The 72,089-nt window shown below is 37.0% G+C and overlaps 1 protein-coding gene and 1 long non-coding RNA gene across 2 annotated transcripts; both read left to right on the top strand.

Annotated features, from left to right (window-relative positions):
* The first annotated feature begins 15,777 nt into the window (after positions 1-15,777).
* LOC137397365 (uncharacterized) lies at positions 15,778-54,906 on the top strand. The gene is made up of 17 exons (XM_068083654.1): positions 15,778-16,372; positions 17,015-17,131; positions 18,452-18,612; positions 23,068-23,199; positions 24,093-24,146; positions 25,626-25,836; positions 29,570-29,655; positions 30,092-30,305; positions 32,127-32,212; positions 32,641-32,976; positions 36,774-36,987; positions 38,092-38,177; positions 38,690-38,986; positions 40,193-40,304; positions 41,081-41,262; positions 43,389-43,457; positions 53,517-54,906. Exons 1-17 carry the CDS (start codon positions 15,778-15,780, stop codon positions 54,303-54,305), a joined length of 3,741 nt encoding a protein of 1,246 aa, XP_067939755.1. The 3' UTR covers positions 54,306-54,906.
* A 9,378-nt stretch (positions 54,907-64,284) lies between these two features.
* On the top strand, positions 64,285-65,192 carry LOC137397040 (uncharacterized). Its single transcript, XR_010978705.1, has 3 exons — positions 64,285-64,394; positions 64,848-64,926; positions 65,085-65,192. It is a non-coding gene; the product is annotated as an uncharacterized lncRNA (long non-coding RNA).
* Positions 65,193-72,089: the final 6,897 nt, after the last annotated feature.

The raw sequence follows: 72,089 nt of genomic DNA, 5'->3' as shown, positions 1-72,089 counted from the left end.
CTCTATAGGTCTGGATGGCTGCTCAGCTCTTACGTCTCTCCTTCCGATGTTTATGCAATGATGTTTATGCATGTTTAACTGCATGATTTGAGCTTACACTTTAATTTTTGTATTTTATGTTTTTTTTTACTTTATGTTAGTTTTAAATTTTATGTTTTATGCTAGTTTTGTTTTATTATACATTGGCAATGTCAAAGCAGTCCTCAGAAACTATCAAACTCATGAAAAACAGTCCTTTCAACTAGGTCTCCATGGGATTCTATTTAATCATGGAATTTCCCAAGGAGCTGGTTTCTAGCAGCAAGCAGAGCATCAAAAAAATAAGCTTTGATAATTTTTACAGCTAGAATAATTTTTGTTTTTAAATATGACATTTATAGTAATGAAAAGAATGGAGCAAAATACATACTCGAGAATTTTTTTAGATTTTTAAAGCTAAAAACAAAAGAGATACACTTTTATAAATACCACATCGAGAAAATTGGCTAAGTTTTTCAAACATCATGGGTTTTCCAGAAAGATAAGCTCACCCGCTCTACCACAGCTGATTTATTGCGATATGCACAGTCAGCAATTGCACAAAGTCTGCAAAATGCTGACTAGAAGCCATTTAAAAGTTGTTATTCTCAGACGGCTTGTATATAATGAGCCCCTGAAAGTGATCAAGGCAGAGAGCGGGCCAGGAGGCCAAGTGGGTGAAATTGTATACCCCTTTCACTACTGTTTTACCTCTTTACCTCGAGGAAATAAAGTCATTTGGCTGAATACTATGATAATACTTGTACGTTTCCGAGGACACTCCATTTTATCGCTCATTTTGGCGAGATATACATTTATTATATTACGAACTATTTGAACGATTTTCTTCATTCATTTTATGCCCAAGTGAGGCTTGTTATTGATAAACATACTTTATATCGAAGCCTGAGATAGGCCAATCTATTATTGATACGACGACGATATTTGAGTTTGTAACCAGCATTTGAAATTGACGCCCTAGAGAGGCTATATACTGATAAAACAACAGTGACTAACACTCATTCTACAGAGGAACATGCATTGGTGCCCAAGCGAGGCAAGACAACTACTGAGCTGGCAGATAAGTATAAAACATTCAGGAGAAGACAACTTGTGTCAGAATTGCAAATACGGTAACAGATCATACACAAATTTGCAGGATTTATTTGACAGTGGATTGATAAAGAGAACATTTCTTTGCCTGGCAGGAAGAGCCACTTTGCCAGTTCGAAAAATTTATTTGTTACGTGTGAAAATCAGTCAGGAGTGCTACCTTACACAACATTATATGGAACCACACAAAAACACGATTGCATTTATAAGTTACATTTTATTAAATTTTGAAACTTTCATTTAGTTTAAATAATTATATACATATTTATAAAATATTAATAAATTTTCTCTAGTGACAAAGCTGTAGCTTTGCACCACACTACGACTAGTAATTTAGAAATACATTATAACTAGAAATTCCACTGTCATACAGCCTACGACCAAAGTGATAACGGAAAAAAGAAAGGGTACTGTTCATTGTTGAAAAAGTAGTTCTCAGCAGGAATTGACAGAGTATAGTGTAAATAAGACTTGTTTGAGATGATATAAAACAAATTTGAGAGAGCACGACTCTAAAAAGGTGCAACTACCAATTTATTTTGGAGGTAATGTTGGGTTGAAACCAGGTATCCAAGTAATTGGTTAATTGTTGATATTACAATATCTGCTATAAGTAGGCTATACAGTATCTGTTAAATGTCGCGAATTCTAGTCTCCTCTCTTTTGCGTTGTAAGATTTGGTTATTGATAGCTAATCGAGTGATGCACTTCCTAGCGAAATTGTTAACAAGTCATTGGTGTTTCAAACTCTAGAGAGCAACAAACGATATTCCAGCGGTCATTACGTGGTGGCCTATATCAATGACAGCTTTTGCATGGTAGAATCTTGACTCTTGTGTATTGTCAAACCCCATGCTAGATCGAGAAGAATGCCTCGTCATAAAGGGGCATTGTAGTTTGGCCCTAGCTTGTACATAAGTTGTAAAGAATTTCGGTTAACGTTTTAAATAGTTCAATGAAACCTTCGGTGATTGGACAAAAAAGACATAGGCTGATAAACTGTGTACCACAATTTCGTACCTGTAAATCGGTCTACGCCTCAAACGGTCTACGTTTATTACAGAAACCTTCGAATAAATTCGATTACAAGTAAACAAGGCCATAGACTGGTGAAATTAGCAAGATTTTCTCGTGAAATGCGCACTGCTAAATAGTTCTACTATCTGTCGCACGGCTTTATTGGCGTTTCAATTTTCGGTCTTAACTTTTATTAAACCGAGCTTTTCAAGTGTTTTGTGGCAATTTTTGTCCAAATAAATCTGTTTATTTGTGTATAATCCGATCAGATGGGTAAGTTTTAAGATAATAACGACGGTTTACAAAAACTTGGTAACATATTTAAATAGGTTTGTATGTGTTTTGTATCGTTATTATACTTTAACGACTCTACAAAACGATGGTTAAATTTGTTGATGAGATTTCAAAACAAGGGTTCGTCTCATTGTTGATGAATAATTTTCGTAAGTTGTGTGCACATGCATTTATGATAAAAACTCTCAAACTTCGCTCCGCCCGTTTGGTCGTGGGACAACAAATATTTTTATACAATTTAAAGAAATATTTATATATTACTTAAATATATTATTATTAAAATATTTTAATTTTTCTCACGTGACAGAGTTGAGAATATTCCATTTGAAATTGGTATGTCGATAGGGTTTGTTCGGAAACAAACGTTTTTTTTCGGTTATGTGCACGACTCTGTGAAGCTATACAACACGGGCTAGCCGGGTTGCAAAATTTTTTTTCCCAAACAGGTTTACATACCTGTTATATGTTAGCTTGTTAGATGTTATTGGTTAGTTGTATATTTGTTAATAACAGAATCACGCTAAAAAGGACAACCAGTTTTCTAGCACGAGTTTTCATGAATGCCTTAGCGCATGTCACGCACATACGTATTTCCGAATTTAACTGAAAGCGAAACTAACTAAATGTAATCTAAATATAACATCTCCCTTTCTGTAGAACGAACTAGACAGTAAGAAAGCAACGAACAAAAAGCGGCAAATCTGAGAAAACATGAGTACAGACATGATAAAATAAGGTACTAGATACTGAAGAAAATTGTCACTCACGATACCTCAGAGGTCTCACCAGAGTTCTACCAGAGCGAGTGCGTACGGCCGGGGTCGTAACAGGAATGGATTTTTCCATGTGACTAGCACTTGAATCAACAGGCTGCTTGATAGATGTGCCAACCAGTGGTACATTTGAAACCATAGGGAGACTTGATGCTGTATCACTAGTGTGTTTTCCTACAGGTTTTGATACCATGTCAGAGTAAGAATTTGCAAGTAAAGTATTGTCTGTCATAGTCACAGGCTGTGAGATCTGTCTGCTCGCACCTGGCTTAGTAAAATCTGGTCGTAGGTGCTGACGATTCCGTCGTAGCTCATGTCTTGTTACACGATTTTGAATGACATAAGACCTGTCGTGTAGGTGATGATCTATCACTGTAGCTTTACGCCACTTGCCATCCTGACCATGAAACCTAACTGGTTGACCTGGTTTCAAAACAGGTCTTTCCTTGCAGACTTTCACGTCATGGTTTGCTTTCATGACTTCTTGTCAAGATGACAGTTTGGCGTGAATGTATTTCCTGTCGTAAGCTCTAGGAAACAAACAATGTCCTTTTACTGGAATACCATCAAAGAGATTTCTGCCTTGCAGAAGTTGAGCTGGAGATGGCATATCTGCTGCCAAAGGAGTGTTTCTGAGCATCTCCAAAGACCGCCAGAAACACTTGCCATACTCATCAGCTTTGATCATCAGACGCTTGGCGGTTTGAACCATGCGCTCTACTTAACCATTTGATCTAGGATAACCTGGAGATGATGTTACATGAGTAATACCTAGCTGTTTTGTGAATTATCTAAACTCACGACTGGAGTACTGAAAACCATTGTCAGACTTCATAGTGAGAGGACAACCAAAATCAGCAAACAGTTTCTGAAACTCTTGTACAACACTTTTGCTAGTTGTATCACAGAGCTTAAACACACTAATCCACTTAGAGTGGTAGTCTACAGTAATGAGATAATGAGCATCCTTGAACTGAAACATATCACTTCCATTGCCCTGCCATGGATATGTGGGAATTTCACTTGGAGTTAGGGGTGCATTCACCTGAGCTCTGTCATGTAGTTTGCATATGTCACACCCAGCAACTCGATCTTCAATCTCTCTACTCATACCGCGCCAAAACAAAGCAGTACGAGCTCGCTGCTGGGTTTTTATTATGCCCTGATGACTTTCATGTAGCTGATCAATAAGCCTAGACTGCTTCTCACAAGGAACTAACAGACGATCTTCATAGAATAAGAGATTGTCAAGAACACTTATCTGGTTGCGATATTGCCAGAATGGTTTTGCCAGTGAATGGCACAGCCTTCTTTGCTTTGACCAACCATTCTGTGTATATGTTAAGACTACTTGTAGAGTAGTATCTTTTACAGTCGACTCACTATAGTCATTTACATCAGTGTCAGTTCTGAGAATGACTGCACAGATTTCCGGTAGGGGATCGTCTATGTTTAAATCTTCCACTAAGGTATTTACAGGGCATGAACGTGATAAATAGTCTGACATGTACATAAATTTTCCTGGTACATGAACTATTTCGTAGTCATAGTGCTGCATTCGCATTTTCATCCTTTGCATGCGAGGCGTCAGATCATGTAGAGGCTTCTTGGTATTATTTACCAAAGGCATATGGTCTGATTCAACCTGTACAGTACAACCATAGAAATACTGGTGGAAATGAGTCAGCCCAAACTGAATGACTAATAGTTCCTTTTCTATTTGAGCATAAAGAGTCTGTGTCGGTGTTAGTGATTGAGAGCAAACTCTATGGGTTTGCCCTCTTGAGTCAAAACTGCTCCCAGACTATGGGAGCTGGCATCAACATTGACAACCACAGCTTTTGTGGGATCAAAATGAGCCAAAGTTGGTGCCTTACTGACCAAACTTTTCACATTTTTGAAAGCCTCCTGTTGAGCCTTATCCCAGTGAAATTCCACATTGTTTTTAGTTAACTCTCTTAGAGGTTTAGTCACCTCTGACAAGTTGGAACAAAACTTAGCTAAGTAGGTCACCAAGCCAGGAAGTGACCTTACCTCACCTTTATTACTGGGTGCAACTGCTTCTTGTATATCTCTTACCTTGGCAGGTGATGGATTGATGCCGTCTTTTGACACTGTGTGGCCTAGAAATTGAATAGCATGTTTACTGAAAAGAAACTTCTTCAGGTTTAGCTTGAGACCAGTTTCCTTTAATCTAGTTAGAACTTGACTCAATATGGTATCATGCAACTCCTTATTAGGTGCATGTACCAGCATGTCAACCATATAGATCTCTACTCCAGATATATCGCCTACCATCTCTACCATGGTCTTATGAAAGAATTCAGGAGCACTTGTAATTCCAAAAGGAAGGCATTTATACCTGTATTTCCAAAAAGGTGTCAAGAAAGTTGTAAGTATAGATGAATCTTCATCAATAGGTATTTGATGAAAGCCTGAGCTTGCATCCAGCGTTGAGAATACTTTGAACCCAGACAGTCTAGCATATATGTCCGACACTTTTGGAAGTGTGTACCTATCACGCACTGTTGCCTTATTCAAATCTTGCGGATCTAAACAAATCCTCAAGGACCCATCTGGTTTAAGCACAGGCACTATGTGATTTAACCACTCACTTGCTTCATTCGTTTTAGCAACAACATTTAAAGAAACTAATCTGTCAAGTTCATTTTTGAGTTTGTCTCTTATGGCATAAGGCACAGTCCTAGGTGGGCAAGCATGAGGTACAGCATTTGGCTCGAGCCTGATTTTGTGAATAGTGCGTAACTTGCCTAGCCCTGTAAACACTTCTGGGAACCGCTTTGCTATCTCTGATTTGTGACAGTCTGGGTCATCTTTGTTAACTAGTGATACAACAGCCCTAGTAACCCTAGATGCTTGATTAAAGGAAAACCTGGCAAAGTTTTTGCTTTTAACCCCTGTTCTAGCACATGAAATGGTATTGTATAAGATTTTCCATTGTAACAAAGCTCAATACGCGCCACTCCTATAACAGGCAGCGCATGACCCGAGTATGCAATCAAATGGGTTAAACTAGGTGTAATGGAGGCTTTTGGTGAGAGTCTCTGAAGCTCAGCATACGGTATAACATTAGTTTGTGCACCAGTATCAACTTTGGTCATCAAAATATCATTTCCAACAAACACAAGCTCGATTAGCCATTCACTATCAACACTAAGGACATCACAACCATCATCTAGCAAAAAACCATCGACAAATACACTCCTATTAGAACTCTGTTCAATAGCATGTACTGTATCACTAGACTGTATAAAAAATTGATCTGAATATTTGGAATTTTCTCTGTCTACAATCACTTCATCGGTTTTTCTGACCTTCTGCTTGCAAGCAGCTGCAAAATGATTGGGTTTTTTACACAGTTTACGATTTTTACCAAACGCGGGACATGAACGAGGAGCATGTGATCTACCACAATATCGGCAATCATGTATTATGCCTCCTGCCTGTTTAGAAACGCTTGCTTTATTGAATTTTGACTTTGATGAACCCAGCTTAACAGCAGCTACTTTAGTTTCATTTTGCATTAAAATAGTTTCCTTAGCTCTCATTTTAGAGGTGACTGTGGCTAGTGAAACATCCTCATTAAGTTGAAGTTCAGAGCTCAATGATGTATCTATCATTCCAGAAAGGAGCCTATCTTTGACCATGTCAGTTTGTGTAAGCCTGGTGCTAAATCTACATTTAGATACCAATGCATGTATGGCCGTAATGTACTCTTCAGCACTTTCATCAGCACCTTGTTTACGTTGATAAAATTGAGTTCTATAGTGCAAAACATTCCTTCGCGGTTGAAAGTACTGAGTAAAAGCTTCTGTAACAACATCAAGTGTCTTCTCTTCTTCTTCATCAAACTCTAACTGATCATATATGTCATCACTCTTTCGCCCCATAATATACAATAAATGTCAACCTGCACTTCATTGCTTTGATATGCTAATCCACTTATATTGCAAAACCTCTTGAAGCATCTGAGCCAGTCAGACCATTCAGTAGCAGCATTAGCAAAATCAAGAGACTTAAGATTGTCAACTTTAATTCTCAGTGGAGGCACTCTAGGCTGTTGTGCCGCTGGTGTGTCAGTTTGTGCGTCTTCCGACATGTTTCCAAAGCCCTTGCAACAAAACGCAAAAATTAAGCTTGCCAATAACACAAATAAAATATTTACTAAATATAATGTATCTAGAAGCCAAGGAACTAAACATCAGCATAGATTCGGATTGTCACAATGATATATCATAGATCGCGAAATAGACGAGCAAATTCTTTCTGTCTGCGCCTAAAATAGCCCTTCTCAGCTTCACAATATACATCATATCACCGGAATACTTAGCTCAATAGCCTCCGTGCTGTGTCTAGACAATCAGGGTTGCCTAGTCGACACAGCAGTTATTGCCTTGGGTTCAGTGCCCTGACACCATGTTATATGTTAGCTTGTTAGATGTTATTGGTTGGTTATATATTTGTTAATAACAGAAGCACGCTAAAAAGGACAACCAGTTTTTTAGCACGAGTTCGCATGAATGCCTTTGAGCATGTCACGCACATACACATTTCTATGGTGCCTTACAGTGCCTCGGGTTGCGCGTTCACAACTCGAGTTGCCGTGCTGTCCAACTCGAGTTGCCGAATTGTACAACTCGGCCTGGGTTTATGATTAACTCAAGTTGTGTTATACGCAAAACTAACACGGGTTTGTAAAAAAAGCAAAGTGAGTAATTGGGGTGTCTCATTTACAAACATTTACAGAAATTTAACACTAATAATTTAAATATATATATACATTTAAATTATATAATTATAATGGCGATATTTGCGCATATTTATTTCTATAAATATAACAAGACAAAAAACAATTGTAGAATGTAAAAAGCAAACTAAAAAACAATCTACGTGGGAGGTAGGCCACTTCTTTTTCATACAAAAGAAGAGTTATCTCTCTAGAACATGACAAGAAACTGAATGAACACCGAAAATGAGCATAGAAATTATTTCAACGTCGTTTGATGATGCACCAAAATAAATTCCATATATAGAAAATATAGCTAGAGAAAATGAAATGATGAGATGTTCTCAAACCGAATTGTTGAACTCGAGTTACTGTTAAAAGAACTCGGCCTAGATTTTTGATGAACTCCAGTTGTGTAACTCGAGTTGTACAACTCGAGTTATATTTACACAACTCGAGTTGGTAAATATAACTCGAGTTGCATGACTCGAGTTGCACGACTCGAGTTGCACGACTCGAGTTGCACGACTCGAGTTGTACGACTCGAGTTGTACGACTCGAGTTGTACGACTCGAGTTGTACGACTCGAGTTGTACGACTCGAGTTGTACGACTCGAGTTGTACGACTCGAGTTGTACGACTCGAGTTGTACGACTCGAGTTGTACGACTCGAGTTGTACGACTCGAGTTGTACGACTCGAGTTGTACGACTCGAGTTGTACGACTCGAGTTGTACGACTCGAGTTGTACGACTCGAGTTGTACGACTCGAGTTGTACGACTCGAGTTGTACGACTCGAGTTGTACGACTCGAGTTGTACGACTCGAGTTGTACGACTCGAGTTGTACGACTCGAGTTGTACGACTCGAGTTGTACGACTCGAGTTGTACGACTCGAGTTGTACGACTCGAGTTGTACGACTCGAGTTGTACGACTCGAGTTGTACGACTCGAGTTGTACGACTCGAGTTGTACGACTCGAGTTGTACGACTCGAGTTGTACGACTCGAGTTGTACGACTCGAGTTGTACGACTCGAGTTGTACGACTCGAGTTGTACGACTCGAGTTGTACGACTCGAGTTGTACGACTCGAGTTGTACGACTCGAGTTGTACGACTCGAGTTGTACACAGACCTGCCAACCCAAGAGTGGGGCAATGCGTGAGATTTGGTTTTGAGGCAATTGATGTATCAATGATAATATATATATAAAATTGTGGAAATTGGGGCGAAAATCTCACGCATTTCCATTATTTCTTTGGAGTGATTGCGTGAGTCTCACGCCCAATGCGTGAGAGTTGGCAGGTATGGTTGTACAACTCGAGTTGCAAACTCGGTGCAGTATAATTCGCTATTAGCTCTAGTTTTACAGTACATAGTTTAATTTCTATTAGCTAAAGGGTGCCTATTGATGTACCATTGTTAATATAACCAGATCTACGGTTATGCTACCGTAATACCAATATAATGCATTTGCACCTTACTTTTGAAAAGTCGCGTTGCGTGTTCACTACTCGAGTTGTGAACGCGCAACGCGAGGCACTGTATATGGTATGTATTAGGCGCCATACACTCAAGGATTTCCGCCACACACAAAACACAACAGGGTAGACTCACTAATCGCGGTCTTCCGCACGAATATTTAAAAATACCAACATATGGCGATTTTATCGGCCAAACACAACCTACTAATACATGAGCAACATATTAATGTATTCGAATACCTCATATAAAATAGGCCAACCAAGTTACATAATGGTTAATACCCATTTTTTCTCTGGAAATATGCTTGCCAGCGATGTTTGGAAAAGCATAACCGAGGTTCATCATACACCAAAATGTCTCTCACGGGTTCCGGAGGTAGTCTGTTATCTAGCATTATGGGGTGGGTCAAATGCTCCCGTACTATTGCTTCAGCATAGACTACGTATATGCTACGACTTTCACCACGGTATTATTCGTACCTAGCGTCCGCGTAGTGAAATTACGCACGTCTCACACAAGCGAGAAGCAGCAAACAAGCGTCTTCCGAAAATATACTAGCTTTAGCGTACCGCCTTTTAACGTGTCTGTGCGTACCTTTTCTTACGCAGAGAATATCGCCCACATTAGCTGTAAGTTAAAGAATGTTACTGATTGTTTGATGCTGATTATGGTACGATAATTGAACAAGGAATCTTTTGGGGAGCTTTTAAAAATTATTGAGGTAAAACTAATGTCCTGTAGTGTCTAATCAGCAAAGGAGTGTACATAATCGAGCCCTTTGCTTTGGTAATTAGTGGTTACGGAGAAATTATGCTATGCATAACTAATCCGAATTCACACAAAACATCCGTGTTGAATTTGCTTTGTCTTTTTATGTAATTTTGAATATGTTTAGTTTGTGCACATTTGCTTAGTTTGTGAGAACAAGTTTGATTATTACAGATTCGGGTACTAATGAAAGTGTTACACTATTGCAAGACATACTGATATTTAACAGTAAAACTTACTTCTTTGTTTTATAAATTGAACAATTAAAAGACATAAATAACAAAATTTTAAACAATATTGATTACAAACAAATAAAATAGCTGTCTGATGTAGTATGATGTCAAGCAGTATGATGTCAAGACAGATACAGCATTAGCGTCTTACAATAATAAAACAACGCCAACATGATAGCCTTTTAATGAGTTACAATAAGGAAAACGAATGCACGAAAATATATGCATGTATATACTGAAATATATGTTAGAAAATGCTGCATGTGGATAATATGTAGGTATAGCAGAGCATGAAGGACATAGCATGACATAACAATAACATAACGTTAATTCAACGCATGACATAACAATAAGACAGTGTTAGTTCAACGCAACACTTGCAGATAGACAACATTTTTTCTTTGATGTATGAACAAACAGTTTTCGGCTTGTGCTTACTTTTGACCAGACAACGTACAGCTGGCCGAGCAGCTGCTGTAGTTAGTGCATCTTGCTGTTGTCGCCGTTGCGTCTGCTCTGGAAATTCAGCTCGTCGAGCAGCTGCTGTAGCTAATGCATTGTTTTTGTCACGACTGCATCTGCTCAGTGGTTTCTGCATGTCTCGCAGCTGTTATGAGCCATTTGAGTCGCTGCTGGGTCGGCTCCACAGTCTCTGCACTTCTACCAGCTGCAGCATCTATTCTGGCCTGCTCTCGACGTAGCTGTGTTTGTTCAACAGTTTTTGCTCTTCTAGCAGCTGCAGCAGTGGCTCTGTTTTGTTGTAGGCGCAGCTGTGTTTGCTCTGCAGTTTCTGCTCGTCTAGTTAGTTGCTGCTTTACAAATTCGGTCTCTTTCTCTACGGGATTCAATTTGTTCTTGCGTTTTGGCAATAGGCTTTTTGGAAGACATTGTACTACTTCAAGAGGTGAGCGTTTTGATTGGTAAAACTTCTTGTTCTTAGGCTATTTGAGGTATATTTTCAATTGGGTGCGTCTTTTAAAAGTGAATGAGATGGTGTGCTATTTTGTAATATACCTTGCTTTCTTTCTTCTCATCGTCGCCTATCGCAACGCTCACAGTGCCTGTGCAAGTTCTGTAGTAGCTGTAGTTCTGTAGTACTAGTAGCTGAAAAAAGTAAAAGTAATGAAGATTCAGAAGGCAATGAACATCTTTACTATTACGAACAGTAGCAAGTCCACCCTTTCTAAGTGGTGGATGTGTGGCTATTTATAGACAATACAACATTGAATGAGAAGTACTTACCTTTTTGAAGTAGAAACTTAGTAAGTAAAACACAGTAACAGTACCCGTGCAAGTTCTGTAGTACTCATAACTGGAAAAAAGTAAAAGTAACTCAGCTGCGGAAGGAAATGAACATGTTTGCTATCACAAACAGTGGCAAATCCAACTTTTTAACACTTTCACTGCCGTTGACGCGTTTATGCGTTTTCTATGGTCGACTGCCGTAGACACATTTTTGCGACTTTCTCAGCAATTGCGTAGTAACTGAATTTTATTACTCGTTGATAACATAACCAGCAATTTTCAGGATTTTTATGGTAGTGACAGTGTTGTCCGAAGATTTCTCTATAAAATTAGCTAGAAATTTAATTTTAAATCTATGTTTGGGAATTTCCAACGTAAAAACGAACATTTTTTGTGTAAGTATTGTAAGTGCCTCCTGAGTTAGAAAACGAATAATTACTTATGTTTATGACATTATAGCCGATTCAGATTTAGATTTTACGCAGATAATTAATATAGCAATAGTAGCACTCACTCTGATGATGGTGAAAGTAATGGTTTCTCAACAATAAGGAACATTGTAAAGGATGGTTTTAGCTTTGTAGCGACCGTAGCTTCACATCGCTTTGTCAATGCACAAAGTATAAATACAATGAATTTTTTGCATGGCAGTGTTTGTTAACATGTTGGCGAAATAAAATATATAACCAAAACATTCTAGACAGAGTTTGAAATGGAAAAAAATACTGTATACAAATAAGCATTATCGGCAAACACATAGGCAATACATAGGAAGATCGGTGTACATTAGCAATATCGGCAAAATGGTTGAATTTGAATGAAAGGTAACTGAATTTTTTATTATTCGTTGATAACATAATCAATGATCTTTAGGACTTTTATGGTAGTGACAATGTAGTCCAAAGATTTTTAAAAAAAAATTAGCCTAAAATTTAGTTTTAAGTATTTTGAAAATATCCAATATGAAAACGAACATTTTTTGTGTAGGTTTTGTAAGTTCCTCCCGAGTTAGAATACAAATAATTGCTATGTTAAAGACATTTTAGCCGATGTAGATTGTTGTGATTACACAGATAATTAAAATAGCAATGGTAACACTGACTCTGATAGTAGTTATAGTAATGGTTTTGTAAGATAAGGAACATTGTAGAGGATGGTTTTAGCTTTGTAGCTTCCCATCGCTTTATTAATGCACAACGTATAGATACAATAAATTTTTTTTCCCAGCAGTGTTTGTTAACCCTTTCGTGGGCAGTGCGACGTTTTTGTCGCTTTGCGATACGGCTGCTAATGGGCAGTGCGACGTTTTTGTCGTTTCGGTAACGTATTTTATTATTGCCGTTTCTGGTTAGCTAAATGTCGTTTTTTGTTTACTTTTTTCACCAATAGCAAGCTACGATATAGTAGTTTCAGTTAGCCTCAAAAATTGATTTCAAGGTTGAAAAAAAAACGATCGTTTTTAGCAGTGATTAATAAATAAACTTTCGAAAAAAATTAGAAAATTGTTCTAAATAATTTATCAACTTTTATTTTTCTTGCTTCGGTTTTAGCTTTTATTTACCGAATTTTTTGAGAGTTTGACTTTAGTTTACCGTCATGGCGACTTCTAAAAGAACCTGCCGAGATTATTTTCATAAAGCAAGTACTAGTACCGAAATTACTAAGAGATTCAGAGATGACAGTGACCTTTTAGATTTAGTAGCAAGAGATGACAGTGAATCAGGTTTGAATTGTGATTGTAATGACTTTACATCTAGAAGTGACAGTGATGAAAAGGCTGGTAGCAGTAATGGTGAGGATGTGAGTAGGAGTGATGCCAGTGCCTGGAAGAATATAACCAACATAAACAGAGATAAATCTCCTACAATTCAGCAGTTTATAGCAGTGACAGGCCCAGTATTTACTCCAGTAGATGCTCAACCAGTAGAGTATTTTGAAAAGTTTTTTGAGCCTGTCAATCCAGGAAGTACATTTTTGTGGTAGCTCTTTGTTACACGAATAAGTACATGGTGCAAAGACTGTGATGTGGGCCTTTGTAAAAGAGAATGCTTTCGAAAATATCATTCGTAAATAGACAATTATTATGAAAAGCATATATTTTATGTTATACATTTTTATTTGTTTATAATATATATATATATATGCCTATGGACATATACATGTATACATATGCACCTTTAAACATAGAGATATGCACATAATAACACACAGAAAAGTGTATGAACCTTTTGGAAAAAATTGATTTTTTGGAAAATTAATTCGCCCATGGGAGTCTGATTTAGTTTTGAAAATTCGCCCACGAAAGGGTTAACATGTCGGAAAAATAAATATATAACCAAAACATTCTAGATAGCATTTGAAATTGAAATAATATTGTATACATATAAACAATATCGGCAAATACATAAGCAATATGTAGGCAGATACATAAGCATTATCGACAAAATGGCTGGCAGTAGGCCGATAGCTAAATTTGTATATGAACGGCAGTGAAAGGGTTAAGTAGTGGAGGTGTGGCAATCCATAGACAATACAACATTGAATGAAAAGTACTTACCTTTTTGAAGTAGAAACTTAGTAGGTAATTTTGGACGCGAAAAGAATTGTCTAGGTGGCCGAAAAAAACAAACGTTTACATGACCTTCCGTTGGCTTCGAACGACCGAATCGGAAAAAGGAAAGGTCGCTCTATCATTTATTTACTACTCATATTAATTCAGTTTGCGTCGTAGGACTGAATCAAAAAAAGGAAAAACCGCTTTATAAGGTGGACTAACACACACAACTGTAGAGACAGATTTTTTGCCGTTTATATTGTAAATGAAATTTTAAAAACTTTGGATCGTTGGTCATATTGCTCAGGGTTTCTGATGCACATTGACAAAAAGGTTAGGGTTAACAGGCGAGTTATCAAACAGTGTTTAGAGCGCAATAGACCAAGTTTTTGCTCACTCTACTCGTCAGATCCGTGTACCAAAACCCGAACCTGCAAGCCAAAACTCGAACCCACAAGATCGAAATACTCCAAATCTCTATTACCCGAGACTGGAGAGAAGATAAACCCGCGAGTTCAATGAGTTTTATTACCCGTGCCCAGCACTAGTGTGTACGTACGGTACTGTATAGTAAATAAAATTTCCTTTTTCTCTTCGATGGCCATTAAATTGTCAAGTGTGCGAGAGGCCGCTTTCAACAACTGTATCGCTCTTGTGCGAGAGACTGCTTTCGAGAACTGCATTACTTGGCCTTTTTCGTCGAAGTAGGTTTTACAAGGTTTTAATCAGACATGTTAAAAGTTATAGTAAAGGTGAAGACAGAAACTGATTAGTGATATAATTTTATGAACAAAAAGTTGAAACTCAGTAAAAGAATTAAAAATACATACTGAAACTTAGCTTCAAGTGTTTGTTTAGTAAGCTAAACTGATTTTAAGTGAATTCAAAGTTTATGTTCTATGTACATACGTCTTGAAGGTGACTTACTCTTTACTGTATGTACTGAATTTGATATGCACATCATAATGTTGCATTTTATTGCAGATCATAATTCCAAAATAGATTGCGGTTTCTGTAGGTAACTATAGGTACTAAAGTTAACATACTATTTTGTTACTAATTTTCAATACGTACTACATTTTTTATAAAATTTTGACGATTTTTGCCTGGGTATGTTTGCATTGTACAATTGCAATGGTTTCTATACCCCAGCTTTTGGTTTTTTCACCATACAATGCCAACTCGTATGCACTGTATAGCGCGCTGCTATGCTGTTCAACATAAACTATTTGCTGATAGTTCATTTCTTGCTAAATTTGATATCGATCGAAATTTTCTAATCGTGCTTTCAATGCAAAAGCATCGATTTTGTTGTTCAGAATACAGCTTTAACAGTGTTGTATCTATATGACTAAATTACCTAGTTAGCGGTAGTTGTACCGATTTCGCTTAAGCATTGTTGAGATGAAAGAAGGTCATCTGCTATGTTGACGAATAAAAAGAGTAAAAATGCTCCATATCACTCTACGTACGTACTGGGATACTTATTGCTGTTGTTTTTATGTCAGGTTGATGGCTTTGATCAAAAAGGATGATTACCAATTCGATGGCAGAAAGAAGAAAAGAAGCAGTCGAAAAGGGCTTTAGCGTCTCAACCGTAATAGCAGACAGTTTTGGTGAAGGTAATGAATTGTCATTGCCTCCACCTCCTCCAATGCAGGCGAGACCAGATTTACAGCGAGCTATGTCTAGGGCTCCACCGCCATTAAAAAGAATGTCTAGAAGTAATAGCACCGGTAATGTTGAGTGTCTCTCATCAGACAGTGAAGATGAATCAGTTGATATGAATCACTCAGATTCAATATACATGTATGCTAGCAAAAGTAAGTCATCAAATCTAGACTCTGTTGTTGGAAATCTGCTAGTCAACAAGCAAGCGAAATATATGAACCCGGACTTTTCTATCGCTACAACTTCATCAATCTTTGATGCAACCCTTACAGATGGTGACCCAGCTTTAGTTACACCTCCACCTCTTCATAAGTTTGTACCACCTGTCAGCTCTCCTAAATCTCAAGTCAGTTCGGAACCATCCAAGCAGAGGCGTAAACAAACAGCTCCACGATTGGCGAATAATAATTCATCAGAAAGTATATCCAAAGATGGTCACACCATACAAGGGCCAGGTTTGATTTCTAATCATTGTTTGTGGTTTATTATCAAGGTTCTGTGTGTTAATTATTTCAGCAGACCATGAATATTTGTTGCCAACATGTTTTAACAGGCTATTGCAGTTGTTTTATGATCACAAATCAGGGTTGCATAGATTTTGCCAGGGTCGTAAATACCTAAAGGCCCCGGGATAAATGAAAGAAAATTTCAAAAGTTGAAATAGAGCAATAGGTTCAAACTATAATGGTTCTTGCCGTCTCTTTATGGTCTAACTTATGTATTTCTACTGAAACTAAGAGTGCAAGAAGCTTATTTGCAAGCTATTAGATGGTCTTTCACAGTTCCACGAACCAACGTCAAAGAGTTTCTATGTCTACTTAAGCTGCAGTATATTACAACAAAGCAAGAACGAGATGCAATTTTAAGCCAATGGGGATACAGCCTTCGTCATACTCCCATCACTTTTATAGCCAAGTTGTATATGTTTCTAGTTGAATAATAAAACAGCTAAATATGGGCATTTTACTTTGATGTTATTGCCTGTTAGCATATAGTATTATTAAAAACCAATGGGTATTTTCTATCTAACACATTTTTGCGTATACATTTAGAAGGTTTTCTGCATTTTTACAGCGCTAATTACTTCTTTCCTCTAGATGTCGATACTGTCTTCATTGACTGGAGGGTAGCCACATCTGTCGAAGTTCCTATAATAGAGATGAAAAGCAATCTGAATGATGACGAGTTCAGACCAATGTTGGTGAGAAGCAAAGGTGAGTTATCACTGCTAGGTATCAAGATGCACAGATTGTATCGATCATCTTCTCCTACCACTTAATCCGATCCTATTTTTTGCAAAGCTGTAATATAAAGGTTGTAAAATGGAAAATGCATTATTATGTAATACATTTAAAAGCAATATTCAAGGCTATTCAAGCAGTTTTCGGAAATATGATGAAGACAGTTAGCATAAGCATAGTTCCTTGTGGTGTGAACTAGGATTCCCTACGTATACTGGTATACATATGGTGCCTACAATCAGCAAGCCTTGAGAGTTGTTGAATGATTTTAGTAGTTTCTGTGAGGATTCGGGGTTTTCAGGGATTAGGGTTAAAGCACATAAATTACATAATTTTGTTATCATACAGTTCAATACATCAGCGTCTTGGCTTTCGAATGAGCCTATATTGAATACACAAAGATTAATAGAACTATGAAAAATAAGGTGTCAAAAGTATGTCCTGCAATAAAAAAACACTTAGTTGCGGTTCCCACGATGTGATGTCACAATTATTTTTAGCATTATGTAGTCAATCCCTTTTACTGCCATTGAGGCTGCGCTTTTCTGTGACAATCGGTGCTGTTAAACCCAGAGAGCGCTAATAATAAACTAGGATTCTAGATGATCAACAATGCCTGGGGATCGTGCTAACGCCCGACCAATACAAACACATGTTCTGGGTTAATTAATTATGCTTCAATAAATATACTGTCGTTGATAGAGGTAATGAAATCACATTAAATTGTGACCTGCGGTTGCGTGGCCCTAGGACTATATATCAATTGCGCTTTCACGAGATCACGCAATGCTTGAAATTAATTAGTCTCAGTCGCGACCCTCAACATCAAAATAAAATGAGAGGGCTAATGCATAATATCATCGGGAAAACATAGTATGGTGCTTGGAATCTGAGTTATTTATCATAGAAATAATCTGTACATGGAGGACTAATGACACTGATTCCATTGTCATCTTCATTAGTTCTCTGGAGTTGTCCTGCCTTCGCCTGCCACTAGCGTCATTATCGTAGTTGATAAATATATGCGGTAAGCAATAAAATAAGTGGTAAGAGTACGCAACACCGCATATGAAAATTGTGACGTCACAATTTTCGAGTCTATGCCATTGAACATTTCTGCGGTAGAGCTCTAGAGAAATCCTATAAACACCAACCAATGTCTGTCTCACCATGTCAAACAATGGCTCATTCGAAAGCCAAGACTCTGATGTATTGAAATATATGATAACAAAATTATGTAATTGATGTGCTTTAAGTCCATTCTGTTAAAACCTCCTTGCATCCGCATTTCAGATCGACCGATAATGAAGAAAATAAATGCTAACCAGGATGCTGTGGTTCGGGCTAAACAGTTCCTGATAACCAACTCACAGCTGTCGGTCTCACCTACGTCTTCTCCTACGCACACCGATCACGTGGTCAGTTTGCCCAGGGAGATGCCTGCTCTCATAAAGGTTAGGCTTCGATATATAGATATATATATATATATTTCTCAAAGTTGGTCGTGGAGTGAACGTGTTCATGTCCAGCTATAGCTATTAGATTTTTTTAATTAAACTCCCGCCTTTTGATGAATTTAAATTTATGGCAAATGCAACCGCAAGTTTTAGATCCATGCGTTCTAGCACTGAGCTATTCAAGACATATTGATCAGATATGTTATCATATACCATATAGAGTATCCACACGCTAAATGACGTATTATTTGAAACTCTATGAATTCTATTAACTCTATGAAACGCGATGCTTTTTATGTTTTCTTGAACTTATAATTTCGGTTTTTCGTATTTCTTCTTTTTCGTAATTTCGGTATTTCGCGCGATTCTCTTCACGCGGACAGTTGTATTATATCTGTAGGAAGAGTCTCGACATAGGTTCTCCGTCCAGTCAGACAAAGACAGTATGATATCTCATTTTTACATTTATACCAGTATAGAGAGGTACCATGCAGTATCATGGTGTTCAAAGTTTTGATGGATAGCTTATGATGGAACAGTAGCATTTGTTAACCTTAGTAACCGCTTAAATAATTGATATTATTAATTCAACGTATCTATTATTTTTATTGTGTTTTCTCAGTTTGTATTGATTGTATCATAGCCGAATCATATTTTATGGTAATTGTTGCAAAACAGACTTAATTTAGCTATTACTTGCTAATTATTTCATGTTTACATTTAAACCCTTTTATAGTTGTTTTATTTATTTTTTTTTTGATTTGCGCAAATTTTTTTTTCATTATATAAAGTTTGAAAGATGCAGTTGTTTAATAAAGTTGGAAAACCTTTGCAGTTGTTTTTATTTTGTCTCCTAATTGATTTCAACTAGACAAAACACTTTTCTTATGATATGTCGTTTGAAAGTTAGAATGAGAAATGTTCTTATATGTTAAATACAAATAAATTTTCTGTACAAAATTTTATTACCGGGGCAACGCCGGGTAGTACTCTAGTATGCAGTTAAACTCAAATAACTCGCCCTCAGATAGCTCGAACACATGGTTAACTCGAACGGATTTGTTTGGTTCGTTTCAACGCAATGATAATTACTTTAGATAACTTGACCTAAACATCATTATCTTGAACAGTTTTTGCCCAACGGCTACCGAGATGATTGTTATCACATTAGAATATCACTTTATTCTGAGCCATAGGGATAAACATGAACTTTCAGTACTTAGGCGTCGTCATTACCATCGGCAAAATATTTTCGTTAACGACTTTTCTAAAGGTTTACAAAATATCAAATTTTACCAAACATCCACTTTGCGATGGCCCTTCGAAAGCGCAGAAAGCAAGGTAACCTTGTATAAACTTAGAGTAAAATCGGCAAAATGGATCATGGTTAAAACACTCAGGAGAAAAATATGTCCTTTTCCTTAGCGTTTTAACCCTTTGGCTGGCTTAAAGCCCCGCAAAAACACCCGAAAGTCGTGTAATTTATTTTTGAAAATTCAATAAAATCGGTATTTATGAACATGCATAGCTCAAACTGAAATTTATTTCTATGAACAAAATTTTTTCTACACAAACATTCATTTACATATCTACTACTACAAAAAAACTACAACCATGTACTATTGTCCCTGTATGAAATGCTTGGAAGCATTCCTTTCGGTAGAATCCAATGGATAACGTAGCCGTGCGAGCTACCATAACGATCGTTTTTCTTTGTATATTCCAAGTATATTAAAAGTCCAAAATGTTTACTTCACTTATATCATTTGAATTATTTTTATTTTGATCAGACACAAAATCACTAACGATCGCAGGATCAAATAAATTTTTATTTTATCGTTTTTAACGTCGAGCCGATGTTGACTGGTTTTTCCAACGTTTATTTTTCCAAAGGAGATGCGATTTCTTTTGCCTTTAGCACAAAGCAACGCTTCTCAAATAATTGTTTCATATGGTAATTCATCGACTAGTATCTTGATGATATTTAAAACTTACTAGCGTTCATATACTTTGCCGAAAGCGACATAAATGCCGTTTCCCCACGCAACCAATAAACGACAATTTTGTCGTTTCCCCAGCCAAAGGGTTAACCGTGATCAAGTTTGGTCAATTTTAACCAGAGAATGTCCTGGCAGTCACATCACCTAAAGCAACAAACAAATCCCGAGTGGTAGAAAAATATCTATACTTTCTGATTAAAGTTTTTTTAAACTTCTGTGAGAGGCCCTTTTACTTGCAACAAGTGATCTACGCTTTTGATATATATATAGTTTCTATATGTACATGTATCTATTGATAAATACATGCACTTGTGACTGTCCTGATAACTTGAACGCTCTGATAACGCGTACACTCTCGCTCGGCTCCGTGAACTTTGAAAGTTTGAGTTACCCGAGTTTCACTGTATTTATATATATATATGTATATACATATATGGGTCGCGGTCACAGAAACCATGGTTAAGTCGCAAATCACGAAGTTGAGTTATCCGACTTTAAAGTTGCACTAACTGAATTTATAATATTGGTAACGATTTTTGTAACACGTGCATCTGGACCAATCAAAGAGTGATCTTTCTGAATCTGAAGTCAGTTTAGCCAATAGAAGTCTTTACCCCTCGGAAAAACCCCCTTAAAACCGTTGCTATGCTAAACAGGAAGTTCTGAAAAATGGCGTCCGATAAAAATAATTGTTTCTTTTTTGCCGATTTTAAAGATAACTTTTGACATTTTGGACACTTATAATGAGTACTTTGGTATTCCAACTGATGTCAAAAACAGTGAAAGTAAAGGGATTTACGATGATATTTTCCTAACAATTCTTACAAGCTTATTACAATATTTAATTGTAAGAATAGTTATTCGATTTTATAAGATTGTTTTCAGATTTAATTTTAAGAACAATCATTCAAGTTTACAAGATCGAAGTATATAGTGATCGATGGTGTGCAATATGTTACTGTTGTCATTTTTCTAAAGATTTTGTTGATGATTTGGCTGTGCCCAATATCGCGATACTGCCAGGCCGTTTTTAATATCTGCAAAATTAAGTAATACGTTTTTTTTTTATAAATATAAAGCTATTTCTATGACAACCAGCTAAAATCAGTTTAGATTTTTAAATTCAGCATAATTTTTTGAATATAAATACAGAAATCTAGATAAATATCACAACTTCTTGATATTTGTTGCTATGACATTTTGAAATGTAAACAAAATTTTGCATTGGTTTTTGTTTCTCAAACTTTAACGCCAGTTTTCTCGGAACTATGTTTTCGCACTAATGGTAAACGTGCATTCAGTTTTTTGACCATAGAATCTGCTGTAATTAAGCTAGAATCAAAGTTTTTTTTGCAAAATAGCTGTGAGAAATTTCTCCTTCTGCTACTGTAGAAAACTCTAAATCTTATAATCCCAACTTAACCATGGTTTCTGTGATCATGACACATATATATAAAATTGCCTGGATATATATATATATATTATATAGGCTACTGTGTATATATATATTTCTCAAAGTATGTCTGTATATATGTTGGTCTGTTGGTACGCATTCTGGCTATAGCTATTATTAGAACAGCGGAGCTGGACAACAATGCAGGGGCTGGACAACAATGCAGACGCAAAGTCACTGCTTACTGTCATTAAAAGCCTATCCTTATTGACTTGCTTGGTGGAATTTTCCATTATCAATATGCCAGGCTACTAGCTTGAATGGCAAGTTGTTTGACAAAGTTTTCAAACTTTTACATTTGTTTTTATTTTTCTCTCAATTTATTTTAACTACGCAAAACACTTCTCTCATGATATGTAGTTGGAAAGTAAGAATGGGAAGCGTTGTTATATGTTAAATACAAATCAATTTTCGGTCCAAAGCCTTTTGTATTACCCTGGCATCACCAGGTGGCACAGCTAGTATATATATATATTCTTTCTTTGATATGTTGTAGTGTATTAGTGTTATATATTAATATCAACTAATGTATCTACAACTTTACTCTTTGTCTAGTGAAGTTGTGAGCATCAGTAAAAATCATGAGGGCGCATTGATAAGTGTTCACTGATGCCCAGATGTGCGATGCATTACAGTTGCAGTAAGTTTGCCTGGATATCTATGTATTTGCATTAGGTGTGCAGTAGAAGTATGCAATGTAATTGTATTACTACTACACAGTATGCAGTGTATATGCATTACAATGTTTCTAATGCCTAATAAACAGTATTGATGCAATGGTGTTATTACCTACTGCACAGTATGCAGTGCTGGAATGTTGAGTGTTAGAATAATGATATGACGGAGATGTCCAGAACAAACCCGCATGGCATAGGAATGGTATAGTCATCTAGCTACATTTGAGATTATTTTAATAAAGTTGATGTAATTTAGGAGAAGAACCCTGACTATGAAATTAGGCGCCATGTATAACTGTCAACACATCCACATCTGTTACAGAACCCTCAACCCTGCTCTCGGTTTTGTAAAGGGGTGGTTAACGCAGTTCCCTATGCCCAATGTAGAGTCTGTCTTTCTCTATTCCACTCAGAGTGCATCGACTGGGCTACTGGTGGACAATGCTCTGTAAGTGTTATTGTTAAATAGGCTAGTTAAAACTTGCTAGGTACCTGGCTTTACGTTAAACACAACGATCACTGTTTTGCTGAACCTTTCTGTATATGTAGTTATGGCTGTCTTGAGGAAGGCCTCTAATGATGATGCTGTTGTGTCAGAAAAGCTGTCCATCTTTACGAAACCTGCGCTTAAGCCTTCTATGTATAAACTGACAAATAATAAATTATTCAAATCCAGGGGAAAACTAACACAAATTTTATACTTTGGTCATGTAGTTTTAGAAATTCTGTTTTGTTGCGATCTGAAATGCCAGTGAGCCTAGTTTTTGCGGACATTGGTCAAATTATTACCATTCTTTTAGAGGCGAATGATGACTTAGTCTGTATAATCTTTGACGATATGTTTGCAGTATTAATCAAAAACATGTTGCAGCTGTTGTTGGATGTAAGAGTGCATAGTTCATCTTCTCAAACAGTTAGAATTAAATATACTAACTTGTCATTGAAAGACATGAAATTATTAGTTACTAGTACCCTGGCAGTTTCTTGTACTATGGAACATCGTAAAGTGAGCTGATAGAGCGCAGGAAATAATAGTGCATAATTATGCAGTTGGTGAAGTGTCGGCGTACCCAGCTGAAAGTCGAGAGTTCGTATTCATTTGAAAGCAATCTATTTTTCGATCCTCAAAGGATGTTGTGAGATGAACACGGCTCTTATTATGGTAAAGATATTAAGCTATTGAATAATTAGTCTTATTTTCTGTGATCAGAACAGTTAGTCTGAGCTCCAGAGATTTAATCTGGCCTTCAAGCTTCTGATATATTTTATAAATTAGGTAACTTACTGTTTTATGCAAGCAAATACATCTTCCTGTTTTTCCTATGCATGTCCTCCTGTCATTTGCAGGGATGCATCATGAACTCGAGGTTGGGTGCTTCAAAGAAAGAGAACAATATCAGGGTATGTTAGCACCGACTTCTTTTTCTATATACGATGTATTGATTGAGTATATAAAATGACCGTTGTCGTTATCAATCTTTGAACGCAATTTTTGTAATCTAAGGGCACTAATTACTGCAGGAGCAAGTTTTTGTGACCAATGACGTGGTGGCATGTCAGCCATAAGTGGTAGCACTAAAAACTTATGTTGAATTTCACAGTTATACTGTTGTATGATGCCAAGTTATCACTGGTGATATATGGGACATGACAACATACCGGCCTTTGATGATTTTTAATAATATCGCTTATTCAATGGGTTTGTAGACTTGAGAGAAGTAAGATGTACATACCATATATGGGCGAAGTTTATTATTCACAATCATATCTTAACTCTATCTTACTCAAGTCACCTCTTTGTTTGTGAGGCTGTTATCATTCCAAAACCAGATCAAGATTACCGTAAACCTTTTATCTGAGTGCCACCTTTATTTGAATGTCATCTCTACTAGAATGTCACCTTCAATAGAATGCCAGCTCTAACAGAATGCCACTTTTATTTGAGCGCCACCTTTATTTGAATGCCACCTCTAATACAATGACCTCTCTATTATAATGCCACTATAGAAGAATGATTAAAGGAAAAGAAAGGTGAAAGAAAAATACACCACCACCCTTTAATTGAACGCCACCATTATTTACCTGCCACTTTGACATGCTTTGATCATTATGAAGCCAAAATAGAAAGGGATCCACAAGTAGTACTAGTAATGACTCCTTTGCATCAATAACAATTCATGATTTTGGTGGTATTTTACATGAGAAGAACATTCGTCACAATCATCAGAATTACACTCAGATGTCAGGTCACCAAGGTCTAAATCCTATCCATTATTTACTGATTTGTTCTTAAGGTTGTTTACAATCTGACCTAAAAACTTCAAAACAATTTCATGAACGATGAAAATATTCTTCATGAACACCGTAATATATAATAGCAGCTATTGTTATGGCGTATTCTAAATTTAAAACGTTAAAAATGTATTTTTGAATTGACAGTGTTATGTCCTTTTTTTAACTCCAAAGCTACTTTAAAACTTTGAAAGCAATACCATAGAAATAATTAATAACTTTATCATGCTAATATTTCATAATCAAAGTAGTTCCTTGTTTAACTCAGGCTGTTATTTTGAAGTACATGAAAGATGGTTCAGCGAAAATGCTGACGCTGCCTGCATTAACATTGTTCTGCCTTGTTCTGTTTTGTGATGTTTAAATAACACTTCTTTTGTCATTCTTGTTTCATTTTGTGTCGACTAAGTCTAGATCTGACCTGACCCGCACCCGTGTATACCATCTTTAGTCTTTGTCAGATGAGCTGTTTCCGTCTCTCTTTTGAAAGCTGCCCATAGTTTGTCCTAAACTATCTTCTGTGTTTAAGCCAGTTAGTAAAGTGCTTAGCTGATTTAAACATGGTAATTTATAGTCTTGTTCAACAAGGTTCCTCTAATGAGCAAGAGCACTACACCTCTGATCAATCAAGCTTTAAGTTGTAACGTAGCACCAGCTGCCCCTAAAGAGAGTAAGGTCCGTCGTGTCACCCTTTGCTATGATGCTCTTGAGAAGATTGACATTTCGACACCTTTTGTTCTTGATCTGGACAAAGAGACATTCAGAGTCGATCCTTCCCATCTTATCTCCACAAAGACCGGTAGGTGGTTGCTCAGGTGCATAACAAGATGGTCGAAGGTATAGGTATCATGTGGCATTACAATATCAGACCAATTTAGGGAATATACTTCTATATACACTGATAGGTCTGGAGAATAATTGGTTGTTATTTAGCAGTTCAATCTGTAGCAGTAATTTAAGCAACGTTTGTTTAGATCTGTTGCTTTTATATTGTTTTCACCATGACTTGAGGTTTCTTCTTTTTGTGCTGTTGTTATTTGGTCAAAGATTGTCGTATTAGCTGATAAGTAGATGTACATAAAAGACAACACTTAAATGTAACCTAGTAGAAGTATAGCACTTAAATCAGTTCTCCTCCGTATTCGATGATGGCTTCTGATGAACCACACTTTTCCATTGATTTCGAATCTGCTGAGATATTGCCACCTTCTAATTGGTATCTTCTTGTTTTTTAAGTTGCGTTTTACTGTGTCTTTGAACCTCAATCACACCCTGTCATTACCAGGGGCTGGTTGATTAATATCACATCAGGATCCTGGTCTATAGAAGTATTATAGATCAAGTGAGTGTAAGCTTGAGTAATGATTGAAGGATCTGTTTGAGTAGTCTGTTGTCCTCTATTTTGTGTACATGGCCAGCCCATCTTAGAATCTTTAGGATGAGGATTTCATACATTTCAGGTAAGTTGACTTGAGCTAGCATATCTTTATTCAAGATGTAATTCCAACGCCTGACTTGTGGAATCTGACGTAGATATCTCATCATTTATGCGTTTAATTTGTGAGAAGCTAGCTTATATGCTGAACAGGCATTTGCTGCACACAACAGGGGTGAGAGAATGGTTGCAAGAAATGCGGAGCACTTGGTTATGAATATAATATCATTGTTATACCACATTTTTGTTATTAGTCATCCAACACAGCTTCTGGTATGGGACATCCTAGTGTTTATCTTATTATCCATTTGTGAGTGTAGATACTTTGACCTGTCACGGACTCCAGTGGTGGACTAAAACTCCATTACCATCTATTTGATTTTCATCTCAAGTCCGTAAGCTTCAGCAGATCTAGCAAATCTAGCAAATCTGTTGACTATTTCTTGCACCTCATAATGACTGTGCGCAACTAAGACAGTGTCATCATCAAACTTGAATTCTTCAACGGGGATCATCCGGGTTTTTGTTGCAGACTTGAATTGGTTTACATTGAACTGATCTGCTCCAGCCCTACTTTGTGTCCAGACGCCTTTGTCGTAGTTTTCAAAACATGTGAGAAAAAGACGGAAAATAGCGTTGAAGCCAACATACATCCCTGTTTACCACCATTGTTGACTGGGAATGGGTTTGATAATTCTCCTTTCAGCCTAATTGAGGCCTACATGCCGGTTTGTCTAGTATTTATCAGGTTGATAAAGTAACTGGGAACACCAAGTATCGTGGAATTTTCCAGAGGGCTGGTCAGTCTACAGGATTGAGAGCTTTTGTGAAGTCGATGACGATTATGTACAACAGCATATTTTGGTCGATGCATTTTTTGTGCATTTGCTTTAATGCTGATATATCTACTGTACCCTTGCTGCTGCGGAATTCACACTGAGTGTTGGATATGAAGCTTTCTGCATATCGAAGAAGCTATGCAATATATGCTATTAAAAAGAACACATGCAAAGATTTTGATGGGATTAAATAGTTACGAAGATCCTCTGTAGCTGCCACACTCACTTTGCGGTGACTCTTTTTGAAGATGGTTACAAGCTCGACGTATGTTCAATTCTGAGGAACTACAGCAGTTTTTTATGTCTTTTCTAGTATTTCATGGAGGGCACTCATCAGTTTGAGCCTTTTTTGATTGATGACCTTGGAGTAGTTTCCATCAGAGTCTGGTGATTTCTTTTCGCTCAGCACCTCAGTTACTTCAATGTTCTCAACAATCTCATGGTATTCATCAAGCTAGTTTTCAATGGAGGATTTTTTCAGATGTTTAACAACATTTTTCACTAGCTCGTTTTGTTTTTGGTAGGAGTTTTACACTGTCACTGGCCAACAACTGTTCAGGATGGCTCACATGTAGGCATTCAATGGTCATCATGCTTCGGTAGAACGTTTCCATCTAATTTGTTTCGGCAAACTGATGTGGTTTAACAGTTTTTGCAAGTCCCAATTGGTTCTTAAACTCCCAATATGATGCTGGAGTTTCTCTTGACCACTCTACATTTCGTTTTGTTGGAACAAGTATTTCGGAATGTCATATCTGCCTTTGTGTGGTTTCTGTTATCTAAAAGTTCTTGGAGCTCAGCATCGTTCTCATCGAATCAGCTCTAATGTTTTCTGATGACAGTGCCTAGTATTTTTGATGCATTGTAGTTTCTTTAAAGACGTGCCACTTGTTCTCCATTCCTGTTGGAGTGTTGCAGTCCAATTTGTATAGATGTGAGTGGTGGATCTAAAGAACCAATCCTAGATCTTGTTCTTTATCTCTCTAAGTTGGGAGACATCCTGTTTCTGACAGGATGTTCTTCCTTTTTTCCATTTCTCTCCTTACTTGGAGCTTGGCTTTTACTCTTATCATAATGTGGTCAGTTCTGCTGTTTGTCACTCTCATTGCCCTTATATCCCAGATCCTAACATCACATTGTTTTGTGATGATAATGTGAATATGTTGCCGGCTCTTATATCTCATTTGTGGTATTTTTCATGGTTCATTTGGATTTGCAGATGAGAAATATCTGCTGCTGTTATCCATTAAAGAAGCTCACTGTGCTGGCTTGCATAGACTAGTACGAGCAGAACCATTTGGTATTTCCTGTCTGGTATTGACTGGCTGGGTTGATTTGCCCTCTCAAAACGTCACCTTTCTTAATTCGATGTAGTCTGGGTGATATGTAGATATATATAAATTATCTCGCTGTCAGTCTTGACACTTGTAGTTTGTGGTAGCAACTGCTTGGAGGTCAGCACAAGGTCTTGGCTGGTTAGAGCTTCTTATAGCATATGGTATATACGTGCGTATAGTTCATATATACAGTATATATAGCTTCTTATGGTATAGCACTACTAGTCGTTTAATATCACATCACGATCCTGGCTTATAGAATTATTTTTCATTATAGATCAAGTGAGTGTTTGTTTATGTTGAACAGGCTAAACCGCTTTTTATATTTTGACAGCTATTGTTTTTTTTACAAAATTGTGAAAAACTCATAGAAATGAATAGTGCAGAAAGTGCAATAAAGATGCCACATATTGATGGGTCTCTATTCTAAGGCTATTTTACTCTTACAAACCTGGTCGAATGCATATTGCTTCATCACCATTATTAAATATCATGATTCTTACTACTTCTTTAGTGGTTACTGTGGGATACATTTTAAGCAAAGTTAACTTTAGGTCGCTTGTACATTTTTGTTACTACTGCCTGTGTCTCTATCACTATATTTCCATGATGTCGATTTGGAGTTGTATGCACGTTGAGTTACCATGTGATAATTGTTGTAAAAATCATTTGCATGTAACATACTAACATGGCTGCTTAGTTATGTTAGTATGTTGCTCTCACTATGTTACTATGCTAAAAACACTCACTATGTTTCATGGAAACATAGTGAGTGTTTTTAGCATCTTGACTTCACATTGGTGATGAATGTCATGCGTGTCAGAGTCAATTACAATTATTGGCAGGAAACCACATCAGTTGTAGTTAGTCATGGCTAGTAGAGGCAGGCATTGTCGATGTTGAAATTAAATGCTATTGCAGGAATTGATATATTTATAAAGGATGATCGAGTGTTACAGCCCTCAGAGGTACCAGTCAAACACCACCCTTCTGCTCCGTCTGTTCAGGTCAGTAATGTTTACGCTTATCCACTCAATTTTTTTTATGTGAAATAGTTGATAATCATGTTTCCATACATAATAAACCATTCATTGACAAACCATACATTTCCAACATTTGTAGCAGTATTGATTTGTAGTGTTGTTGAAAATGCAGAAAATGTTTCAGTTCTTTTGCAAAAACTTGAACCCCAAGGACAAAGGGGCATCAAATTCAGTCATTTACGAGAAGTTAAAAGAAGTGTAAAAAATGTCATATGGCCAAGGTGAGAAACCACTGTGTTCCACATCGTAAGGCAAAATAATCGTATAGCAGGGTTGTCGTAATTCGAGGGCAGTAAAATAGCTTTAAATGTAAAATGAATCAAATATAAAACTTAAAACTTAAACAGCTCAGTAAAGAGCTTAGTCGATTTAAGTATGGCACCTTCGGGTCTTATTCTAGAAACTGCCTCCAACAAGTAAGATTACTGCATCCTTTATCAATCAAACATTGAGTCGGACCGCAGCACCAGTTGTACCTAAAGAGAGTACGGGTTGTCCTATTACCATTCCCTATCGTGTCCTTGAGAAGATTGGCCTTTCAACTCCCTTTGCTCTCGGGATCAACAATAAGACATTCAGAGTTGATCCTTCCTGTCTCATCTATACAAAGACTGGTAGGTGATTGGTCAGGTGTATAACCGTCGAAAGTCTATGTATGAGTGTGGCTTTACAATATCACACCAATGTAAGGGATACTCCTTAATATGCACTGATATGTCGTAGGAATAATCTACTGTTAGTTTGTCAACCTACACCATTGGCTTTTGTGAGGCAACGAAAGACTACAGGAATTTAGGCTAGACCAAAATAGAAATAGCGGGTCGATCTATAGCAGTATTTCAAGCGACATTTGCTTAGATCTGTCGCTATTAAATTATTTTGCTGATAACTGGAAATTTCTTCTCATGGTGTTGTAGTGTACTCCCCCATCCTTCGATATTTATTCAATCTGGCGTTGGGATCGTGATGCAAAAATATCGCTTGGAGGGGCTTAGGAACCCATATTGATTATTTAATGCATACCACCGGTAACAACATCAACATTTTACATACATACTGAGCATATTAACTAGAAGTTACCCTGTCATACAGCTCACAACCAAAGCGATAATGGAAAAAATAAAGGGTACTGCTGGTTGAGAATTGATATATTAGCAGTCAAATTGCACTGCAGTGCAATAGGAAAACTGCAATGGTAGCTGCAATGGTAGCTGTAATGTACTGGGTGTTATTATGTAAGTACAACAAACAGCAATAATGAAGAGAAAATATTATATGTTTATATCTCTCCCCTGCAATAGGAGAAATGCAATATTAGAAGTAAAATGGCAAGCTGCTGTATAATATGTGCAGTTTGAAAGTTGGTTGTGTTGAATGTAGAATGGTTTTGACAGCGATTTGTAACAGCAAGCAAGCATTAGCATTCGCGTGTGTCTGGAAGTTTTCTGCAAACTAGAGCAAAATAAAGATTAATTAATATTAATTTTGATTTAAGAATGCTTGTCAGGTTTTAATGGTGACTTTAGGCCAAATTAATTTTTCTAGTTATGTATCATCCGATCAGATTGGTAAATTTTAGGATATTGTCAAAAATTTTCAGACTTGTTAACATATTTAAATAGGTGTATAGGTGTTTTGTATCATTATTATACTTAAACGACTCAAAAGAAAAATGATTAATTTTCTTATGGGATTTTGGTACAAGGGTTTGGGTATGGCTGTTGGTGGATACTTTTCGGGAGCTGTGTGCACATAGACATTTATCATAACGCTCCTAAACACACTCGCTTCGCTCGTGTTTGGTCGTGGAATAACTAGTAACAAAATAGTAACCTTAGTAACTCTAGTTACCTATTTAGTTGTTATGATCTGCAATAAAATGTAACATCACTATATTACGTTACATTATATTACTCAAATTTGAATTTGGGAAGGACACGTTGATGACATATGGTAGGAACAATGCTGTAAGGAGGGGCCAGAAAAACTTGGTGTTCCATATCGTAAGGCTTAAACGAAAGCAGAGATGCTGTAACGCGGGGTCCACTGTAGTTGTCTGCCCAAAGCGGTCAGGCAACTAGAGCACAATAGAATTGAATAGCTTGCTCGGTATTTTCTCACACATCTCCTACATAATTGACGTTTCCATGATTCGCAAGTTTCCAATGATTCCATAAAACATTTGCTAAAAACTTGCGAGTAACGAAACTCACTTGACTCGTGGGTTTTTATCATTTCCACTGTTCAAGTGCAAACTTGCAGATTAATTGCTCATGGAAACGTAATAAGCATTTTTAGTATCCTGACCGCAGATTGTTGGCGAGTTTAAGGCGTGTCAGTTCATTATAATTGTTGGTAGGAAACCACATCAGTTGTGGTTAGTCATGGCTAGTAGAGGCTGGAATTGTTGAAGCTGAAATTTTATATTATTGCAGGAGTTAAGATATTTATAAAGAATGATCAAGTTTTACAGGCCTCAGAGGTACCAGTCAAACATCACTCTTCTGCTCCGTCTGTTCAGGTCAGTAATGCTCATATTTATCCTCTCAAGTCATCTCTTGTCAAGTAGGTGATTACTGAATAATCACGGCTAGTGAAGTGAAGAATCAGTAGGAGGTTGCGTCGTTTCAGTGCTTCAAGTTCACCTGGAAATAAGATCAATTTAGTCATCGCTTGAAATCTTAACTTTTCATGAGAGTTGTCTCCACTTCTCCTACAAGTTGCTGAATCCCAATTTGCATTGCGAGTTGGTGAAAGATTTTGAAAATAGTATAACAGTTGTGCCTCAGGGCTGTGATACGTTTGGCTTTAATGTATCATCAAGGATTTTCACTTTACATTGTTTTAATGTGTTATTCTTGTCAGAATATTACTTTAACTTATCCTATGTCATAGTTCCTTGGGATGACCAACTCAACTCTTACATTCCTCAGTTTTTGTTGTCTTTAGAAGAAATACAGTTCAACACTTGACTGCTGCAATCGCGTGTCAAGCCCAAAGCCTGACAAAAGTATTTCTGAATCTCGTTCCTCTGATCCGGATAACTTGCATCTGGATGAAAGCCAAGCTGTTAAAGAGGAAGTTATTGCTCCTATTAGTGATGGTGCTGGGCCATGCATCATCAGTGCTCCTATTAGTGATGATGCTGGGCCATGCACCATCAGTGTACAATCATTAGCCGATCCCAATGCTGTCAAAGAGACTTTTTATGCAGCCACTATGGATGCCGGTACGGAGACCAATGAAATCACATCCGATGGGTCATTGTCCCAACAGAAAGAAATGGTAAGCAAACAGGAAGTTGAGGTGTTCATGCTACAGTCACTTTATACAGTAATATGTTGACATACAAGATTATGTGTTTCTTGACCAAGCTCGCATGTCAATTCACTGTTGTCTCAAATCAATATTTCCTATATGAATTAACAAAATACACATCGATTCGTTCCCACCTTCTAAAAGAGCACCTAAAAACAGAATATTACAATGAAGAAACAGATTTTTTAATTGAACTGATTCACCACTTGCGCACACACAGTAACTAATACCTATATGCATCTCGTGATGCGAGGGATACTCGATGGCAACACATTCAGTACGTTACACTTTTGTGACACTGCTTAACATGAACTTTAAATATACTTAAAAGAACTCCGCATAATATATGCACACATACGATCAAATAATATGCTATAAATCTGCAAATTAATAAGTTTTATCATTATATAATAATAATCTATGACGTGCTACAAATATATATTTAAGAACAAGTGACATAAAAAGCCATATTTATAATACATGCCAAAAAAAATTGTTTCAAAAATTGACATTTTTGAAACAACAATCTTTGCATCGTTTGTTCGGCAGATTTCGTTGTGATTGTTGCTTTTGTACGAAACCATTTCATTACCTTCCAGTTGTTCAATACCTTCCACAGTGTATGCTGACCTGAGCTCTTTCTTTGCACTGCTGAACTAGTTACTATTAGCATCCAAACAATTTTTCAGAAGCGCAAAACTTTTACACAATGCTATCTAAATAGTTTTAGAAAATAATAATAAGTCGTCCAAAACATCGTAAACGTATCAAGTTCGCATTACACAACGAACTACCCTTAGCCTGATACAGTTACTAATTATTTCAATGATGTTGCTATCAAAGTTTTTACCGAAAAAACTTAACAGTTGGAGTTGAAAAACGGACTTCAATACGAACAGAAACAATGAGTGAATTAATCGTTATTGATGTTATCAAGTCATTATTACCACATTTTATGGACATTTGTCTACTAATCACTTGATATCATGGGTTTGTACAGATAAAGAATTTCAAAAAGTGGTGGTAAATAGGAGGGGCATTCAAATAAGAGCGGCGTTCGATTAAAGGGTGGCACTCTATTTTTTAACCCTTCTCCTTGTCTGCCACTCAAATAAAGGTGGCGTTCAAGTACAGGTTTTACGGTAGCTTACAATATGTAAATGGGTCTTAGATTTCGGTCTACAACTAGTGTATATATACAGTGGTCCCTCGCCATACGGTTTGAATTTGTTCCAATGTTCGCATTGTAAGGTAAAAATGTCATATAGAGGGGTGTAAAAAACCCATCCACATTAAATAATATTAAATAACTAAATAATACATTAAATGATATTTATTTAATGTAAACACCCCTTGGTAGAATTCATCGAAATTGTGTATATTCTGTGCTGTACATATTAAAAACTAATATAATAACGAAATAATATAGTAACCTTAGTAACTATAGTTACCGTAACATTGGTTTATTTAATGTATTTATTGGTTATGTTATGATCTGTGTTAAGATGTAACATTCCAATGGGCTATGTGTAGTATGTACCGTAGGGGTTCTTACTCGGAGACAGATGTATAACATGTTCAAGTCAACTTGAAATAAATTTAGCTTACTAAACACATACATAAGGCTAAGTTATAGTATGTATCGTACTAAACGTCAACTTTGCCATTGACTAGAATTTTATCCACTATCTGTTTCCGGTTTTATTTTCACTCTAACTAGTAAGGAATGACGCTGAACTGAGATAAAGCGAATATCGTATCTCTTTCATGTGTTGTAGGAGGGATTTTCGTGAATAGCATATCAACATCTTCGTTATTCCACCGTATCCAGCACACCAACTGCCAAATTTGAATTTCTTGAAAGGTTTTTCTACATATCATAGGGCATAAAAAATGTCATATGGCCAGAGTGAGAAACAGCTGTGTTCTACATCGTAAGGCGGAAAAATCGTATAGCAGGGTTGTCGTAATTCGAGGGCACGCTGTAAAATAGCTTTAAATGTAAAATGAATCAAATATAAAGCTTCAACTAGAGTGTCAGGGTGGCTTAGTGGTATCATCTTTGACTGTCCACCATGGGGTTGGTGGTTCAAGCCTTGCTAAATGCCAATCTGACAAAAAGCTCTCAGCAAGCTTTCAACCCTAAAGCGCTGGGTCTTTTGGATCTAGACCTTAACTCGGAGAGCCCGTGTACCGCATTGACAATGTGGGCATGTTAAGGATCCACCTGTGTCCTTTGCACGTTGGACAAGTGAAATGGCTACCTGGCTCTATCAGACTGGACGTGTTGCAAAAAATGTATCCCTCCAGGTTAATCTGGCAGTTCCAGAAGAAGCCCTTGATAAGTGTTAGGACCACCCAAGGTAGCTTATAAAAAAAACCTAGTCCTGGTGGTGTGTTTGTCTACTAGAGAACACTACCAAGCATTGTCACTACATGACAGAAGCATGCCATTATTATTTAATAAAGCTTCAAATGACCTCAATTTTGGTGATCAAAAGTATGAGGTTTGGTGCTGCAAGTGCTACAAAATATTGTATTTCCAATTTTTTTCAAATTGAGAGTAGAACAAGGCCTGAATTGGTCGGAACATTGGAAAATACAGGTAAAGTGTACCCTCAGGGTACGATTACTTTGATAAAGGTTTTTCACTTTTCGAAATGAAACAGGATGTCTTTTCACCTCACCGTATAAATTGTATTTCACCATACAAATTCAACAAAATTCTTCACACAAGTTCAAATTTGGTAGTTAGTATGCCTATTAAACGTGTCAAAATAACAAAGACACCAAAATGCTGTTCGCCAAAAAAATTTTGGTGATCGATTTCTCTCAGTTCAGCATTTCTCGTGTGTAAAACGGTAATATTTGCGCTTTAAACCAGAAGCAAAGTTGGAGTTGTGATATCTTTAAACAGAAGATCAGCAGTTAGACAGCTTCCATCAACTCGCTAACTAAAAATCTCTTCATTACGAGAACAGCATTTAGCTGTAAGTGTGTTTGTTTATAGAGCTAAATTTGTTTAAATTGAATTTAAAGTTTATGTTATATGTACATGTACGTCTGTCTTGAACATTCAACAGTACGTACTGCACGTAGCCAAGTTACATAGCAATTCAGATCATAACCAATAAATAGACTAGATATACTACAGTTGGTGTAGGTAACTATGGTTACCAAGGTTAACATACTATTTTGTTTTAATATGTAAATGTACAGTACTTGTATAAAATTGCAATGATTTTTACCAGGGATTGTTTGCATTATCTAATTACTATGGTTTCTATACCCCTGTATATGTTTTTCACCATACGATGCCAACTCTGGAACGGATTAAAACTGTATTCTGAGGTTGCACTGTAAAGGACTGTCTCATAACTTTGTGCCATTAGTTTTTTCGCGTAAACATGGTACATTAGGGCCTTTGAATGACATGTAACAGATTATTAATTTGTGACTATTAATAACTTCTTTTTATTTCATATTAACTGAGTCTAGTTCTGGCCGGCACTTGTGTATACAATAGTACAAACGTATTGTCGGGTTTTTATGAATTTCTATAGAGAACCCAACATTCATGCACAGCACCTTGTTGGCGCTTGTCAGGTCCTGCCAAAATGAGCTACAAATCTAAAAAGACGGAAATATTACCGCCTTTTTTTACAAAAAAATTGTATTATTTGTCTTAAATTATCTTTTTTGTCCAAACGACTCAGTAAAGAGCTTAGCCGATTTAAATATGGCACAGTTGGGTCTTATTCTAGAAACTTCCTCCAACAAGCAAGATCACTGCATCCTTGATCAATCAAACATTGAGTCGGACCGCTGCACCAGCTGTACTTAAAGGTTGTAAGGGCCCTCATGTTACCATTCCCTACCATGTCCTTGGGGAGATTGACCCTTCAGCTCCTTTTGCTCTCGGCATGAACAATGAGACATTCATAGTTGATCCTTCCTGTCTCATCTATACAAAGACTGGTAGGTGATTGGTCAGGCATATAGCCTTCGAAAGTCTATGTATGAGCGTAACTTTGAATTATCTTGCCAATGTAAGGGATACTCTTTAATCTGCACTGATAGGTCTGTGGAAAATCAGCTGTTAGTTTTTCAAACATGAACCATTGGACCTTTGTGAGACAACAAAAGACTACAGGAGTTTAGGCTAGACCAAAAGAAAAGTTAGCAGGTCAATCTGTTGCAGTATTTCAAGCCATGTTTGCTTAGATTTGTGGCTTTTAAATTGTTTTCACAATAACTGAATATTTCTTCTCATGGTGCTATACTGTGGACCCCATCATACAACATTAATCCGTTCTGGCGTTGGGATCAGAGGCGAAAATGTCATATGGAGGGGCAAAGGAACCCATAGTGGTTATTTAATGCAAACCACCGGTAACATCATCAACATTTTACATACATACTGAGCATATTAATAATATTACAGAGCATATTAATAATTAGTAACAAAATAGTTTAGTAATTCTAGTTACCTATTTATCTATTTTAGTTGTTATGATCTGTAATAAAATGGTGACATTACTATGTACAGTATTGTAGGGAGTGACAGTGACTTGACAACAATGAACTCTTTATACTAAACTTGTGTGACGCTACGTAAAGAAGCTTTAAATTTAGCTTAAATGAATTTAGCCAACTAAACACACACTTAACGGTAAGTTTTATTATGTGCTAAACTTACTTAAATTTTGGTGCTTTCTACTTTTATTATCTTTTTCCTTCGCTTTCACAATAACTTTTAGTCGACCTTATTAAAATCTTTTTCAATTTAGTTTGACTAAAGACACCGAGCGATGCTGTTCAATGTTGAATTTAAGAGATGCGTTGATGTCATTGGTTGGGGAAAATGCTGTAACGAGGAACCAGGAAAATTTGGGTGTTCCACGTCGTTTGGCGAAAAAACCTAAAGCAGAGGGGCCGTAACCTGGGGTCCATTGTGGCTGTCTGCCTAAAGTTGGGAGACAGCCACAGCCATAATTATTGGCAGGAAACCACATCGGTTGTAGTTAGCCGTGGTTAGTAGAGGCAGGCATCGGTAAATATGAAATTTTAATAATATTGCAGGAGTTAAGATATTTATAAAGAATGGTCAAGTTGTACAGCTCTCAGAGTTACCACTCAAACATCACCCTTCTGCTCCGTCCGTTCAGGTCAGTAATGTTCACATTTATCCTCTCAAATTATCTCTTGTCAAGTAGTTGATAATTGAATAATCACAGCCTGTGAAGTGAAGAATCAGTTAAAGGTTGCATCGTTTTCAACTTTTTTTACTGTGAACATATGATATATAATAAATTTATCAAAGTTAGAATGCTTTATCTATATTATCTTCAAGACAGTCCAGTAGTGCTTCATGTTACCCTGGAAGTTAAATCAATTTAGTCATTACTTGATATCTTAACTTCATCATGAGAGTTGTCGTCACATCTCTTACAACTTTCTCAATCTCAGTCTGCATTGCAAATTGGTAAATGGTTTTGAAAATAGTATTAAAGTTGTGACTCAGAGTTTCGATGTGTTTAGCTTTAATGTTGCATTGAGGACTTTCACTTTATAAAGTTTTAATGTGTTATTCTTGTTAGAATCTAACTTTCACTTATCCCTTTTTTATCTTTCAGCTAGATGACCAACTCTTATATCACTCAGTTTTTGTTGTCTTTAGAAGAAATACAGTTCTACATTTGACTGCTGCAATCGAGTGTCAAGCCCAAAGCCTGACGAAATCATTCCTGAACCTCGTTCCTCTGATCTGGATAATTCGCATCTGGATAGAAACCTAGCTTGTAAAACGGAAGTCATTTGTCCTAATAGTGATGATGCTTGGCCATGCATCATCGGTGTACAATCATTAGCCGATTCCAATGCTGTCAAAGAGACTTCTGATGCAGCCACTATGGATTCCGGTAGGGAGACCAATAAAATTACATCTGATGGATCCTTGCACCAACAGAAAAAAACGGTAAACAGACAGGAAGTTAAGTTTGCATGCTACGATGAATCTATACAGTAATGCCTTGACATACAAGCTTTGATTTTCTGGAATGAGCTCTTATGTAAATTCCTTCGTATCTAAAATCAATTTGTTCTATAATAAATAAGTATAAATTAATGCATTCCGAACCTCCTGAAAAAAAACTTAAAAACAAGATATTAGAGTGGAGAAACATCTTTTAAATGGATCTGATTCACCACTCACCCTGACAGGGTAACAAATACCTATGTGGATCTCGTGTTTACTATTTGAAATAAATTGTTATATTATTATATGCAAATAACACTACTACAACATAAATAATCCATTTCAAGAATATTTACGTTATAGGGGTTTTATGTTATACGAACAGTAAAATACATGTAAATTGCGTAAGCTGTTCCGAGATCTTTCCAAACTCATACTTTTAGCCGTACAAAAAAACCTAGACCTAACTGTTTAATATGTTGGCGGTACTATAACTGCAGTATTATTGATTTGCATTCACAACTTTTCTCCTTTTATATCACTTTCACTCAGTTTATTTTCATGATAAGCGGACTCATTTACAAGTCGCTCCTTTGCGGCCGATCTGTTAGCTCTACCAAGGGCCATACTTTCAGTTGAGACAAGGAGGTCCGGCTCAGTCACTCCTTTGGTCAATGTCTCTTCCATCTTGAAGGGGCCGGGCTGGTCCCTTATTCTCGACTCATTTGTCTTACTGTGTTGGCTCTTCTCGGCTCGGAGCCTGTCTGTCTCCTGCTGTCTCACATCTATGTCTCAAAATCATGTTTTGTAAACAGTCTCAAACTTTCAAGGATGAAATTTTAGTTGCAGTAAAGTAATATAGGCTGGCTTGAATAGCTCGTCATACTTCCAGTTGAGACGTGGAGGTCTGGCTCAGTCGCTCCTTCGGTCAATGTTTCTTCCATCTTGAAAGGGCCGGCTGGTCTCTTATTCTCGGCTCGGTGGTCCTTCTATGTTGGCTTTTCTCGGCTCGAAGCTCGCCTGTCTTCTGCCGCCACACATTGACGTCTCAAATCACTTTGTGTAAACAGTCTCAAACTTTCAAGATTACAAATTTAGTTGCAATAAGCTTGCAGTTGTAATATAAGCTTGAATGGCTCATCCTCAGGTAATGTTATATGATAGCGGTGTTCCATCCTGTGTTGTGTAAGAATTATCTATTGACAGGATGCTAACAGAGTGGCTGGTGAAGACCTAACACAAATCATAGCTGACTTGATGGATTCCATGCTTCAAGCAATCACATGTTATATCGATGATGAGCAGTCATATGGTCTTGGTATGTTTTTATTGCTTTTTATTACTTCTATTTGATTGCCACTTTAATCTGCCGCTTCGCTTCGTGAAAGAATGAAAGTTTTTTCTCATTTTATTTTTGTGTCAGGGTTATTCCAGAAGGGACATTGCAGATTCTTTCCAAAAGGGATCTGCAGATTCTTCTAGAATGTTTTGTACATAACAGCTGTTTACGTATTAGCATGAACCAACATATTGATTTAACAGATTTGATAAAAGCAGTGATACATTTTACAGTCAAATCTCTATTATACATGTAGTTAGTTTGCTTGAAGATCTGCTTTGCATCCTAAAACTATTGCATGTTCCAGAAGGTTGCCATTTAAGGATGTATCTCAATTGCCTCCGGGTAAGCCATTCCAGAAGACCTATGAAAACATTGTAATGAATGATGCTATTAATTTTTACTATAATAAGTTCGTCTGTTGACTCCAGAATTGGAAGTTATATATATGGGATAAAAAGATATGCATTTTAAGGGGTTTGAACTCGTGACATTCAGTTTGTTATACCAACACTCTAACCCCAGCACCAACTGACCACCTTCCTGGGTCTGAGAAATGTTGTGAAGATACTTAGCCTCTGTGCCTTATTAGCACACTTGACAGTCTAGTATCCTGGGTTGTGGACTGTCCAGGATACTAGTCTGTATAAAGCCATAATCACATGTACATGACATGTTATGCATGCAATTAAAAGATAATAGTATGTCTACCAAGAAGATCAACCATGATGCTTTAAATGAGTTAATTTTGATAGCTTTAAAGAAAGAAAAGAGCGAAGGACTTTCGTTAGCTCAAGTGACAACCAATCAGCTTCATGAGGACTCTCTCACAACCAATCAGCTACATGATGACTTTCTCACAACAAAATGTAACACTCCTAATGAGCCAGTGGATCCCCAACCTACCCATGCACATCAAGTAGACTCTCTGTCTGAGGTAAGTAGCTCTATCATCCTTCATCTTCATGGTTTACACTTTGATCTGAGGGATGTTATAGAGTTGGTTGGTAGACAATTCCTTTATTCAGATCTGTGCATAAAAACTCATAAAAGTTTTACTACCAACAGTTAATAACCTTTATGTTTCTTTTTCATTTACTAATATTTTATTAGTAGTTATCTTTCCTTTTGTGATTACTCGGTAAAGTGGAATTTAGGTTGGCTGTTTAGTTGAGACTGTACATAGAGGTGTCAACAGTTACTCATATTATGTGTTCTTTATCCAATGGGCTGATGACAGCCAATATAAGTTTGGGAAGTTTATTTTGAAATTTCTAAAACAGGAGTTATCTGCACTATTAAGTTATGTATGTTTATGACTTGTCTGTGGTTTCTGAGAGCTCCAGATTTGTAGGAAACAGTTCGTTTAATGTCATCTAAAACACGCTGTCTGCATATCTTGTATAAGTTTAGTATTTTGAGTGCACAATACAAATACCGTAAAACCTCTAATTGAACGCCATGGCGCTCTATTTTTCAACCCTTCTTCTATAGTGGCGGTCAATCGGAGGCGGTGTTCAAATAGAGACTGGCGGTGTGTTTTTCAAATGGCTCGTTCGAATTTTCGTAAGAGAAGGTAAATTTAGCAAAATTACGAGCGAAACGAATGTCGCTTACATTTTGCTCTATTTTTCCGGTAGAGCGATATTAAACCTTTTGGATGCAATAAATCTGCTAACTTGCCTCCAACTTATTCAAGATCTCTTAATAAATGTGCATCGAGAAACCGAAAAATATCTCAACTAGTTTATATCTATTGCTTGCAATTGACCTGCGACGATATTATAGCCTCTGTTCTTCTTTGCAATTTGATGGCATTTTCAATTTTTATTTCATTCTAAATTTGAAGACATATTTTTGTTTTATATCTTTATTGGATATTGTTGAATAAAAGCTCATTGCACTCTTTGATATGTTTGCTACAATTAACAGCCAAAACTAGGTTTTCATGTGCAATAGAAGTAGAGTTATGAGCGTCGATCCATTGTAAGCCGTGTTAAGATAGCTTCAAGGATGCTATTAAATAACATGCTATAAATCTGCACATTTGTAAATTATACAATAATAATCTATCAAATGATACAAATATTTATATTTATGAACAAATAACATAAACGAATCATACTTATATTACATGCAGAAACAAAAATTAACATTTTTAACAAAAAAATATTTCTATTGTTTGCTCGGATAGCTGCGTTCTGACTGTTGCTTTCGTTGGAATGAACATCTTTTATTTGTCCAATACCTTCTACCTTTTCTTCTGACCACAACTCTTTTGCACTGCTGAACTCGTTGATATCAGCGTCCAAACATTTTAGCGCTGTATTTAGCACGAATGCAACGCTTAAAAGTTTGCTTAGTAAACGTAACCTTTGGTCCAAAACTTGCGAACCAGTTTTTATACGCATGTCCTTCGAACTATTAGGACCGCCTCAAACGAGAAACTACTAATAGCCTAGACAGTTATTAGTTATTTCTATGGCGTTGCTTTGAAAGTTCATCTACCATCCTAAATTCAAGCCATTTTTTATGTAGGCTTCTTCGAATTAGAAAAACCGTGTTAAACAGAGAACTACTACTAGCCTGAGACCGTTATTGATTCTTTCTAAGTTGTCACTTTCAATGTTTTAACAAAAAAATGAAATACTTTGAAATTGGATAACGAGAGAATTACTTGTTATTGGTATAAGCGATTCATTATTAATACGATTTTGTGAACACTTTTCTACTGATCAATTGATATTATGGGCTCATAAAGATCAAATAATGTCAAAGTGGTGTTCAAATGGAGGTGGTGTTCAATTGGAGAGTGGCGGTCTATTTTTCAACATTCTCTCAGGGTGGTGGAGGTAGCGTTCAAATAAAAGTGGCGTTCAATTAGAGGTTTTACGCTAACTAAATTTCTGTCAGTTGTATCAGCACAATTTTTCAGGTTAAACAACCAAGATTAAAACGTGTTTTATTTGAAGATAACTTATTGATTACAATATGTACTAATTGCAATGAGATGATTGTTACATACTCTACTAAATAAGGAAACTGATACATCATACATTTCAGATACTCTATGAGCAGAAGGAGACTGTGTCATCCAATGATATTAAGACATACCGCAAACAGAGCTCTCAAGTGAGCACTGACTTTACCATACCACATTCACTCATTTCTAAAACACAGGCAACACACACTATTAGACCGATTCATCTGTTTGATGTATGTATACATTCATATGTACTTATCCACACCCTATATATAATAAAGGATGTGTATTGTTATGGATATAATATATTATGAATATATGAAAGTATGTCTGTCCTTCCAGCTATAGTTATTAAAATCTGGATATTAAAATTCTGTTTTTTGATGGATTTGAACTCTCTACAAATGCATCACCAAGGTTCATATGCATACACTCTACCACTGAGCCACCATGATTTAGTGATCAGTTGTGCTACCATATACCACATAATCAATGAGCATGCTAATTATTTTAGCCTCAAGTTTTTCACCAAAGATTTTGAGATTTGGTCGTCTCCGAGCTCGAATATATATTTGGCTCTCGACCAAATCGGAGAATGCGCATTGCAATTAACGAAGCTTCGGAAACACATGGAAACATTCGCTAACAAACGGAGAAGCATTTTACGATGCATAAAGTCTTTACAAAAAGGGAGGAACCATCTGGGACAACCTCTCCTCTACCGAATAAATTTGCTAGGGAGATAACTCCTCCAGTCGAGTAACCCTAAACTGTTTTGGAGGAAGATTCTCCTTTAAAGATGTGAAGTAAACGTGCCATTGCTGTTTATTTTTTCATTTTCCTATGATTTTCGATGTAACTGATCTGTTGCATTTTTAGCTGTTTCATTATCATTTTTTGCATTTTTAGTATTTTATCTTAACCTTTAATGTTTTTGATGTTTTAAAAGCCAAACGTACGAAATGTTTACTTTTGATTTCTATTTCAATCATCATAAATAGAAAATCTTTTATTAAAATTAAACACAATCTATATCTACCCGTTTCTATTTATAGTATGCAGTATACAGTACAGCTTAAGGTGTAAAATGTGGAAAAAATATTTTTCCGAACTTGTTTTCTTGCCTTGGAAGGGATTTCATAATTTACACAGTTTTATTTTAATGGGAAAATTTGTTTTGGTTTTAGAACAACTCGGTTTTCGAACAACCTTCTTACACGTCGCTGAAAGTTATGAAATTTTAAATTTACAGTGGTTTGAAAACATTTACAATTTTTTTATTTATTTTTAATTCAGTTGTCCTGCACAAAACCTTTTTCTCATGATATGAAGTGTGAAAGTTATAGTTGTTTGAAAAAGTTTGAAAACCTTTACAGCTGTTTTTATTTTCTCTCTTAATTTATTTCAACTACATAAAACACCTCACTTATGATATGTAGTTTGAAAGTTAGAATGGCCACTAACTTTCAAACTACATATCATGAGAGAAGATATGTGTTAAATGTTGTTATGTGTTAAATACGAATCGATTTTCTGTCCCAAGACTTTTTTTATCACCCAGGCAATGCCAGGTTGCACCGCTATCTATATATGTATTTCTCAAAGTTTGTCGTTTGGAGGATTGATTGTCCAGTTATAGATCTTAAAATCTTGGAATAAATATTCCGTTGCGAAAAAGATTCGATCTCGGACCCTGCCATTATCTGTCTGACACCTTACCCACTAGACTATAGAAATCGAACTGTCAGCTTGCCAATATAAGTCATTATATGAAAGCAAATACCTAACTTCTTTGCTTATGAGGCGGGTCATAGCATAACGTCACGAGAAGCTGTTCGCTCACATTATTAAACTGGGTAATAGCGAGCAACTCTCACCAGTTCACATTGTTTATAAGACAAAACACTTTTCTTACGAATCTTAAGAAATTCGTAAGAAAAGTGTTTTAACTGCGGCCAAGTTTTGCCTATTTTAATTTTAAAACGTCTCGTCAGTCACATCACCTAAAACAAAACAAATCTCAAAAAATAGAAAAATGTTGATACTTTCCGATAAAAATTCTTAAAACTCCACATGAGAGTCCCGGCCGAGGCCCTACTTAAGAGAAACCTGTTGGGGTCTTACACCGACACCTCAACACCCCCAGGTGTTCATAACTAGTCACCTAACATTAGCCGCCCCAACTTGCAACCAGTGAATACAGGCCTTCTAGTATATATGTATACATATACAGCTAGTGTATATATATACATATACAGATGGTTCCCTACTTACGAACATTCGAGTTGCGAACAACGAATACAACGAACGCAACTCCGAACGCATACATACGAACGCATGTACGTTGTTCGTAACTCGATTAACTTGCGAATTATTTGTTTGAACTTTACATACGTATTGTAAAGAGATTTGCCGGCCTTTACTTGGCAAGATCTCTACTAATAAATAAAGATAAGAGAGTGTCTGTAATTTCATTCAGCTTTTAATTAGCGAAGGAAATTTCACCAGCCGAGGAGCATACGGCTATCTGCTCAACGCTCAAACGTTCAACGCTCAAATGAGCGCACTCATTTATATACAAATATCAACCGTTCCGGCTAACGGCAAACGGTAAGAACACCGGCTAACAAGGTGAATGAATAGGACTGCTAGCGCGTTGGTATGACAACAATTTAAGTGACGATAAGTGATAGTGTTATGACGGTATATCAGATATAACAATAGCATAACGAGTGAAACAACGATATAATAAACGGACAACACATACAAAAAATAAGACAACAACGATAAGTGATAGCATAACAATTAAACAACAATATAATAGAAAGGACAAGACATACAATAAATAAGAAATGCAGTGTCATGGCCCGGCGTCCACCAAAGTATTATTTCCATTTTATTAAAATTTTTTTCAGTACCAACCACTACAGGTTAATTATACCAGCCTTAAACATACTTATATAAACCTTCAATATACTTATATAGGCCTTAAACATAAATTATAATACAAAATATAGCACTGAAGCAACTTACGAACAAATTCACCTTACGAACAATCGTTCGGAACGTAACGCGTTCGTAGGTTGGGAACCGTCTGTACAGCTAGTGTATATATATATATACAGTGAAACATGGATAACTCGCCCTCGGATATAGCGAACACATGGTTAACTCGAATGGATTTGCTTGGTCCGTTCCCACGCAATGATAAATGGCTCTATATAACTCGAACTCAACACTGTTAATTCGAACTGTTTTTTGCCCAACGGCTACCGAAACGGTTGCTATCGCTTTAGAAAATCACTTTATTCCAAGCCATAGAGGTAAACCTCAACTTTTCGTAATTTATAAGCGTCGTTATTACCACCATCGGCAAAATATTTTTGTCAACGACTTTTCTAAAGGTTTGGTGAAATTTGATTTATACCAAACATCCGTGTAGCGATCGTCTTTCGGAAGCGAGGTAAAGTGAGGTAATCTTTGCACAAACTTCAAGAAAAATCGGCAAAATTGATCATGGGTGAAACGCTCAAAAGAAAAAGATGTCTTTTCTTTTGAGCATTTCAACAACGATCAAGTTTTGCCAATGTCAATCTAAAAAACGTCCTGGCAATAACATCACCTCAAACAACGAACCAATCTCAAGTGATAGAAAAATCTCTATACTTTTTGATAAAAACGTTTTAAACTTTACATTAGAAGCATTTAATTTGAAACAAGCCATTTGTGCTTTTGATTTATATTATAGATTGTATATGTACATGTATCTACTAATAAATAAGTAAATACATGGACTTGTGACAGTGCTCTGATAACTTGAACGCTCTGATAATTCGAACACTTTTGCTCGGTCCCTTAAAGTTTGAGTTATCCAAGTTTCACTGTATATATATATATATAAAAAATTGTTTCCTCACCCCGGATACCCCGTATGGGTGGTAAATTCTGCTCTAACTCGGGTCTCCTACCAGAGACCTGGGAGTTTGAGCACTCGCCTTAAGATCTTAGCTGTTCCCAGTAGCGCACTTTTCTGCAACTCACCTGAGTTGATTGTTGTTGGTATTTGGGCAAGCCACATTTTATGCGCCGGTGTTATTGCGCCCAGTGCCCCAATGATTACTGGGATTACAGTTGTTCTTACATTCCAGCATTTTTCAATCTCTTCCCTAAGAGGGAGATGTTTCTCTACCTTTTCTTTTTCTTTGCTGGCTATATTGTAGTCATTGGGTACTGCTATATCTATTATAGTAGCCCTCTTGTTTTCCTTGTCTACCACCACTATATCTGGTTGGTTTGCTAGGACATGCTTGTCAGTTCGGATGTAGAAGTCCCAGAGGATCTTAGCGCGGTCATTTTCATTGACCTTACCAGGAGCTTCCTACCAGTGTTGTGGTTTATTAAGGCCATACTCATCACATAGACTTCTATACACAACACCTGCGACATGATTATGCCGCTCAGTGTATGCGTTTCCTGCTAGCTGCATGCATCCACTGATGATGTGTTGGATGGTCTCAGGTGCATCTTTGCACAGTCTGCATCTAGGATCGTCTCTAGTGTGATAGATTTTCGTTTGGAGTTGCCTTGTTGGAAGCACTTGTTCCTGGGCTGCCATGATTAGCGACTCTGTATTGGCCATTAGGTTTCCTTTGTTCTGCCACATATATGTCTGGTGAAGATCGCCAACCTTAGATATTTGTTGGTGGTAAGCACCATGAAGAGGTTTCGTGTGCCAGTCAATTTCCTCATCATCAGGGCGTAGGTCCGTTGTAAGAGCAGCCGATTGAAATTCAGCTAGCAACTTATCTGAAATGGCCATGGAGGCTGCATATGCTTTGATGTTTTGCTCCTCTTCTTTCACTGTCTGCTGTACACTTTTTAGTCCCCTACCGCCGTCTTTCCTCTCAAGATACAATCTAGTAGTATCAGATTTTGGGTGGAGTGCTCCATGCATGGTCAGCAGTTTACGAGTTGCTATATCTGTTTCTTTGATGGCTTCCTCAGTCCACTTTATTATGCCTGCTGGATATCTTATTACTAGCAGTGCGTAGGTATTTATTGCCATGACTTGGTTCTTGGCATTGAGCTGGCTCCGTAAGACCTGCCGAAGGCGTTTCTTGTATTCAGTAATGGCTTTGTGACGACCTCGGCTTCGTGGTTGATGTTGCTTTGCATAATCCCCAAGTACTTGTACCCTTCTATATCTTTGATGGTACCATTTGGCATTCTTAGGCCATCTGTGAGCATAGAATGGCCTTTCTTAAGAATTAGCCTTCCACATTTCTCAATACTGAAGGTCATTCCGATGTCCTTGCTGTATACCTGAGTGAGGTGTATTAGCGAATCAATGTCCCTTTCTTTGTTAGCGTACAGCTTGATTTCATCCATGTAGAAGAGGTGGTTTATCTTGGTGCCACTCTTAAACTCGTACCCATATTGAGTCTCCTCCAGCATATTGCTTAGAGGGTTTAGGCATATGCAGAAGAGCAGCGGTGATAAGGAGTCACCTTGATAGATGCCTCGCTTAATTTTGACACTCGCCAGCTTTTTGCCATTAGCCTCCAGTTCCGTCATCCATTTGGTCATTGACATCTTGATGAATGCCACAAGAGCAGGGTGAACATTGTACATACTGAGGCACTCAAGTATCCAACTATGGGGAATTGAGTCATAGGCCTTTTTGTAGTCAATCCAAGCCATGGCAAGATTGGTTTGCCTTTTCCTGCTGTCTTGACAGACCGTCCGATCCATCAGTAACTGATGTTTGGCTCCTCAGGTGTTGTGCCCAATTCCTTTCTAAGCACTGGTCATATAGGGACACATGTGCTCTTCCATTTTGTCTGCAACTATTCCTGAGAGCAGTTTCTAGGTGGTGGGCAAGCACGTTATTGGTCAATAGTTTTTGGGAATCGGCCCCTGCTTTGGATCTTTTATCAGAAGTACAGTTCGTCCTTCGGTCAGCCATTCTGGATGGTCACCTTGTTCTATTAGGCATTCCATCTGCTTAGCCATTCTAGTGTGAAGTGATGTCAATTTCTTCAACCAGTAGGCTTGAATCATGTCATGGCCAGGTGCTGCCCAGTTCTTCATACGCTGTACTCTGCACTTGATGTCCTCTTTGCTGATGGTGAGTCCTTGCTGAGCCGCAGTGTGTTGATGGCTCTCTTTAAATCTCTTCAGCCAATTTGCAGTGGTGTTATAGTAGTCACTTTCTCCCAGATGTCCTTCCAGAACTTTGAAGTGCTAGATTGGGAGGCTCAGACATTGGCCTCTGCAGTTCACCTTTGAACTGAGAATACACTTTAGATGGATTATTGATGAACAGTTTGTTCATTCTCTTGTTATCCCGCTCTTTGGTGTACCGCTTCAGTCGTGCCGAGAGTGCTACTAGCTGCTGTTTGGCAGATTCTAGAGCTTCTATTGTGGCTTCCCTTTTTGGACGCTCCAAACTGTGGTTAGATCTCTCACTGAGTTTACTAACTTTCTTGCACAAGTCCTTGATCTTATTTTGTAGCCTCAGCTGCCACAATGGAATGGCTTGAAGCCTTGTTGGCAGTGGCTTAATATCCATCTCCTCCAAGATGATGGTTGCTGTACTGTAGATTAAGGCATTAGTCTCACTGATTGATTCAGTTGAGATCGACTTCAGTGCCAACTTAATGTCTTTTAACAGCTTCTTAGGTATGGCTTTGCTAACTCTTCGTAGTGGTACCCTGCTTCCATAATCATTAGCAGCTGACATCTTGTTGATGATATTTTCCGCAAGCTCTCTCACCCTTGGGTCAAGGTCCAAGTGCATGTCATCTTCAACCTGTGAGTCAACACATGATCGTGTATGCGTGACAGTATATATATATTTTTTCTATAAGTAGTATATATACTAGTTAAAGAAAATTGTATAGCATATATATATATATGCTATACAATTTTCTATAACTAGTATATATACTACTTATAGAAAATTGTTGTACTCATCTGTACTTGTAGTTGTACTTTCATGACCTGCCTTGTCAATCATTGGGCTGCATCGGAGCAGCCTGGTTATTGGCAATATAGGTCATGAAATGGACAGTAGCTTCAAGGATAATTATAACGATTTTCTACAAAGAAAAAATGAAAGCCTTTGGGGTTGAAAGCGGACTTCAAGACCAAAAGAAACAATGAAAGAATTAATTGTTGGTAATCTAACCGAGTCATTATTAGTATGATTTTGATGACACTTTTCGGTTCATCACTTGCTAATTTGTGTTGGTGAAGATCAAATAATGTCAAAGTCGCGGTCAAATTAATGTCGTATGTATACTAAGACTAATACAATGTATGCATTGTAAGCGAAAAATGACGTATTGACCGTCATAGAAACCCACAGTAATTATCTAATGCAAACACCCCTGGCAAAAACATTAAAATTTTATATACATATTTTACCTATGAAAATTCAGTAATAAAATTGTATATTAACTTTAGTAACTATTCGTAGTTACCTACAGTAGCTTTTGTGTAGTTGGTGTTTTTTGTTCTACTTATTATGATGATCCTAACGTGATCTTCCTTTAACGTCGTTATCCGTCTTAGGACCCATGGCTAATGAATTGAGTTATCCATCGTAGGACCCATGGCTACCGAATTGAAGTTGTATATGTAATTATATAGCTATATATCTATAACAAATCAAAGTTCATAGTAGATATTATATTAAATGCCAAAATGTGCAAAATAAATTTTCACTTTGTTTTCACTATTTTCCATTTTGCTCACACATAATCAAGCTTTTATGAAGCACAGAGACTGCTGAATTGAGGGATAGAGCAAGCGTCATATCTCTTTCAGCCATTGTGGGAGGGATTTTGGCTGCTCTTACCATTCTATCGCTCTCACTATAGACTGTATACCCTTTTTGCGATTGAATACGCCAAATTATTAGTTAATACTGTGCATGTATGGATTACGGTGGATTATCTATGGATTACGATGCCCCTCTTATTAGATTTCACTCTATGATTGTAATATCTGAAACACAATGCTTTTTGTCCTCGCCGCTGTACTAAGGCAAATTTGTTTTTCGCCATACGATAACAATAAAAGATTTTCTCAATTTTAAACTTCGAATGTTAGTGTACTGATTACGACAAAATCTTTATATGCGATTTGCCGAAATACCTCCTACAATGCCTGAAAGAGATATACGTTGCTCGCTATCTCAGTTCATCGTTATCCGTTATAATTAATAGTGAAGCAAATTAAAAAGCAGACACATTTTTAAATTTCAGTTGAAAGTTTCAAGTTTACTAAAATACATGCTAAAACTCTTTTTAAGTATATGTTTAGACAGCTAAATTCATTTAAGTTAGATCCAACTTCTATTTTATACTTCTGTTTCGAAAGTAAGAACTCCCCTCGGTATATACCGCATGCAGTACATGGTAATGTTACAATTTCTTGCAGATCATAACCACAAAATACGCTAAAGTTGACTTAGGTTACTATAGTTAATAAGGTTAACATTTTGTTTTGTTACTATTTAAAGTCGATGATTTTTACCAGAAGGTGTTTGCAACGCGTAAAGGTTTTGCTCGGCTAAAAATGGTTAGGGAGCTATTATCGACTAGTTCAGCAGCGCAGAAGAAGAGTTCAGGCCAGCAAATGCTGTGGAAGGTATAGAACTGCTAGAAGATGATGAAATGGTTTTATACGAAAGCAACCATCAGAATGCAACCTGTTGAGCAAACAAAGCCAATAATTTTGTTTCAAAAATGTTAAATTTTGTTTCTGCATGTATGATAATGATGGTTTTTTATGTCACCTGTTCTTGAATATCATATATCTTTGTAGCATTAAATAAATTATTTTAGTTATAATAACTTATAAATTTGCAGTCTTATAGCATATTATTTGATAGCATGATTGCAGTAATCTGAACTCAGCTTACAAAGAATCGACGCTTTTAACTCCTGTTCCATTGCACATAAACAGCCAGTTATTGCGGCAAATTGGAGCAAATATTTGGATGAGTGCAATTTGTATGCAACCTTGTTAAGTCTATATATATATTTCTCAAAGACTGTTTTATGTTGTATGTCTGTCTGCATTCCGGCTATAGCTATTATTAGAACAGCTGAGCTGAACAACAATGCAGACCCAAAGTCATGGCTTACCGTCATTAGAAGTCTAGCCTTATTAACTAGATTAGTAGAATTTTCCATTGGCAATATGCCAGGCTACTAGCTTTGTTATGTGTGGTTGTGGAGAAATTATGTTACGCATAACTCATCCGAATTCACACACAACATCAGTGTTGAATTTGCTTGTATAGTTATAAAATGAAAATACCTCTTCAAATTTTAAATAAAATAAAAAATTCTAACACTTCAACAAACTCCAACGCAGGCTATAAGATCATCCACGGTTAGTTAGAAGCAATGGATATCAACTGATAGAAACATGTGTCATCTTCTTCGTGCATAGTCATTAGACTTTATATAACTTGTACTTGCATCTTCTTCGTGCATAGTTATTAGACTTTATATAACTTGTTCTATGACAAGTTAGATGTATTAAAATTTTCATTTCAAGATTTTAATAGCTATAGCTAGACACAGAATCACACACTAACTTTGAGATGAACTAAACATAAGTATAAGATATATATCTTGTACATGTGTATATTATAGATATAAGATATATTCCTACTTCTACATTATAATATATTTAGGATATAATGTACATCTCATATATAAATTTTATATCTTAAACATATCTATTATAGATATATGATGTTATATTATATCTATTATAGATATAAAGTATTTATCATATGTATATCTTACATCTCTTAAAAACATTGTAAACAAAATTTATATGTAGCGTTTCGAGTTCAAACATTGCTAATTTTTGAATCATTTTTATTATCCTTTAGTCAATTTTCAATCTCCCTTTATTGTTAAGTAGATATTATAATTAGTCATCAATTTGTCACTGTTTATATATAGTTATATTTTTTGAAAAGATTCTGTAGTTCAAAGTCTTCATTAATATTCAATTATCACCTAATCATTTTTTCAGACTAGTTCTAGTAAAAATTTAATTACAAAAGAGTTCCATATTCAATTGAAGTTTTTATTCTAAAGTCATCTGGTAAATATACTAAGTCTGAAAAGTTGACAAGATTCAGTGCCTCCAAATAAAGAACCTGCAATGATTTTTTACAGGAACGAGAAGAAAGACTTAGAAAAGACAGGGAGAGAAAAGCCACTGCTAGAGCTTTAGAGACTGAGCAGCAAAGAAATGAACGCTTAGCAAAAAATAGAGAAAGTGCGGCACGACGTAGAGCATCATTGTCTGATCAGGAACTTCAACTTAGACGAGCAAAAGACCGAGAGAGGATTACAGCAACCAGATCCCAAGAGACTGATGAGCAACGTGAGCAAAGACTGGCACGTGACCGAGAGAGGATTACAGCAACCAGATCCCAAGAGACTGATGAGCAACGGGAGCAAAGACGGGCACGTAACCGAGAGAGAATAGCAGCAAAGAGATCTCAAGAGACTGAGGAGCAACGGGAGCAAAGACGGGCATGTGACCGAGAGAGGATGGCAGCAAAAAGATCCCTAGAGACTGAGGAGCAACGTGAGGAAAGACTGGCACGTGACCGAGAGAGAATAGCAGCAAAGAGATCCCTAGAGACTGATGAGCAACGGGAGCAAAGACTGGCATGTGACCGAGAGAGGATGGCAGCAAAAAGATCCCCAGAGACTGAGGAGCAGCGTGAGCAAATACTGGCATGTGACCGAGAGAGAATTACAGCAACAAGATCCCTAGAGACTGATGAGCAACGGGAGGAAAGACTGTCACATGACCGAGAGAGGATTACAGCAAAAAGATCCCTAGAGACTTATGGGCAACGGGAGCAAATACTGGCCCGTGTCCGAGAGAGGATTACAGCAAAAAGATCCCGAGAGACTGAGCAGCAACGGGAGCAAATACTGGCACGTGACTAATAGAGAATTGCAGCAACAAGATCCCAAGTGACTTATGAGCCATGAGCAACGTGATCATAGATGGGCAAGTGAGCGAAATAGGGTTACAGCAAAAAAATCTCTAGAAACTAAGAAGCAACGTGAGCAAAGACTGACACGTGTGCTAGAGATAATTATAGCAAAAAATCCTAGAAACTGAAGAACGGCGTGAGAAAAGACAGGCACGTTAGCTGGAGAAGATTACAGCAAAAAAACCCAAGAAACTGAGGAGCAACGTGAGCAAAGGCTGGCACATGAGTGAGATAAGATTTAAGCAGTAAGATTTTTACAGGACATACAGAAATAAATGAACATCTTCCTTCAAAATTTTGTACATGTAAAAAAGTTCAACTATAGAATTCAGGTATTCATCTAGGATGTTATTCATTATCCAGTTCTATGTTATTATAAAGCTTGGAAAGTTTTTAGCTTTAATTCTGACATAGCTAACCAGCTTCCACCAACAGCTGAGGTATAGAATGTTATAAAATACACATAGTTTAATATTTTTCGCACATAAAATTTTATTTGTTTCTCCCTAAACTATAGCACAACTTTCAATAAACTCTTCAGAATTCCCATAGTCTAAAAATTAATTATAATCTCCAGCTGTAACGATTTAAATTCTTTTATCTGAGTGTCTTTAAATTTGGAAGACAAGTTATAGTATAGAAAAGCACGAGATCCACGCTACAGATTTATGATTAGCATGAGTTTGTTGTGATAGACACCTAAAAAGGAGGACAATGTTACAGCTAAAATCTCCTGTTTTCTCAATACTTAGTTCTGAGGCTGCCATTCGCTCATAGCTTATGGTGAAGGATTACAGCTTATGAGAATCATTCACCTCATAAACAATAGGTGAATGATTCTTATATTTTGGCTTACAACTAGTCTATGTTTATATAACTCTCAGCATTTGTCTGTTGGTCTGTCTTCCGATCATGTGTCCAGTTATAGCCATTAAAATCTAGGAACGAAAAATCTGCTGTGCATTGGATTTTAACTTGGAACTACCAGTTCTGCAGACAGGCATGCTATCCATTACACCACGCTGTTCTTGTCACGCCATCAAATCAATTGTACACATACTTATTACATCTGCCAATTTTTCATGGTCTTGCGCTTGAGCTAGCGTTAAATATGAAACCATACCAGAAGAAAAATATGTGCTCATATGTGACAAAAAATGCTTACACTGGCATGGCCAAAAAGATTATTGTAAAAAGTAGAGCTATAGTAAGCACTGCGGCCGGTACAGTATGAATTACACAAAAATATCCACAGTACTTTAAAATAAACACGGTACACGAAAATGAGCATACACCTTCATTTGAATGTTGGAATTATGAATGTTGTCCATGTGGATAAAAATAAATTTTTTGGCAAAATCTTCTATCACCGTTATGCCGGGCATTTTAATCATATAGAAAATCAAGCATTTGTCTTTTTGTCGTGTGTATGTCCATTGAGTATCGATTAGTTAAAGGTTGACTTGCAACAAAATTCACATTACAGTTATTTAGTATCAAAAGATTCACAATGTCTTACTCTGTTGCGTAAGAGTCTTACTCGGTCAACGCAAGAGTTTGCGCATTTTCAAATTTCGCAAACGGCCGCAGGCAAAACCTTCCCGAAATGCACTGTACAGGTAAAGGTCACCATTATAGGAACGGCATGGCGAGCGAACATTTTATTTGATTACGCAATTATGTTTACGATATTATTAACGATGTGGCTTTTATGTGAAAATTAAACCATAACTGCCACCATCCTGAGTACAAGTTTTTCAAATAGCAAATCAACTATGCTGATCACTATGGTCACACTATTTTTCATATTTATTGCCTCAAAAAAAAATTCCAAACAATTTTGAGATTAATTTGCATTTTGTCCCCAAAACGATGTCATTTAGAACGTGTTGCTATTTAGCGGATATCGTTAATTTAGTGGCGTAACCTAGCTTACAATTGGCCAATTAACAACGCTAGCTTATAATAAAATCGCAGTTTTTTGAGCTTTATTTTCTCGGCATCCAGCCCGTAAAACATCCGGTAACAATCTACAAGCAGTGTTGCATATCCTATCTACCTTTTAGGAAAGACTGAGAGTATAATACAGGCTGGAAATAAAAAAAGAATAGGTTTTAAGACATCCGTTTCGATAAAATCATTTCCCCGCTTTTTCTTATCTGCCGTGTCATTGGTCAACCATCTTTTAAATAGTCCTGGAACACAATTATATCTCGGTAAAGTTTCCATTGAAGGCATTACCTGTGTCTTACGTTATCTGCTGCTTATGCAACCTACGGTAATACAACTGCGCCAAGCAGTGTCGAAGTTTAGCGTAAAAGCAAGTTCCGCTCAACTTGCTACAACTCGCGAACATATTCCTTTCTCATCCCTACGCTGCGAGTACTCGGTTGAGAAAATAATAAATGACACTTCTTCATTGAGAATACATCGCGCATCATCCTAATTGTTGATTACGAGTGGTATATAGTCGACTTTGAGTGATATATTGTTGACTTATAGTGGCGTTTTGTTGATTGAGTGGTGTATTGTTGACTTCGAGTGGTCTATTGTCAACTTACAGTGGTGCATTCTGTATTGTCGACTTGAGAGAGGTGTTTTGCTGACTTGGATTAGTATATTGTTGATTTGAGAGTGGTATATTGTTAACTTGAGAGTGGTTTATTGTGGAATTTGAGTAGTATATTGCCGATTTAAGAGTGATGTATTGTGGACTTGAGTAGTATATAGTTGAGTAGTATATTTTGTACTCATCTCGCTACCGGCCTGAGGTAAGTAGTTGTATATTGGAGTTTTATTGTAAATTGATGAAACAACTACCATCTGCATATAAACCTCCTATTTGGCTTGCATTTATTATTTTATTACAAAATATTTGTGTTAGTATCAAGGTATCATTGATGAAAATTTTTTACCACTATTTCCAGAATAAGATGAGCAGAAGATGCGCAGCTGCCAACTGTGAAGCTACAGACCATCTGAAGGTGTGGCCTGCGAGTTCTTCTCTTCAAATTCAATGGACTCACTTTGCCTCGACCAAAGTTAAGAACTTCAAATGGACAAGTAACAGTCGTCTGGGCTTTAGGCATTTCTCTACAGACTCATTCACCAACTATAATCAATATCTTACGATGCCTGGTGTCATGTGAGTATATTATTATACATGATAAAATGTTATCAGAGATAAAAGTTGTTTTCTCTGTACTGAAGATCTTGTACCACATCAGAACCAAGAGTTGCATATCTTTGTTCAAACGCACGCATAAGTGTTTTTTTATTCCTCAGTGCATAATATTATCATAGTAATTCAACCAATTTAACTGTTCTTGTAATAGGTAGCTAGCAAACTCAAACTGATCGCAATGAGAAAAATCCAGCTGACTAAGTCAGAGCCAAATCTTTTCTGTAGAATTATCATGAATAAAAACCATATAAAAGATCCATGAGTTAATAGAGTCTAGCTGCATCAATAGCAATATTGTCAAATCAGCAGCCTGCATTAAGGTTAGAAGGCACCCTTGGAGAGACACCCATCTATATATAGTGTTACAAACTTACAAATGTTATATTCTAGTGTAGTTTTTTGAGACAAATCCAATGGTATACTTGGTTTGTTTACCAGACAAACGGTTCTCAATTTATGAATCAGAATGTGGTTTTGAAGTCATGTTTTTCATGCAAAATATCTGGATGAAAATCTAAGTGTACCCACTTTAAAAGTGGTTGTTATAGTGCCAAACAGTGTATATCATGTCAATATGGGAGCAGAATTTTCAATTACAATTTTTATTCAGGTAAAAAGAGGCAAAAAGTCATATACATGTATGCAAAATCAGGTTGGAGTTTGGATCGTAGGTTGGACCCCGTACACAAAGAAGAAAAATTCTGAGACCATAAAAACATCAGTTAGGTTTCAAGGATTAGCCATACAAAATTTCAAGTCAATATCATTAAAATTGGCAAAATGAAAGCGTTTTAAAGATTAAAAACACTGACAAAAAGCAAATAGGGCCTAATGAGAAAACTTTGCCTAAAGTTTGGGAATAGAAAACGGATGATTTCTTTACAGTTATGGGCATATGGGTTGTCTCATACCCTTTTAAAACCCTCCACTTGAATATGTATTATTAAAACCCTCCACTTGAATATGTATTATCATTCGGTGCAGCTGACTTTCTGTTTGCCTTCCTATAGCAGCAATTATCACAGGTTCAGCCGCCTTGCTTCTACGTACCACCCAGCAGCGATCAATATCTCGGGCATATTGTCTCTGGAAGTGGCCAACATTCAGTCCAAGTTATAAGTGTTTTAAAGTGGTTTGACATACTTTTTAGTGGTAGCAATGGAAAGAGCACACTTGAATTATATAGGAAACATGTTTTTCTTGAAAATAATTTTTTTGAAAAAAAAACTATTTTGAGGGTGCCTTCTAACCATTAACATGGTCTACATTTCTGTGGTTGTTCACCATCGCATCATATATATATAGACAGACTGCTTACAAAATTTAAATAAAATACAATCGTTTGAAAATATTTTAGGCTCACATTCAAGGATGATGCTGTACCAATCATTCAACTTCCATTTGGCGCATCAATACCATCACTAAGAAAGCAACATTGCCTACTAAAAGAGAGAGCAGGAGAGAGGAGAGCACTTGCTCTCGAGTAGGTCACCTCAACCTGAGTTCAGAAGTATAACAACTGTCTATCTCTGCTGTGCTAATGTTGTTACTTTTTACTGCATGATTATTTTATCCCTCATACCCATGTATGAACCATTCTGTCTATAAACCTTATGTCATGTCTGCATGTGCCCAACTTAGTCAAGACAGCTGCCTCCACTTTGTCAATTTAAGGCTGGTTCACACTATTTCGGCGTTGATACCACAATTTTTCGGCAATCGTCAATAATAACCATGTTCACACTATCACAAACCATTCTGCGTTTGCATCAGCAAATACTGCGTGACATATTTTTTAATTTTTGTGAAGAAACCTCTTTTTTCGCATGCGGGAATCAAAAATTAGTCCCGCAGCAACTATCATAAACGATTATGAATAGCTCACGCTATTCACGGCCCTGAATTACCATCGTTGAAATGGTTCACATTTGAAAAGCAGTCGTCGATCTTGGCGAAGCATCGGGGAAGTTTTACAGCTGCTAACTTTCCCGACCTGTCCGCGATGCTTCGTCGATGACATAAATTCACGGTTCACATAATCGACGACCAACGTTGAGATATGGCGATATAATGTGAACCAGCCTTTAATTAGGGATTTGCATGTTTGCCAGGCTCAAGATCGGATCAGGAACATACGGCATAGATAACTTTGTTTGCAGATGCATGTGTTAAACTCTTTCTATCCATGCAAGCTGAACTCTTTCTATCACAGCAGTGAAGGTAAATTATTATAGTCTGAATCTATAATTATGACTGTTTAATGACTCACTATCACAGTCATTACAAAAAATTCATATAGAAGTATCTCAGGGGAAGGGGGTAAATTACACTCATGTGACAAGGTGACATAATACAAAGTTCTCACAAAAGCTTATGCACTTGTTTCATCATTTTCAATCAGTTTTATACATGTCTTTGCATTAAAATTTTCAAGGATCCCACTACGACCACGCCTAACCACACGACCACCACCTCCAAAGAGAAAGAAGCAGCCAGACAATCAGTCGGCAGTCGCAGTAAGCACGATGACAGAATCTGTTTCAAGTGTCACCAAGAGCGTTTCAACTTTTGGATTGATCAAGTATCGCTCATCATCGACGCAGTATAACAGGTGAGTTAGTAATATTGTAATAATTAAATGTTTGCATTTCATCTTTGGCTATCTTTTGGTTTCACTGACAACATATGTCCGCTGACCTCTCATAAAATGACTTCTGACCAAATTTTGTTTCCAAATATTTCCAGTAAAGACATTGACAAAATAGATAGAAGGGGGGGGGCAGCTCAGCATCTCACTGATACCAACAGCTCAGAAAAAAAGTCTGATATTGATACAACGGAAGCAGCACAGCATTGTCATGGTAGCAGTTGCCTAGATGGAAAATCTGGTGGCAATACAACAGAGGTTTGTGGGGTTATCCAAACTAAAAATTTTCAAACAAAGCAAGCAAACAAACCAGCCATGTACAATCCATATGGCGTTAGTTTGCTTCAACCACACGAAGTTTGTTGCTTTTGTTTTGATTTTTGATATTATGATCATCAATATGTGATCAGGCTGCCAACCCATGGCCACCCATTAGTAATGCTTTGGTGCCTCATCAAACCCCCATGTGTAAACACTTTCTTCTATTACTAGGTTGTAACAGCTAATATGGTAGAACATGTGGATGATGATGCTGTGGGTGATATAGAAGGTAGTGTTCTGAAGGATATAGATTATGGAGGAGACGATTTCCTTGAATACATGGATGAGTTAGAAGATGATCTGCCAGTAGATGATATGGAAGATTCTGACTGGGAGCCAGACAGTGACTACGAGGATGATGATGCAGAAAAGGAAAACTACCAAGTCTATAAACAGGCGTAAGTTCATAGTGTATGTGTACTATTCTGCCCATGTCTGGCAAAACACTGTATCTCAAAAATTTTCAATTTTCACTTTTTTACATATTTCACATCTAAATAGTGTTCCCTATCTTGTCCTAAAATATTTTGGCTCAAAAATCATTCATTAGGGTAGTTTCAACCCTGGTGAAACAATGCATCACTGTTGCGTCAAGACGTTATGTCTGACAAAACAATGCATCTTAATGCATCTTAATCTTATGATTGTGTTAACTGCTTTCAGTTAGAACTATCATGTTAGGGACTGATGAGATTACCCGTGCTGGTTCTATACAAGACTCCAGACACCAATCCTAGTGATGAAGAGATTTTTAGGTGTCAATTTGAAGCTTGTTAGAAACACACAATACTAATATTTAATGTTTTCCTCTACTATGTCAGTTGGTAAATGTGACTCGAGTAGTCAACTACACAGCTTCATGAACATGGCAAATTCAAATATATCTGTAAACAACAAACGATCTTTGAGTGATACAGCCCAAAGTGGTGTCTCTTCCGCTGATGGTAAGTTTACTCAAATTACACTGCGAGGGTTTTTCTTACTATTATTTAAAGTCTACCATACGTACAATTAAGTTGAATCTTCTTTACTTCAGCTGATTATATGTTGGTTTGTGTTACAGCAGTCGATTCTCAAGATGCAAATTCAACGAAGAAAATCCGTTCCGAGCAAGACAAATATGAACGAAACATCCGAAAATACCCACTCCGACCTCCCTGTGCTTGTAAAGACAAATGTGGTGAAAAACTAAATCAGCGGCGCCGCATTGCAGTGTGGATGGAATTTTGGAAAAAATGCTACAATGACCGAAAAGGAGTGTTGTGGAGCTTGCTAGATCGTCAACCTACAAAAGGTTCAGGTACCTCCAGATCTTGGTATGTGAAGTACAACCTAATAGCCGACGATGGAAGTAAAGTCCAAGTTTGCAAAGCTTTTTTCTTAGCTACTTTCGGTTATCCTACATCCAGCTCTATCATACAAGAGCTCCTAAAATCAGATCCATACCTGTTGGCCCCAACACCCGACAAGCGAGGCAAGACCACTCCTCATCATGCTTTGACTGATAGCGATGTTGAGCGCATAAAATCGCATATACGGTCATACAATCCTTGCATATCGCACTACCGTCGATCACATGCACCAAATAGGTTGTATCTGCCTAATGAACTAACAGAGAAAGAAATGCATTCAAATTTCATTCAACGCTATCCACGCAACCAATGTTCGTACGAAACATATTGCCGACATATACGAAAGCTCAACATCTCATTTGTGAAATTAGGAGAGGAGCAATGTGAGTTGTGCCTGGAATTGGATGTTGGGATACATGACACTGACGAGAGCTCCGGTATCTGTAGAACTGACTGTAGCTTGTGCGAGAGAAAAACCAAACATAAAGCAGAATACACACTGGCCAGGAGTGAATACGAAAATGAGAGTAGTAAATTAAAGGAAGGCAAAATTGTTCGAAGCATTGACTTACAAAAGGTCATAATGCTGCCAAGATTGCCCGGTGTTAAAACGGTTTGCTTCACAAAACGCATCATTGCTTTCAATGAAACGTTTGCACCAGTAAAAGCATATTTGTCGAGAGCCAAAAACATTTGTGTTGTCTGGCATGAAGGTCTGGCTGGACGAAGATGTGAAGAGATAACATCTATGTACATGAAAGCACTGGAAGTCGATCGAGATTATGATGATATTGTTTATTTTATGGACAATTGTGCTGCGCAGAACAAAAATTGGAACTTAATAACTGCGATGGTAAGTCTCATGAATTCTGGAAAGATGCAGGCTGACACAGTCACCTTCAAGTACCTTGAGGCTGGGCACACCTTCATGTCAGCAGACACAGTGCATGCTGGTGTAGAAAGAGAAATGAAGGCAATGAAAAATTTATACGACTTTAATGACTTCATAGAGTGTGCGAGCAGGGTTTCGAAAACATCAGTGCTGGTTCCTGTCAATGAAGATTTTCGTCGCTTTGTTGGAGGACAAAGTCAAGCAAAGCTAAGTAAAGATCGCCCCCGCCTAGCTGAATGCAGAGTGATTCAGTTTCGAAAGAACAGGTCATCAGTTTGGCTCAAGAAATCGCACGATCAATCGCAGTTTCAAGAGTTGGATTTCTTGAAAAAAAAGCACAGTCTAACTGACGAACCACTAATGATGAGAGAGAGGCCAAGGGGCATTACTGCTGAGAAGAAAACTGACATTGTTGCGAAACTCTGCCCACTGATGCCAACAAATAGACATATATTTTGGTCCAACCTTAATGCTTCAGATGTACCCGATCTTATCTCACAGGATGACTAATTGCTGACACACCGTGATCTACATGCATTAGATGATTGTTGAAAACATAGTTTAAAAAAGTGCACAACGTGGCATGACAAACTGTAGATTATGTACCACATTGTATGACAAACTGCAGAACTAGAATTGCAAGTTATTTTTTGTGTTTTATTATTATTTTTATTACAAGTTATTTCATGTTACATCGCAATTGTTGAAAATAAATAGTTGTACATCAATTTGGTCTGTAGTAAGCTGTATCAAACCATTAAATGTAAATATAGAGTGTTGTGTCAGTTATGTTCATCATCTAATAAATAGCTAATTGTCTGGAGAAACACTGCATCGGAGTGATGCGTTGTTATGTCAGACAATGGGGATAAGGTACAGCAATTAGTGTTTGTCGGGCAAAACACTTTATCATAATTTTTTTGCAAAAAAAGAGTTTGAACAAAATTTTAAGAATGCTCAGTGAGTAGAGTGCACTTTTCTGGATAGAATGGTATATAACTTTACTAGGCTCGAGCAACCGTAGGCCGTGGCTGATGCTAAACACGTTTTGCTCATTTACCGAAAGTTTGCAATTTATGAGATACAGTGTTTTGTCAGACATGGGCAGTATTGTGCATTTGGTTCACCCTATCATTGGCATCTGTGCCTCGGTTTAGGCGGGATAATTTAAGTGTTTTTCAGCTATGCTACAGATGCATAACCATCAGTTATTACTTTTATAATTACAGACAGGGATCATGGTACAATGAACCCAGATACTTGGTAGATCACAAGCCACTTCTAGAGGCACTCAAGTACTGTCATCTTCAAAACCTGACTTACCGAATGCGATGTTGAGTGTGATACTGCCTGTGTACGAGAGATTGTCAGACGAGAGATTGTTGGAGCGGTGTGCAAAGGTTCGTACGCAGAATGCGAATGAGTGTTTGAATGGGGAAATCTGGCGACGTTGCCCGAAGACCCGGTGGCATGGTAAGCGTGCGGTGACAGTGAGTGCGACGATGGCCCTGATGGTCTTCACTAGTGGTAGGACTGAAGTATTCAAGGTACTGAAGTATTTTGGTTTGCTTGTAGGTGAGAAGTCGTTGCTGCATGCAAAAGCCAAAGGTGAGCACAGATTGAAGACAAAGAATCGGAAATCAGTGAGGTTTACTTTCTTTCGCAGTTGCTTGGTCTCATACTCTTGCATATGCAGGCAGGTAGTGGCTTTCTTTCATCTCGTCTCAAACTTGGGTATGCCCAAAATATTAATGACCTGTAAGCGCACAATCTTTTTTGTTCATTAATTAGTTTGTTAATCCGTTCTAGGGTTAGGTTTGGGCCCACAGCATCTGGTCTTTGTGGTACTGTAATGATAGGAACAAAGCTTAACCTCAATTGTGAATCAGGCTAATCATCAATGGTGAATTAAAGTGGTTGACCAGGGCTTTATAAAAAACATAGTCCACGCATGCTAGGTTGAGATTATGGGTGATTTTCAACCCGTCATGCTGGCTGTAGGTTAACTTTCGCAATAAGATATCTATAATATTCTTGTAAGAAGTTAGTACATAGAGCTGCATAATAACTTGCTTGAAAGATTAAAAACATTATAGGATGAGGAAGGGATTTGCTAAACAGCAGACATGTCATGTGACAAATCTCATTATGCAGTGCAAGTCAAAACTCACCATGGTATGTACAGTAGTTGTGCCACATGTTTCTTAAGGGGGCATACATCATAAGTTCAGCAATGTTTGGGCATGATGTAATGCAGGAAATCTCTGGCCCTCCACTTCTTTGCGTGTCCCATATAGGATGATTCCTGCAGCAGATATTCATGTCTTCTTTAGGCCAAGCCTGGCATCTCCCACAGCCACACCATTCCTCAACAGGTCTTTGTACATAAACCTGGTAAGGAAGCGAATGTTTTAGTGACAAGAGGTTGAATACAAAGCGGCTTATCTTTACATACATGTACAACTGAGTCTCAAAGTGAAAAATTTGGGGAAGCTAAGTCAAGAATATTAAACTCAATAAATTTATTGACAATACGACATGATGATGAACAAGCCGATATATTCATTTGTATGTATGTGTATAATCCAACAAAATCTAATAAAATGAATGATATAATTGCTTTGTACTTTATAACAAATATCGCATTTTTTCATCAATTATTTTCGATAAATTAAAAATAAATGAAATAAAAATAATATTACTCACGTTCACAACCTCGTTATCTTCCATCCTAACAAGAGGTTCAGCCACAAAACCATGCATACCTTCATCCATGGGTACTTGGATTCCTGCCATTGAGAGCGTTATCTGTATAAAGCAATTTCCGAGCGATTCGAAAAGAATTTATGAAAAATTAGGTAAACTTGACCTTGACCTTTGGAGATTTGACATCTGTAACGTCGATTCTCATTGGTAAGCTCGAAGAGCTATTTGTTTCTCAGTCGACTAAACATCTCCAACTTCCGTCTATAAAAAGCTAGGTTACGTCACATGTTTACGGGCGGGGCTTGAAGTGTCGTTTTCGACACCGATATTGAATCGCTGTAAAAAGCCTTCAAAAACAAAAATGACTTTGAAAACTAGTCGACCAATTTTTATTTTGATTACAAAATCGGAATCAGCATGTCTGATTTACATATGAAAAAAAACACTGATCGTGGCAGTTATGCTTTAAACTGCGCCGAGCACCGCAAGTGTTTTGCTGCGCGATATTACCGCCGGTGCTTTGCTATGTATATGGGAACCAGGCTTTAGGATTGTGCTAGCCTGGTTTTCGGAGCTAACACAATTCCTGCGGGCGGTCACATTACCTTGTTATGTTTTGGAAAACACGACTCGCTGTTATCGTGTCATTAGCTCATTCAGTCAGTAGTCTCCGCAATTCACAATAGCAAACCGTGAATTTCTACAATGTAAGGGTAACACTTGACTAAAAAATGGGATTCATGAAAACTAAAACATTTCAAATTATCTACTTTCACTGATTTTAAAATTGGTAGGTGTCGTAGTATATGCTTAAAGTTAAATATAATTTAGCTAAAATCATCTGAACAATGGCCTTTTTTTCCTAGTTTTCGATTAATATTTTGCCACCCCTAATATAAAATGACAAAATCTTTCATCGTTGTCACATTGTTTTACCTGGCCAATCTGATGGAACAGCAGGCAAAGCTGTGGAGTGTAGTTTTCATACTCAAAATCTAAATATAAAACCGAATTTGGGCTATTTTACGATTGCGACTATTAATATCATGAATGCTTGTGAATGGCAACTGACTGATCATAACTGTGACAATATTGGGCAACTTTATTTATTTGACAACAAAATGAAACCAACAGATCAGTGAAATAACCAATATTGTTCATAATAATTGTAAATTTACAAGGGGTTTTATTCAGCATATTCGTTTGTTCGGGTGCCGTGTTCGGGTTCATTCCAAGAGAGCTCGATCATTAAGCCCCGCCCACATGATGCCCGTCGCCTATCGTTGTGGGGCTGTATATCATTGGTCTAGGCGATGCATAATTCAATTTTTTTAAAGCTAGAGGCATAGCTAAAACAGATACAGTGCACCCTCAGTATACAATTTTGATTCTTTCCACAGCTTGCATCGTATAGTTAAAATTAGTTTGTAGGGGTATAAAAACTGTGGGCCTAGTAAGTATATAATGTAAACATTCCCTGGTAAAAATCGTCACAATGTCATATAAGTGCAGTACATATTGAAGATTAGTAACAAAATGCATGTAATATGTTAACCTGAGTAACTATAGTTACTTGCAGTAACATTATTGTATTTAGTGCTTTAGTAGTTATTATCTGCAATAAAATGTAACATTACAATGTACTGTAAGGAGTTTTTACCTTTAAGACATATATACGTATAACATAAATGTTGAATTCATGTCAAATAGGTTTAGCTTACTAAGCACACACGCTTAAAGGTTGACTCGCAACAAAATTCACATTACAGTTATTTGGTATCACTAGAAATTCCACTGTCATACAGCCCACGACCAAAGTGATATTGGGAAAAAGAAAGGGTACTGATGGTTGAGAAATGCAATATTAGCAGTCAAATAGGATAACTGCAATGGTAGCTGTAATGTACTGGGTGTGGGTGTTATTATATACAACAAATAGCAATAATGAAAGGAAAAGAGTATATGTTTATATCTCTCCTCCTTCAAAAAGAGAAATGCAATATCGGCCAATATTAGAAGTAAAATGCACTGATATAGATTTTTAGAAAATCTGTACTACGTAGCCATTGTTTAGTAGTCATCCAAACCTATAATTAATTATTGTAATAATCTCATTAGAACCGTTAGAAAAAAGATCATCGTCTTGCCCTTTACTTACACTGCGTTAGATTTTTAGAAAATCTGTACTACGTAGTCATTGTTCTGTAGTCATCCAAACTTATAATTAATTATTGTAATAATCTCATAAGAACTGTTAAAAAATATCATCGTCATTTCCTTCACTTATACTTCGTTGGACATCAGTTAGAATACGAAAGTACAGTACTCAAATGTGTCGGCAAATGAAATTGAAAATGAAAAAGTTGAAATCGGCAAGAATGAAACGATTTCTGTACTCCTATGTTAACTGCCGAAACCTTCGGTAATTCGACAATGCTATAGACTGGTGAAAAGTGCACGCTTTTTTCATGAAATGCGCAAGACTTTATCGTTCTATCCTCGGTCGCTCGGCGATTCAATTTCCGGTCTTAACTTTTATTAAACCAAGTTTTTCAAGCGTTCTGTGACGATTTTCGTCCTAATAAATCTGTCTATTTATGAATAATCCGATCAGATGGGTTAGTTTTAGGAATTTGGGGTAACCTTTCAAAGGCTTGGTAACATATTTAAATAGGTTTATATGCGCTTTGTATCATTATTATACTTAAACGACTTTACTGAAAAATAGTTAAATTTGTTGATAGGATTTCGTTGCAAGGGTTTGGTGACGGCCGTTAACGAATAATTTTTCGGGAGTTGTTTGCACATGTGCATTTATCATAAATCTCCCAATCAATCGCTTCACTCTTGTTTGGTCGTGGGAAAAGATTCACCATGTTTTTACTCTGCTGTGTTGTAGGTGCCAAATATGTGGAAATGTGATTACAAGCTCTCAAAAACGAACAGGTAATCGCCGCCATCACGAAGCTGCCGTAGATAAGAATCCCTTTCCAAAACTGCTCAATTGGGATGTAGCTGAACAAGATGGCTTCTGTTTACACCTTCATGCAACCTCATTCGTCGAAATATTTTCACCAATATACTTCATGCATTCAATAAAACCATGTATATTGTTCTTACACATCTGTTTCATCATCATTGTAATGCTGTCACTGAGCGCTGATATCTCAAAACCTACTGTAAAAATTCGTTTAATTTCTTAAATTTAGCTTGAAGGAGTACATATCATCCTCTGATAAACATGACGAGCTTGTTGGTCACCTGTGATAATCGAAAAATGCTGCAGAATTTATTCCTGCGGTTTGGCAAAAAGTATGGGTCACATGATCAGATTACGACTAGACGATTAGAGCAAGCCGAAACGAAACTGTAAAGTAGTGAGCATCTATATTTGGTAAAGGCTCTCTTTTAAAACCCGAAGTGTTTGTCATAAACTAGTGCTACGAGAAGCTTTTTATTGAGCCTTTTATTGGTCTTTCAATTCACGTGAGAACATCACGACGTGTCGAAGCAATAACCAAATCGTTTGACTACGTCAGAGAGATAAATTGATTCCAATCTACGGCAGTTTTGTGATGGCGGTGATTAACCGTTCGTTTTTTTGAGCTTTTAAGAATGTGTAATCACATTTTCACATATTTTGCACCCACATCACAGCGGAGTAAGACATAGTAAACTTTTTGAAACCAAATAACTGTAATATGAATTTTGTTGCAAGTCAACCTTTAAAGCTAAGCTTTAGTATGAGTTTTTAACTATTTTACTGACTTTGTATGTTTTATTATTAAAATTTTATCACTTACCAGCTTGTGTCTTCGCCTTCACTATAACTTTTAGCGAACCTGTTTAAGACATGTTTCAAACTAATTTGGCAAAACAAATTGAATGACGCTGTTTCCGTAATGAAGTGGGTTTTTGTTAGCAGGTTAATTATTGAAGTTGTCTGACCACTAGATCTTTTGTATGACGCGATCGGCACCTGAATGCTTCGGCACCCGTTTCAAAAATAAAATATTACTGTTTTGCTCACGAGATTTGTTGAACTCAGAGAAATCAGTCATCGTGTCTCTTTCAGGTGTTGTGAAAATATTTTTGACGAACAGCATTCTGGCGTCTTTGTTATTTTGACATACGTAATAAGCCCACCGTCCACCAAATTTGAACTTGAGCAAAAAAATTTTTGAATTCGTATGGTGCAAAAAGATTTGTAAGTGACAAAATCATCATATTCCACTTTGCAAGGTAAAAAAATCGTATAGCAGGGTATTCGTATCCTGAGGGTGCGCTGGACCGTAAAACCTTTATTTGAATGCCGCCTCTTTTTTACTTTAACTGACACGTTTTTATCTTTACGCACTCATAATAGAAAACGATGAGTAAAATGTGTCCACAAAATCGTAATAATACATGTAATGACTAAGTACGTCAATACAAATTACCCCGTATAATCATTATCTGTCGCGGTAGGTCTGTTAGGTATTTCAAAGAAAACAATTTTCTTATTATAGGTAGTGCTCAAATATAAGTTGACACCATTATTACAGAATATTCTAGATTCTCATCAATTCTGAATCGAGCTTTTTAGTGTACTTTTTTGAGTGCACTAGAAAAAAATGTTATGAATTGTTGCTTAGCGCTTTTCCAAAAACAGACATCACTTAGTAAGTTTAAAGCCCGGTTCCCATATACGCCGCAAAGCACCGGCGACAGCACCGCAGGCTATTGCGGTAAAATGGGAACCTACACGCCGGGGATTGCAGTGCACCGCCGGTGGATGCCGGCGGTCAACGCAAGAGTTTGCGCATGTTCAAATTTCGCAAACGGCCACAGGCAAAACATTCCCGAAATGCACTGTACGGGTAAAGGTCACCATTATAGGAACGGCATGGTGAGCGAAAATTTTATTTGATTACGCAATTATGTTTACGATATTATTAACGATGTGGCTTTATGTGAACATATACCGCAGAGCATAGCGTCGCAAGCGTTTTACTGCGCATGTTACCGCCAGAGTCTGGCTATCGATATGGGAACCAGGCTTAAACCGGTCAGTGGCAGTACAGTACTACAATTATGGCCGCCGTCTTAGGGTAGAAAAGCATGTTGAAGTTGGTTTGTAAGTGACATATACCATATTTTTACTGGTATTTGATTCCGATGATTCTGTAAAGTAATGCATATGCATTACTTTACAGCATATGCAGACATCTATTATGAATAAACATAATTATGTGATGCAAGACAAGAAGCAAATTGTAAGACGAGATGAGGACAACATTGACGTACCATACACAGGTAGATTATTCCTAAGCACAAGTGCTACAAACTGCTGTCCTGCAGCTCAGTATACAACGCAACAATCTCAGAAAGCTGTTTCCTGTGTTGGCAACGACAATATCTCGTTTAGGAACAGATAAGTTGCAATACCTCATTGTAATCAAGACTGGTGGAGTGTAACATGGAATCACAAATGGGCAAACATAATATTAAGATATGAAGCATTTGATCTAGTGGAAGCAATGTCTATCTGCTCGCTCTTGCTGTAGTAACAGATAGTTTAGTGATTTAATTTAGTTATTAGAAAGATGATTATACTGATAATATCTTCCTTGATGCGTTTTCGCTTTTTAGGAATAATGACTCCTGCTGTGCTGAACATTTACCCTAATGCTAAGGAAGGACCTTTTAGGCAAAGATGAGGTACAACTTTGAAGCATGCAGCCTCATTGTTTTTTGGTCTTTCACAGTGTTTCCACATTTCTGACATTGTTTCACTAGAACCAACTTTGTGAACTTGTAGACGTAATTCATAGACGACTAAAAACCTAAACCAGCCTTGAACTGTAGCGAAGACAAACAATTCACAAGATGTTGCCTACACAAAAAAATTTTTTGACTTATGACTAGCGTCTAGCCTAAAGACTGAATTTGCGAAAACAACCTGAGAAGGTTCGCAAATACATTGACATACAGTATAATAAACATGGAGTTGTCTAACCATGAGAGGTAATAACCTTTGCACTGTTTAGATTTATTGTTTAGAACTGATCTCAACTAGATCTTGTCTTGACTGAATCATGGTCATACTTTTAGATTTAGGCCTCACTAATATAGAGCTGATGTGTTCGTTGATGTTTCCTTTCTTAGATGCATGTGAAGAACAATGTCAAATGTCGAATTCAAATGTCAAATTTTATTACTATGTGTTATGTGTTCCGGTGCGAACGTTTATGCAAATGGAAATACGGTTAAAGAGACTTACTGCGTATTAAAACTACAGCCAGGCAGATTTGACATGGCTGTTGAGATATCAACTCTGTTTAACTATCTTGATGGCCATTGAATGAGGAGATATACTCATATCATTTTTCTTACTCATGTAATATTTGGAATCATAAGTATTTTGGCTGCTAGTTGATAAAGGTTTTCTTAACTTATGTATTCCTTCATCATAACCAATCTATAAACATGTTGGCTGCTCATATGTCCATCTATCACACACACAGGTTAACGTCGCAACATATGAATCTAGTTCAGCAGTATCTTTCTCTCATCAAGAGCTCCTAGTTTAGCAGCTATGGGATCTTCATTAGCTGTATCATATCTCTTTACTACTCACAAATGACATTTCA

This window comes from Watersipora subatra, chromosome 5 (assembly GCF_963576615.1).
Source record: "Watersipora subatra chromosome 5, tzWatSuba1.1, whole genome shotgun sequence".
Classification (NCBI taxonomy): domain Eukaryota; kingdom Metazoa; phylum Bryozoa; class Gymnolaemata; order Cheilostomatida; family Watersiporidae; genus Watersipora; species Watersipora subatra.
The sequence above is the reverse complement of the archived record's forward strand: the minus strand, read 5'-3'. Positions and strand labels throughout refer to the sequence as shown.

Coding starts and splice junctions, on each gene's coding strand:
- LOC137397365 (XM_068083654.1), top strand. CDS start 15,778: ATGATTACCAATTCGATGGCAGAAAGAAGAAAAGAAGCAGTCGAAAAG. Junction 41,263..43,388: donor AAGTAGACTCTCTGTCTGAG/GTAAGTAGCTCT, acceptor CATACATTTCAG/ATACTCTATGAGCAGAAGGA. Junction 43,458..53,516: donor ACCGCAAACAGAGCTCTCAA/GTGAGCACTGAC, acceptor GATTTTTTACAG/GAACGAGAAGAAAGACTTAG.